We start from the raw sequence: 72089 nt of genomic DNA, 5'->3' as shown, positions 1-72089 counted from the left end.
CCCTGAAATTGTCAACTTCCTGAATTTTAGAGTATTACTCAAGCTTTCTGGTAAAATCTTATTGCTCACTAAAGCCTTAAAGCACTCTAAAGCCCTTGATCATTGTAATTCACCTGAAGCTCAGCCTTTATTTCAAAATTAGCTGACTTATTAGACAGCAAGGCAACCTTTGATAAGAAAATGTATGAAGTTCAACACAGAAATGCAAAATAGATTTCAAATGAATTATTTCTGTCTCTTGTGAGTTAATATTGTATATGATTTATTTTAAAGCTGGCAAAGGCAGAATTTCATCTGCATTTTTAAACTAATTTTCTGCTGAATAACAATATCTGGCCCTGGCAGCTGAGGGAACTGTCATTTTTAGCTCACTCCACCTGGCAAAGCTGATGACAATCTCTCTTTTGCAGGTAAGCTGCTTGTCAGTTCTACTGTCAAGACACCCTGAGATGCTTGCACAGGGAAACAACTACTAATGAATCATTTGATATGAAAATTGCTCCTTCTTCCTCCCTCTCTGCTGAGCTCAGCCAGCCCTGCTGCTTTTACAGGGAGCACAAGGAGCCATTGTGGGGAGAACCAGGAGCAGCTGGGGATGCACTGGGGTGGTGACACACGGCTGAGGCAGTGCTTGAAACCAGCACATCTCCCATATCAGGTGAGAGCTACTTGAAATCGGCCTTGAGGACACACGGACACGGCTCCTGTTGATGGGCACACCAGGGGCATGGCAGCGCAGGCAAACTTTGGTGAGCAAGGATTCACTGCTAAACACTACACACTCACTGTGACAAAATAGCTGCCAGCAAGGTCATTAGAAGCCATTCATGGTTCTCTGCCTGCAAGCTACACCCAACCTTAACATAAGATTAATAAATATTATTCTTTCCTTACTGAAGGCACACTGTGCTTAGACTCCAATTGCTGTGCACTACGTAAAATGGACCCAGTTGTTCTACATGTGTCACATGCCAAGAGAACAGCTCTGCAGAAGGAAGGCAAAACATGCCTGGCATGTTTTCTGTGTGCCACTGAAGTTCCATCTTCCCAGGCACTGTCCGAGGCAACAATCCCCAACAAAGCTCTGTGGGAATGTTGGAAACGGGAGAATCACAGATGGAAACCGAGCGGTCACATCCGCTTCATCAACATCACACGGGCTGACTAAGCAGCCTGACTCAGCAAACCTGACTCACATCACTCTCATTTTGCTCTGACCCAGTGATTTAGGATTCACTTCAAGGAACTCTGATCAAAATAAAGAACTTGTTATTTTGCCACTAATATTTATTTGACCCATGAAGTAATTTTATTTTATTTTTCTTTAGAAGGCAGACATGGGAATTTCAAATGTTCCACGGGAAATATCTTTTTCATGCCCTCAAGTTTTTAAAATACCATAGCTGTAGTGAATTTTGGTAGACAAACCCTGGTTCCATCACCAAGACAATCATATAACTATCACTTGCTGTCAAGTCCTAACCACCTGCATACATGGAAGTCATTATAAAGTCAGTTAAGTGGCTGACTACAGATACATGATCTTATTTCAGGTTTCTGAGTAATTCTTGACTCAAGGTTTCCATCTTACATTGATTTGTAGAGCCAGCTGCAGATGAATTTTGTGCTAATCCATGTAAGTTATTATTATTACCTTTTCACTAGTCCAGCTCATAGATGGGTAGCACAAATTGCAATGCTTTTGTGCATGGACATTTGGTCATTATTTCAGAAATATCTGGGGGGGTTGGTTATTTGGTGTAGTATTAGGACCTTTTTTAAACTAATTTACATATACTAAAAGAGGTAAAAATTTTAACTGAAAGTAATAAAAACATTGAGAAGCACAAAACCACAAGAAGATTTTATACAAATTGAAAGGATTAGATAAGAGAAACCAAACAACTTTTAATCAACCCAATAATACTTTCAATTTTAAAATACAAATGCTACTGATTTTTTTTTCCATTTTCTTCTGTTCAGCAATTATTTCCTTGTACTCCACTTCATTAGTATGAGAGAATTGGAGTTAATGGAGTTCCTAGAGATGTTTTCTGTCTTAATTCCTTAACTCCATGCCATGCTTCCAGTGACATTCCTACCACTCAAGAGATGCCAAAATCATGACCCATCTGCTTATGCATATTGATTATCTAAGTGGTGGCTGCTTAACAGAATTTATAATGGCTGAGACTTGCCTGTCTGGTCAGCAGTGGGAATGCTCATTTCCTCTGCACAGCTGCTGAAGGTCACAAAACTCACGGGAAGCAACACCACAGACTTCTTTTGATCCCTAGTTAGATTTACTGACAGTTTGTTTAAAAGACATAATTAACACAGGTGGATTTAATTACTTATTCTTCAGATCTTTAGAAAGAAATCAAATAAGAGATGCATTTCCTTTTCCCAAACTTGCAAAGACCAAACTCTACCACACAGCTGTAAGCTGCAGAAATTTGTAATTCCGAGTATTTAAATTAGAATCACTCATTTAACTATCAGAGAGAACTTTATGGCAAGGAAATTGGAGTTTCTTCCAAAGTAAGGAAAGGTTTCAAAATTCAGAACTGAAATATCCATTACACTCTTATAAATGAAAGATTCAGCAGCCTTTTCATGTTTTGTATCCTACCCCTGTTGCAGAAAAGAAGAATCTAAGCTTAATGGGAAAATCTCAGAAACAACAGTGTTTTCTTCAGTCCCAAAATTATCACCTTTAAGATAAGATCCACTGGATATTTAGTTTTTCCTCAACTCTTTGAAAATACTTTAGCAAAATTTTATTAACATATATTGAATGTATTATGTATATTAATTAAGAGAAAGTTCTTATTATATTTTGTAATCAACCAAGCCAGAGCTGTAGGCTCCCTTAGGTACAATGTTAGAAACAGATGGTCATCTATTCACCTGAAAAAGAAAATCAGTGTTTTGATAATGAAATCTTGATCACCTGCCATCTGCCTGCTAACCATTAGGAACAACAGGATCATTTGTCTGAGGAGAAGCCCATCTTGGACAGAACTTTGAGGGTTCTGATGATCTTGGTTCACAAAGTAAATCAGATTTCAAATATTAGAAGGGTTATTAGTGAATTCAAGGTCTTCACTGTCAGGTTTTGACTTTTTGCTGAGATCCTAGCTGGGAATTATATGTTTATTAAACTATTCCATTTTCTGAAACAACATGCTCATAACCCTCTGCCATTTTGTAAAGTTTTGGCTTCCCAAAACAAGGACATAAGGTGAAACTTGAACCCTGCAACAACAGCCAAAGTAATAAACCCAGCTGGTTTCCAAGCTACTATTTGCAAACTCCAAGTCCAGCAGCAGAGGAAAGGATCGTAGCTGACCCTCAGCCATGCATTTGCTGTGGAAGGGGGGGACTCCCTGCCAGCTCTTTCTTTGAGGCAACTCCTGCTTGCAGTTGCTACAGCAAGGTTTTTATTGAGCACAAAAATAGCCAACTACGGCATGTAACTGCACACAGAGAAAAATTGTTTCTCAGGGGAAAACAGAACACGGTTCAAAACCAAAGATCTTGCACCCACTGTGCCTGTGAAGGGTATGACTTTTTCTCAGGTTTTCCTTTGTACTTCAGTAACTTTCAGACTGCCTGAGCTCAGCAGACTGAGAAATTATTTCTGTGGATGTACAGGACATAATGCCTTCAGTTCTGAGGCTGGCTGGCATAACATCATCCTCTGACCCTCTCTGAAGTCTCCTGCTCTCTCCAAGTTAGCATCTTGCCCCTCTCCCAGCCCAAGGCTCCAGACTTGGCACAGCCAGACCATGGCAGAGGAGCAGCTGTCCCCTTCACGCTTCTCCTGGGACACGGTGTTAGCACAGCACACGCAGGGCTGAAAGCACACAAATGGCCAGGTTCTACAGTCTGGCACACATCCCTCCTCCCCAGAGTGGGATTCCCTCCAGAGATGACACAGCGCCGTGTTTGTGCCCTAAGGGGAAGTTCCTGGACAGGCAGAAGCATCAGTACTCCTGCTTGTCGTGTTCCTGCTTACATGCCATATGTTTGACAAGAACAAATTTGACCTCATACATTTTGAATTATTTTTCTTCATGGTGCCTTCTTATTTTAGAAGTGTATCTATAATAGAAGGCTTCCCTTACAAACAAGACAGCAGTTTCTCAAGAGATTGCACAATGGCCATGTTTCTTCTTTACTGGATACAGAAAAGGATGCTTTCTCTGAAATGAGTGATAGAGGATGTAAAATATCTTTATATTTCTCTCAATGCACCACAGCAGATTGTGATATACCTGTAGGTACAGCAGAAGACTTTTTGGGTTGGTTTGAGGTGTAAAGTCACGTGTCCATTTCACCTGACCTGATGTGGATTTTCCATACTGCAGTTCTAGAAATTGCTAGTTTTAACATTTAGCAGTTCTTATTTATGGTGTCTTGGAAGCTTCATCAGTATAAATAATTGTATCTTTTTCTATTATTTTCCAACAACATAGAAACTAAAATCTGTCTAATTTAAAAAATTACCTTTTTTAATCATTTTACACCATATTTTGAACAGAAACTTGGTTTCTGTCCTCAAGGTCTGCGACAATAATTCATTTGGCTACTCACTTCAGAATCACCTAATCCGTATTCTCCACATAATCTTCTCTAATAATACTGACATTCTCCAAGATTTGCTTTATTGGAATTTATTGCTAATTGCTTTATTTTACTTCCCACAGGAAGTAAAGCTGGCTTCTATTTCTACCCTCTATGGGTATTTATATTTTTTGAGAGCAAGCATAGTGTTTTTCTTTCAGTGCCCCTCTTTGAACTCTTCCTACAAGCCTTGCTTTCTATAATCAAGTGATATATTTGTGGTTTTCTTCCATTCCTCCTGTCCTGGGTTGAGAATACATTTTGCCACGTGCCTTTTCTTAGAGCAGAAGCAACACTTAGTGCAGAAGTCACAAAATGCCATTCTGTGTATTGACTGGGTGACTCGGTTTGAGCTGCTTTAGGCTTCAAACCTTCCCATTAAAGACATTTTCCTTTTTTTTTCCTCTCTTCAGGCTGTGTTCCTCTTGGCCTATGTTTCCCAACAAATTTCACAACTGTAGACTGACAACTCCTGCATTACCTGGTCACACAGAGATAACTGACCTGCAGCAGATGCTCAGCCCTGCCCAGTCAGCCTGCCTTCATTTACCACAGGGCTTGTGCTCCTGCTGCTCCATCACACATAAATAAGCTTCTAGAGCACCCCCATGAAGTAGGACAGGACAATTTGAACAAAAAGAGAGTGCAGAGTTGCGCAGTGGCTTCTCCAGAGCACTGAAAAGCAACATCTGGAGAGATCTGTGAAGAAGGGTGTGTGGATCATGCCAGATTTGCAATACACAAAAATAATGCAAAGGCCTAATTTCAGAGACTCAGAGCCAAACTACATGTGTTGGAAACTCAGGTTAAAATTAATTAAGTGGACTACCTGGAGAAAGAATAATAGTGCAGACACTGATCTTGTAAGATTTTTTTTTTTTTTTTAAAGACTTAATAAGTTTTCCAGGAACTAAGATCACATCTATTCATTCCACAAAACACTAAAGGTACCCTTTAACAATAACAGTGATAGGTGCTAACAAGACTGATAACTCATTAACTTAAACTTATTGATTAGATCTCATGCATCTAATTATGCAGATTCACAGCAGAGAAAATTCTGCTAGGCAGGACAGTGTTTAGTACTAGACTGGCACATGTCTTCCAACACCACAGCTATTAATGCCTGTGAAATTAATTATGTTCTTACTAGTATAAATGTCAGCTTTAGAGAAAAGGCATATAAATGTATTTATGGCTCCTTACCAGCCCCTACCTGAAAGTGACTCAAGGTTTTAACACCCAAAGACAAATGGTGATATATCAATAAATAATAAAACAAGCAGAAATAGATTGAAATATCATATTTTATTACTATTTTAAAAGTTCAGTGATTTAAAAGAGCTATCACAAGTTATAGAGTAAATTTCCAAGGAATGAGACAGTTAAATTCTCCTCTGCATCAGTCTTTTTTCTGTGCATTAATTCCAATTTACAGAAATCGTTTGCCCTTTCACCTACTTTTAGAATGTCTTTTAATGAGTATATGAATCATCTTATCATCTTGAACAATTCAAATATAGCATGTTAGGTGACAAGTTAATTATTATTATTATTATTCTGCATTTTTTCCCAAGTCATGGTCACCAGCTTTACATGACAGAAAGCTCATGACCTCTCACATCTACTTCTTTCCCATCCTACAGCTTATTTATTGTAAAAAACTGTAAGTGCAAGACATCACAGACATTTATTATATTTCAAAATTCTTTCCCCCACATATTTTCAAATCCTTTTTGTTGTAAGGTGTTCCTTAATTCTGTGTCACAGAAGCACAAAATATATTATGTAAAACTGCCTTTAATAGCAAAGCACTACAGTTGCTTAACTTCAGAGGTTTAAAAGGAGCATTAAAATCTATTAGGCTCAACAGAGTAGTTAAAAACAACAGATTGCTGGGTACAAAACCATTCTTTCAAGCCCAAAATGCAAGCAGCATCTCTGATCCTGACAACAATTAATTTCAGGGTTTTTCCAGCTGTAAGCTTTCCCTCAGTCTCCAGCGTGAATGTCCTGATGTTCAGTCTCTGGGAGCTTCCTTCCCATCCACCCAGGACTACTCCAGGTTTTCTCCTCCCCAGACACTTGTTAAACATGATCCAGACAAGGATTATTATCTTAGATGAGAGGAACACACTAAGATTGTCATGCTGTGTTTGAGTCAATGTTTGTTGTTTCTACAGCTTTTAGATCAAGCACCCTCACTGCCTTTTCCTTCTCTGTGCCCTGGCTGAAGTTTTGAACCTGACACTTACTGTGACCAAAGTGTGAAAAAAGATGGCAAACAACAATAAGTTCTTCTTGATTTTTTTTTTTTCATTTTTCTTGCCAATATTCAGCTGCAAATCTATGTTTCCAACACAGTGGAAATAATTCCCCCTTAAATTGATGCAAAAACCCCCAAACCACAAAAATCCAGAAAAAACCAAAAAGGATAGCTAGAGCTATCACAATTATTTGCAATCTTTGATGTGAACACAGATCCCATCCTACAGTAAAGAAAAGCTTCAGACTGTCAGTGGTCAGAAGAGACATGAAAAGCTTTACAGCAATACTGCTCATTTCATCACTGGCCATTATGTTGAAGATTTTATTAAAAACCACAGAAATAAATAGCAAAGGTAAATAAATAATACAGTCCATATAGTTTTGCTCATTTCGTTTATTAATCCATAGATGGCTAAGTGCCAATTTAATTGCATTTTGATAAATATACAACAACATACTAAATGCAGCTTCAGCAAATGTAGAATTATTTTTCAATGTAAACTTTTGAAAAAGGACATATTTACTATATTTCCCTCATGTTATTTCTTTTGAAAACAAAATAGAGCCAGAAAAGTCAGGCCGATATCTCTTGCACCAGTATTCTATTTACAACGGTAAATAATTCCCAAAAAATCAAAGCCAGACATAAGCTGATGGCCCAAAATACCCATCTGTATCTGTTCAGCAAGACAGACCCTAAACATTATCTCCAGGCAACAGCACATAGAAGGAATATCTATATCTCAGGAGCCCCCCAATCATCCTTGCAGAGATTAATTAGTTTACCCAAGACTGTTTATGATAAAATACTGCAAAATTAGCCTTATGGACTGCATTTCCCAAAATATATAGGATCCCAATTCTGCTCTCAGTGAATAGATTTCCTTATTCCTGCAGGGGTCCACCTTGAGTCCTACTGGTTACTTGGCTTCTGAGTGCCAGCAGGGATAGAGATTTGTGTTATGAGTGTTGTGTTGTTCATGGCAAGGGTCGTGTTCTCCTCCAGGTGGTTCCACGAGCCCAGGATGCCCTGTGGGAACAGTGCCCAGCCCGTGTGCCCCACGCCCACAGAGAGCTGGGGGCACCCACGCTCACACAGTGCTGCCAGCAAACAGGTGGTGGGACAGATAAACACAGCCCGAGGCACGTGCAGCTTCCTAAAGTCATTATTAAAGAAAATATCCGTGCATATGCTCTTATCACACACAAACCTAATGCCTTCCAGGCACTCAGTTTTGATTTTGTTTGCTTTTTTAATGCACCTAGTGAAATTTCAGAGGTCGGAGGGCAAGAAAAAAATGTAACTGAGCATAGGGAAAGGGACATTTGAATTTATTTATCTGCATATAGAGTTGCTTCCTCCTTCTATTAGCCCCTGGGCAGCCAGGACTTCCCTACCTTGCCAGTCAAACCCATGAGGAAACATCAAATGACCTGGCTGCAGCCTATCAGCAGTGTTCTGCATGGATCAATCACCTAAAATACTGCAGTGCAGTGCGAGAAGACAAACTGGAGAGATGCAAGAATCAGCATTACCTCTCCTTTCTGTCAAGCACAGCCAGTGCTGTCGTAAAAATGGAGATACACACAACAGACCAACAGGCCAGCAGCGCTGCACCAAGCACAGCCACTGGCTCAGCAGGACAGGCAGCACTGTACCTGCCCTGTCCTGTGAGGGCTGCAGACACAGGGAACACGCCAGAGCTGGAAAACTACAGCACGGGGAAAGCACAGGGTTAACACAAAGTTACCCACAGCAAGTGACAATGCTGTGTGATCTAAAGCACAGATTTGCTTTGGTAGTAACACCTGACAAACAGACCTGTCTGTTGAAACACTGCACAAGGTGGCAGATTGATCATGTAAAGCAGCTACCTGAAGAAAAATGAACCGAGCAAAATTAATACTGTTTACAGCAAATTATTCTCTTATACTCTTAAACAAAGACAGTGAATTGTCTGAGACACTTTAAGTATACTGAACACACTGAAATAATTTTATGTTATCTTATCAGAAAAGCAACCAAGACTTTATCTATATTTGGTAATAAACACAACCACAATCTTCAAGATTGCTTTATCTTGCTTGACTATAGCCACATTTCCAGTTCTAGTTCTGATGCTTATTCTATGCTATGCTATGCTATGCTATGCTATGCTATGCTATGCTATGCTATGCTATCCTATCCTATCCTATCCTATCCTATCCTATCCTATCCTATCCTTTAGTCACACCTTTTACAGTTAGTATTTTTGACTTAATCCCAACTTTCTCCAGATATCTCAGTCCTTAGCAAACCAAACCCCCTCCTGCTCGTTTCACTTATTTCTGGCACTTGTTTCTGCTTGGCAGCACTAAAATTTGATGATGTCCAGAAATTTGATGTGCTGTTGTTCACTGAGGTGGTCGAGCATCTTCAAGAATGCACCTGCGCATCACTCCTAAGAAAATGACTTGGACTTTATCACTTTAATTCACAAAAACACCCCAGAATATGTTACTGGCATGGGAATTATAGAGAGCTGGTTGTGCCAGCAAGGGAGAGCACAGGGCTGGAAGAGGAAGGCTGATTCCAGTCATAAGTGAGCATCACTGAAGTGGTGGGGAGGAGAGAAAAGCTGTATCATGCAAACCACTGCTCCCACCTTCCTACAAGCAGGGAAGTTGTGAAAAGGCCCAAAGCATCCTGGCCTCTGAGACCTGTTCTCTCATATCCAGCTAATAAGAGACACTGTTTTTAATCTCTCTGTGTGCTCCCTTTTGCAGGAAGTCATAATTTTACATGCATCATACTAATAATCAACAAAACCAAAACAACAAACTCGCAAAAATAAAACTCCAACAAAACAGACAAAACACCTGGAATGACTGATGAACAAAAAGCACCATGACAGAAGGCACAATCTAAATATACTGATGTAAAACTTTGGATCTTGTGTTTAATCTTTGTCACCTCCCTCTTACTATTTCAGAAATATCGTAGTCACGTTTGATCACTAATTCCCATTGATTAATTAATTTTGCTTATTAATTTGCTCATTAATTATCTTTTGCTTTTCCTCAGGACTTAGCTTTTCCCTTTCTCTCACTCAGCAAAGGCAGTCTGCCAGTCTGAGTGAAGCAGCATGCAAAGAAAGTGCTGTATGGGGTGCTGCAAACCCCAGTGGGGTACCTGTGAGCCTGACACCAGCTCAGGTAGACTTCAGAAGGTTGCCCACACATGCCATGTAGGCCAACACAAAAAATGAAAAACAGCAGCATGAAAACCAAAGGCAACGTGCCCAAGAGCTGGAAAACAAAGGGAGAGAAAGGAGGAGACTGCAGCTGCACAAATGGAAGGAGCAATGTGGAGCAGCAGCCCCTCACTGTGTGTAAATCCATGCAGCCACCTCCTCACCAGCCACGCTGGGGACTCGTGGACCTTGAGGGAGACTCAGGAAATCCCATTCCACAGGATGGCTGCTAGCACAGGATCAGTAGGGGTTGTTTGGTGTGCCAAAAGGGACTTCAGAAAAGCCTGGAATGCTAATATAAATTGATTTTCTTTCTATATGCTTCCCAGCTCTAAAATCCCAGCACATTAACAGGCTTATTACTGAAGAAGAGTGAAATCCATTCATTGAAATGGCTGAGTACAGGAACACCAGCTGTGTTTGAATACTACAGCTTTAAAATTAACTTTACAACTGATTTTGAATCTCCTTGTTATAATAGCATAAAAGTACACACTGTAGCCTATTTTAGTCCTAATCTTAAAAGTAAGCAGTACCTCTGTGATTTGACATTTAGTTATGAAAGATATAAAGATAAAAAATAAAAGCATGTGCTTTGTGCATATGCTTGAGTTCCCTACTGAGAGGAGAGCTCTACCCACATCTTCATAAGATATTTCCTCCCATAAACTTGAAGCCATTTACTTATTGAGTGCACAGTCTTTAATAGTGATTACACAATTTAGTATCTTTCCTGAAAGCTGAATTACCACGCTGTTTATGATGTATGCTTAGACTCCCTGGTGAAAGGTTTATGGATTGTTATTTATAACTCTTCTCCATCTTTCAGAAATGCTTAGAGCAGCATTATGAAGGATGAAGTGCCACTCTGAAGAGAACAAAACTGAGCACAGGAAAAGAGCAAAATTAATTAGATGGCAATGCTTAATCAATGGAATAGCTGGTTTTTCTTGGGAGATATCTATAGTAGAAGTCATGGGAGAGAAATTAGTTTCATTTCAGAAACACTTTACTACCACAAATACTCTTCTTTGACAAATAATTTTTTTAAATTTTAGACTGAAATAAACTAAGACATCTTACTTATATTGCAAATTATTGCAAGAGGTTTTGCTTAATAGTCTGTACATGCTTTTGTTCTTTGAATTGCCAGGGTCTTTGGCATCTTGTTAATTACTCTCTGATGATCTACCAGATAAAATGGAATAAGCAACAGGAGCACATGCATATGTGTGCATCTGATACATTGCACAAAGGGCAATAGAAGAAGGAAGACAGAAATCAATGAGAGGGAAAGGAGAAGGAGAGGGCAAGATAAAAAGATCAGTGTCAAAGAACAAGAAAAAAAGAAGAGAAAAAAATACCAGTCAAAAAAAGAATGAAAGGAGGAATAAATGTAACAATAATTTGGTCAAAAATTACATGGGAAAGTTGTATAGTAAAAATATTCCAGTTTAAATGTAATGGAAACAAAACACAATGAATCAAAGCACCTAAGATGTGAAACAAGGAACAACATAAACAGTCTGAAATAAAGCACAGACATTTCAAAAGGCGTGGTTTTGACACAGATGTGTCAAAAAGTGACAATGTAAAAATGTGTCTCATGATGAATAGTTTCTTTTGTGTTTTAAAAGGATCTAGACCAGGGCAGGCTTCTGAACTGGATACTTGAACTTCTACCAGAAATGACTCTTGAGGGTAGGTCCAAGTCCACACTTTTATTACATTTAATCTTAAAGGCTTCTGAGCACTGGAAAAGAATTCACCCTTACTGGATAATCAGTGCCCCCAGCTTCAGTGGAGCAATTGAGGAGAGGCATTTCACAGGATGCCTTGGAAGAATCTGGGGTCTGCAGTGCCAAGCTCACACAAAAGACTGAGAAAATAGGAAAGCATTACAGACTTAATAGCTGGTGGCCCTAAAGATCCCATTTAGATATAATACATGCTGATTACTGACCCCACGGCTCCTGAAATGCCAGGAGCGCTGGGAAGCAACGGTGAAGCAAAGAGGAAATAAAGATTTCACTTCTCTGGGAAAGTACAGCTCCATTTGAGTGCTTTGTTAATTACATAAGGATATTTCTGGGTTATTAGGGGAAGAGATCTGAACATCTGGCAGGTATGTTCGGGGATGTGGTGCTCCATCCCCACATCCTGTGGAGTGCAGCCTTCAGTAGAAGTTCCTAAGTGCTACCTTATGCCTTTTGGTCCATTTCTGGATAAAATCCAGGCCCTCTTATTTACCTTGCATTAGCTTGCTCCTTCAGGCAGAGCTAATGGCATCGGAGGTGATCCATCATCCCCACTGTGCTCTGTGAGTGGGAGGCAACATCTGAGCCACTAAATGCTTGTCTCCTGCTCCTCTTCATCACAGCACACACCGAACGGGAGCAATTCTGCTTAGAGCTGGAAAATTACAGTCTCTGATATTGTTAGGAGATTATTTATGGCAGATTTCCTTCCACCTGTGATGCTAATTGTGAATATTTAGAGCCATCATTCAGTGCAGCTACACGGGATCCCCAGGTAATGAGGGAAAACGCAGACAGGCAGTTGGGCACCCGCACCGACACCTTCGTGTTTCTCATCCACACACTCTTTGTTTACAAGGACAGAACAAAAAAACAAACTGCTTAGAATGAGCATCCTGATGTGGATATGGTTTTGGTCCAAAAGTATATGGTGCCTTTAATGCTGAGAATCTAAATATAAAGATGATCTTCCTAAATATTGCAAAGTATTACATCTTCCTTGACTCGTGATTATTGTTTGTGCCCTACTCTCAAGTCACCTGCTTTTATAAAATTTAACTGCTTTATTTTATCCTTTCTAATAATTTATCTTTGGATGCAGGCAGGTAGTTACATGCAGTATATGTATTCTGTTTTCATCTCTAGTTTCAAATTTCAGTACAGGAAAGTACTAAATGTGAGCTTTTATTTTTAGAGGCATCACATTACCCAGACCACATGGTGCTTGTGATAAGGTTTGTTTTTTACAGAGTACAACAGGCAACTGGGAAATTATCCTTCCAGCATCTGAAAGGGTTTATCTGTGGTTCTACCTATGACAGTGAAGTGTTTCAAATACACTGAATCTCATAGATGACACAGGTAAACACAACATTTATTAACTTTCAGTTCTTTTCTTGGTAATATTATTATTTTTTTATTTTATTATTATTATTTGAATTGAAGAAAGTTGATTGCAGAATTAAGAAAAAAATTGACTTTTAAATTACTCAGGGCATCAGCATTTCACAGACCCCCCATGGAAGAGAATGCAGAATTGTGGAGTCACACAGCTCAGTCTTCAACACAGGTATAACAGAGCACAAGAAAAATAAAGCAAGTAGAGATATAATACAGCAAACACATTTTCAAAAGAAACCTTTCTGCCTGACTCCTTAGACATACATCGTGCTCTCACAATGAGAAAATCAAGGATTCAGTTAAAAAGCTCAGCCATGGGCTGGTTCTGACAGCACAGTGTGCCACAGGCCACCACTGTCACCTGAAAAGAGCCCTTTAAGATGAAATAAAAGCAATGCCCCTCATCCAAGTGCTCTCATACTGTCAGGTTTTTCTGGTCACAGTGGCTCTTCTCCATCATGTCCTAAGTTCTGTGCACACATTTACAAATATGGGCACTAGTAGTGCCACACAGAGATAAGCTGCACCTCTAGAGTTCCTCACATAATTAAGTCCTTGAGCCTACCAAAAATGAGGCAGAAATCTACCTGAAGGTATCCAGCACATGCAACAGGCTGGAAGGCAGCTGAGGGCAATCCTGGAAGCACCACTGAATCCACTGTGCACTGGAACCTGCTGCAAGCAGCACGTGCAATATAAAGTGAAATACTGAAATATTATCAATTCAGAATAGCAGAAAAAAGGGTTATTTCCATTTATTAGTGTAGAAGACTGCACCCTTAATACCTCTGAATCACAGGAGAGGAGGAATGTTTTCCCATCAAAGAATAAACAGCTTCATTTATCTTGAACTGCTAACATAAGACAAAGTATAACACCATTGTATATTAGTAAAATACACATAGAAGCTCTGAGAATCAGCATGACTAATATAATATGTTGCAGCACTGAGGGCATAGTTGTATTATAAATATTCATTCAAATGGTAATTTATTATTGTAACATTGCACCTGCAGGAAAAACATATTCAGAAAACCTAAAATCTTTTAATGAATAATGAAGACAAACAACTAAAGCACTATATAATAGTATTGGATGCATTAACTTTGTTACTTACTGATAAACAAAGTTAAACAGAATATTCCTGTGTTTTAAAAATTAATTCTTAATGACCACTAATAGTCACAGGGTAATGATCTGGGGTTTTTTTGTACTCATTCCTGTCTGATCCCCTTCCTGGAAAACACAGGGACTTTTACATCCCATTCCAGCTGCGACTTGCCACAACTCTTACAGAAGTTGTGTTTACTCTGCCCTGCTCAGTCACCTCCAGCTGATGAGAAATTTAGAGATGCCCCATGCCACTCCTAATGGGGTTTATGATCTCCCACTCTGTACTTCTGAGTTTCTCTTTTCCTGCTCCTCCCCATTCAGACCATTCAGATTTTCCCTGCACTATATTTGAATCCTGTTCTATACTGATTATTCCCTCTGGACTTTAAATGGACATTTTGATTAGCATAAACTAGTTTTATGGTGTAAGGTCAGTAATGAAAACCAGATAAAACTTGTGTGAAAGAGCTCACTGAAGCAATCCAGCAGTAACATTCTCACTGTCTCTTATATTCCTTTCTGGCAATATTTTAGAATTCTACCATAATCTTCATCCACTTCATTATTTTGTATTAAACAAGTCTTCTGTACTACAACCCTTCTGTACTGCACCTTCCTCCAGAACAATGATTCAGTGTTCTCCCCAAGGCCACGAGCAGCCATCTACAAGGCTGAATTTCTGTTCAAATTAAAATATATCAATTACTCTGTCAAATCAGAGATTTCACTGTCTTAAGCCTCTGTCATACACAAAAAAATTAATGACCACTATTTCTTCAACAGAAGTTCAATTAGACTTGCATTATCATAAAGCTTATGAATTAAAATCTTATACCAAATCATATCACTAAGTCTGCTCTTTTTTCAGTAATATTTTCCTGCAATTGTAGACGTTTAAAGAGGCAAAATAACAAATGATCCTACTTGCAAATTTTTAGCATTAATATTCATCCTGCTAAGAGAACATTGTTCCCAGTGGACTTGCCAGGCACACTCACTCCCAGCTCCAGATTTGAAGTCTTACCAGAGGATGCTCCAATCCCAGTGAGCATTAAAAAAAGTTATTGCATCACAGCCTCAACCATAAACAAGGCCAGGACAGTGGAAGCATGTCCTTTCCACTAACTGCAAAACCAACCATACAAAAAACAGTGGGTACAAAAGAACTTTACCAAGAGTTACCTTTATATTGTCCTTTTCCTCTTGCCAAGTTTGTCCTCATTAAATGAGTGCTCTAGAAACTTGTGAAGAGTTTCCACACATGCAGAACCCCAGCTGCAACCGGAGGTGCAGAATGCACAACTGGAACAGCTGGCCAGATGTACTCAGTCTGAAGCACTGGGGAACTATTGTCCCAGCAACCAGCCCAGCCCTGCCCAGCTCAGCACTTCAGGCCGAGCCAAGAGCAAGTTCCAGTTTGATAATTCACCCTCACTGTCCCATTTGTCCCCCATTTTCAACATGCTTGGAGCCAGCACCAAAACCATTCAAAAACTACCCACAGTATCTGAAAGTCTTTTCCTCCCTACCTAATTGAGATCTCAATTGTTTTCTCTTTCTCCTTTCCACAGTCAAAGTAATTTTAATTCGTCTGGCATTTAAATATAAGAACAGTAATTGATAATACTGTGACTTTGATTCCAAGTGATCTTTTCAGCTGGGCTCTAATGGGAGAAAGAGCCCATGTGGATGACCAAGGAAATGGCTGTAGTCAGGCAGGAATGGGCATGTCAGGAGCCAAGTGGTGCCCGTGCCTGTGACACCAGCTGGGTTGTGTGTTCCACTCACTGATCTCACCACTTAACGTGCCTGGAGGAAACCACTTAGCTGAGGAGATGCCAGAGGATTTAGATCTCTGTTTTATTTCTCTTACATCTTGCAGGTGTGGAAACTGGTAAAATTTCATTTTCAATTTCATAGTCCCTTTCCCAGGACTTTGTTCATGCATGGTCAGGAAAATAAAGCCCAGCAAATCTGTGCTTCTCAGCAGTGAGGCAACTTCCTGGCAAGTCTGTGCAGCAGCTCAGGCTCTATTCTGCTCCCTCTTCTCTTGCTTTTCCCACACAGCTGCTGCTGTCCTGTTACACTGTATTAGAGGTATTTTTGTTTAAGAAATAAGTGAAATTTTAGTCTAGGTGGGGGGAAAAAGCTATATTTCAAGTTTTCATGAGGGTGTTGCCAGCCACAGGTTTTCTCTGTTTTAACCTCTCCAGCTAGAGCTAGGTCAGGACACAAAAACATTTCTAGGAAACTGCACTTCCTGGGCTGCAAGAAAATGCTGCTCCATGCTGTTTGGAACCACCTTTCTTCACACGATCAAATTGAATAAATTGCACTGATACATGTAAAAAAGCAGCAGCAGCCTCTCTGAGAAAGAAACCTTGCAAGGCTTAAAAAGTGCAGCAGCTGCTGAGCTGCTCTAGCATTAGCTGCTGCCATGTCTAACCTTGGCAGAGATTAAAGACTGTAAAAGAAAGTAAAGTAGATGGTAAAACAGCTTTAGAAATATGAAGAGGTTATATTATGTTTTCTGCTCACAAATTTATTCCAGTCTTTGAATAGATTAGCATAGACCACAGCCATTGTGTTGGCCCATAAGCAGGCAGAAGATGAGGGAGTCATGTAAATTACCTGCCACTGAAAGTGAAAATTATTTAAATCTTAAAAACACTTTACATGATTTCACCAAACACGACTGTCTCTGCTGGTTGATAATGAGAGCTCAGCTCCAGGGAGTGGCAGTTTTTTCACAGAAGGTGCTTTAGTAAGTAATTATATCCCTTCACCTGGCCTTCCTTTATTCTTAGGAATAAAGATTATTTTTATTTGAGGGCAAGGATAGCAGTAATGTTATTCCATTCAATGCTATGTAAAATACATTTGCCATTATCTGCTTTAAATAGGTGAATTCAAAAGGCCAACAGAAGCAAGTGAAGTCTTTTCAGTCTGTTGATCATTTTGAGACAAACTGGAAAACTGCCTGGATTCAACCTGATGGCAGATGTATTATTCTCTGTTTGCTTGTTCCAACACAGCAAAACAGGAGTTGATGTGCTGCTTGCATTTCTGCCTGGGGGACTGAGGCTTTCTACTGGAGTTAATGGACCATCTACAAACAGAAAATTAATTTGGCAAGAACTCGCTGATGTTGTGGCAATCAGAGGAGCATAGTCCATTCTGAAAGTAATTAATCCAGCCAACAGAGAAATAAAATATCGGTTGTTTGGAGCACAAGAACTTCGACACATGGAAAGCAAGAGAAACAAAGCCTTTTGAAAAGAGTTTAGCTGCAGAGGGGTTTGGAAACTGTGCACACAAAAGAGCAGTCAACATTTTCAGTTATGGAGCGAGGCTGAAATGTCAGTGACATAATATGCACCTTACTTTGTTTAAAGCTGTTGTCTAGAAAAGTCCCATCTCTGTAGCTACCCACAGACTCATGGTTTCCTGACAAAAGAAGCATGCTCCTTTGAAAAGCCCAATTGAAAAGCTACTGAAGTCATTTGTTTTCTCAGGTCCATCCATGGGGATTTCCTTGCTGCTAGTTTGTGGTCACCAGGAACACAGGGAAGCTTCTGCTGAGAGCAGCAGCACATTCCACCTCTGTGTGTGCCCATAACTTCATGAAAGAGATGAATCCCTGACGTCAAGATTTTTGCACATTTGAAACCTCAGGTTCACACAGCTGCAGAGAGTTTCACTGGGAGGACAGGTTCTTACACAAAGAGTGCACATGAGTTTCAAAACCAGGCACCATTCATGCTAATTAAACATCCACATCCAGAGGCTGAATCTGTTAAAGCAGTAATGGGTCACTACTGGATAATGAGGTGAACAGCAGGAATAATGAGCAGGAATTCCAGCCTAACAGTGGCAGGGGGGAACCTCAGCTCAAATTCTAGTCCATAAAATTTTTCTTAGATCTGTTTTTAAAAATACATCTTGAACATAGCTATAAAAATTATTTTATCAAAAGGCTTGTAATCAGCATACATAAAACACTAGAAAACTGAATTATCAGAGAGAGGAAGGATGTGCATGGACAGCCTCTGCCTGAGGGCTAGAAAAAAAATAGTGAAGCTGTTGGTATTTTTTGCCCTATAACACCACTACTGGAGATGATACATTAGCAAATAAGGTTAAAATTTCACCTTAAGGGCTAAGCTTTGCTAGGAAGAACATCTATTTTTTAAGTGGAGCAAAGGTAAAAACTTTGAAACATAAATACACAATTAATAAAGTTGTTTTGGGGGTTCTTTTTCTTCTTTTGTGTCACACAGTACTGTAACTACATCTGGTCTCTGATCTCTCACCATCAATAGAAAGTAATGCCAGAACACAAAGTTTTACTGTTTAGGACACAGCTTCTTTCTCCAGAGAGGCACTGACTAAAAATAACCTGTTGATCAAGCATGGATTTGCACTCAGCTTTTCTTTGCTGGACTATGAAATGTACTTTGATGAAACTAGCAACTTAGAAGTTTTAGAATTAATTTATATATAAAGAAAGAGCATCTTCCCTCAAGGTAGATGCAGTGAGACACCATGAATTCATCAAGGGGCTCCTTACTGGGCTCCTTACTCTATCCACTCCAGCTTTCTCATCACCCTCTGAAGACATGCAGATCTCCTCTCATTAAAAAGGGGCAGAAAATTACCTCTAACAGTCTAACTTCTAATGGATAACTCACATCCAGCCAGCCAAAAGGAAGAGATTACGAAGCAACTTTGGGAATAACAACCATTAAATCAACCTAACATTGATTCACCTTTTTGCAATGGAATTCATCACAACTGGATTAATGGCCACATAAGACTTGGAGTCAATCACTTAAGGGGAGGCCACAATCCACTAAAAGATTAGTATCCAGAGGTCAGGGAAAAAAGAATCTCAGCTTCTATCTCACGGGCTGGCTAACGAATTTAAACTGTCTGTGCGGGGGTGAATCAGCACAGGCACAGATGCCCAGATTTGGCTTCTACTCAAGTAGAGGAAAATGCATTTGCAGACAGCACATTTTTAAAGTAAGTACTCAGTATGTATCCTAATTGTATAAACCCAAAATTACAGCACAGTGAACCTGAGACAAGAGCACTGGGTTCATGTGCCAGGTTTCCTCATCACCTGAGTACCAAGGTGCCTGATGAAAACAGTGCTGGCACTAAATAAATAAGGATATATTACTCTTACTGGGTTGCTAATAGATGTGATAAAATGGCTGTGTTATGTCCAGTTATGAAACTCACATTTATAAGCCACAATGCTTATCAAGAAAAGAACATCTAAAATTTCCTACATTCTGTAGTCACTTACAGAAATATATCAACACAGGCGTTGTAGATGCTCAGATACAGTTCTCTCTAGACTGAAGGGAAGAGCTTGAGCAGGCACACAGATATATACATAAATGCTTTATTGAGAAATACTTCAGTATGCAGACCTGAAAACACTAAGGTTCTACTCCTGATAAGTATCTCAGCAGTGGCTCAAAGGTTTGTCTTAGAGCAGAATCAAGCTTTGGCAATTAAGAAGCTCTACAATGCGTTGAACAAAACCTCATGTGTAATTAAAGGAGGACCATCAAGGCTAGAGTGAGGAAGAAAAAGGGAAATTCAAATTTCCTATTTTGTCTAAGCAGAGTCATGTACCTACTGCTTTTCTTCCTGCTGCAGAAAATTACTGTTCTTTCCAGGTTTTTTTTTTTCATATTCTCCTCGCTAACAGACTGTCAAAAAGTAAAGACAACAAAAAGCCCAAACAAGAACAACTAGAAGAAAACCCCAAACAAAGCAAACAACAAACCCCATGAAAACGAAACCAAAATCAGACCTAAATAAAGGACTCACACATCACAACCCCAAACTAACCAACATCCAGGCATTCCAGAGCAATCCATGTGTCATGGAAGTGAGAAGGGATACGGCTGGAAGCTTGTCAAACTACAACCCTCATCACAAGAAAAGAACATTAGGGTTATGTAAGCAATTGCTACACTTAGTAATAAGTGCTCTGCTTAATGGAAGCCTTTGTACAAACAACAACGACAGGTACAGAGTGATGCCTTCAGCCACCCCAGAAATGTCTAGAAATAGCATTAACAAATCCTAGGCAAAACCAAACTGTCAGAAATCTACTCCACTTCTGTTGTGACTATTTGCTATGGAGACAATTTGGAACTTGAAAATTATCTGGACTGAATACAGAGAATAAACAATGCAGCAGAGAGGACAGGGCTTGCAAACATCTGGGGTTTGTTTCTTTAATTTTTGCCTAGCTTTAAATATTAAACTTCTTGGCAAAGGAACATTCTAATAAAAAACAGGTTCCTCATTAAATCTCCCATGTGCATATTTTATTTGAAAATTACTCCTCTTTCTACTCAGTTCTACAAAAACTTATTCATATAAATTCTATCCTAAAACATCCTTGCCTAGAAAAGTGATATATTTTGTTAGAGAAACTGGAATTTATATTTTTAAAACTAACAACAGTTTAATTGTGAAAACCTTGAGCTTAGTCTTCTCTCTGCAACCATTTTATCAGTCAAAGAGAGAAGAAATCACCCAAGCATGCTGCCAAGCAAATTAATATTTTTAATTAAAATTTTATCTTCTAAAAAATTGAGTGCTTATTAATGAATTCAAACATGTTTATGGGATGGATTTTGATTGTGCGTGTTTGCTGTTTCTTGGCCAACGAGCAAATGAATCTAATACAAAATTAAAGTCTTCATTACTGCTGTGCCTCTCTCTCTGCTCAGCATTCTGCTGTGTGCCAGGGCTCCCTCCTGCACAGGAACACTTCTGGGGAATGCTCATCTCAAGAGGGAAAATTGGTGTCTTGTGTTTAAGCCAGGCCTGTGGAGCCCCAAAGCAGCCAGGGGCTGTTCTGCTGGTGTCCACAGCATCTTGTTAATGGGTACCAAAGCTAAAGGATCCCTGTCCCAGCCAGCCAGGAAAAGAAACAGAGCTTCTCCCTTTCAACATTTCACATTGCCTCCTAGAGTAGAGTTTAAAACACTATTTCAATTTTAAAATAAATATCTTTGTTTTAGTCAAATTTGACTGTTATTTTTTTAATATGCTCCTGCTCTAATTTGTCATTACTTGTGGGGTGGAAAAAAAAAAAAAAGAAAAAAAAAAAAGAAAAAGTGAAATTCCTTCTGCTTATAAAAAACGTGGAAAGCTCCTGGCATGAGTAAGTATGGCCACAACGAGGATAATCCTTGGTACCAGAGCTGCATGAGAGATATTTCATCTTCGTGTGCCTTCCTGAACGTTATCAGCAACAACCTGACCAGGAAAAAAACTTGGGCAGCAGTTGGAACTTCATTGCTTTGTACAGAGCTTTCAAAACCTTCCCATCTAGGTACTAAACAAAAGTACAGACTCCAAAATACACAGATGCAAACGGGGTTCTCTAAAAATAGCAATACTGGGGGGAGGTGTTTGTGGGGGGCTTCTCTGTTTCTTTGGTTTTGTTTGGTTGGGTTTTTTGTGGGTTTGTGGGGAGTTTTTTGGTTGGTTGGGTTTGGGGGTTTTGGTGGTTTTTTGTGGGATTTTTTGTTTTGGGTGGGGTTTTTTTTCTCTTTTGGGTTTTTAGGGGGTTTTTGTTTGGGGGCTTTGGTTGGTTGGTTGAGGGGGGGGGGGGTTGGTTTTTTGGTTTTGTTTGTTTGTTTTCACATTTATAGATTTAAGGTCAAGCTTCCCAAAATGCCAAAAAAATTTAGAACAATTACAGAGGGGAAAAACTCCTTTCCTTTAACCGACTATTGAATTAACAGGCAATTTTTAAAAGCCAGCTTCACTAATACCCACCATCCCATCACCTCCATAGCAAGGCAGAAATGCACCAAATGAGCCTCTAATTACTCCACGCTTCCAGAGGCCCTGGGCATCCACTCACGGTACCAATTCCTCACCTCAGAATGAAATAATGGACGGCAGTGGGTGCAGGAGGAGCTTGCAGGCAGAAGCACAGCAGCTACAGAGGTCTGTTGGAATCTGCTGTAGCCATGAGACAAACTCCCGTTTCTCAAGACTGGAACACCTCACATCAGAGTTATATATCTGGCAAGAGATTAATTTCCTTCTCCTTGAAAACCTAAGGTACAGCTTGTGTCTGGCAACTGAATGGAGAAGGGACAACCCCTGTCCCACAAGTAATCTGGGACCTGACATAGAAAAAAAGCCCCTTTCCATGTCAATAACACAAATAATGTTAACTAATCATGTTGTATAGCACAAGTGAACAACACAAAATTCAAACCTTTGGTCAGTTTTCCAGCCAAGAAGCTCAATAGCTGAAATGTAAAAGTTATTTCTTCACTTATACCCAAAGTAGCCATAACAACATATCAAAAGTAAAATCTCTATCCAAAAAGCTCTTAGGTATGAATAGGAAGTTTTTCAGCAAAATGATAGATCATAAAACTATCATTATAAAACTGTTTTTCTTAGTCGCCTCTCTTTTTTGGACTTTGCTTGTTTGTGTTTTTTTCAGCTCACCTCCTAATTTTTTTTACAGTTTGAGGAACTTGCTCCTTTCACAAAGATGCAAAGTCTTTGTATTCAATTCCATGGTAGGCACCTACAGAATATTCAGTTTTTCTCACTTTTAGCACAAGAATGGCCATACCAATATTGTCAAAGAGATAAGGCTAAAATAAAGATTATATCTAGATTTAGACAAAATAATATGATGTAACAAACACCTCAAAACTTGAATTTAATTGGCAAGTGCACCTCAGCAACTAGGAAGGATGTATTTTCAGTTTCCATCTCTTACAATTTAAAAGCATCCCCAAGAGCAAGCAGAGGCTGTTTTATATTCCATGTACTCACCCAGATCATTAATAGTATTGTGAAGATCAATACTTGTGAAATCACATAAGGCTTGATTCCCTACTCAACTCCTCTGAAGCACAGTCATTGCCATCATTCAGATGCACAACAGAGAGGAGAACACAATCTCAACTCTGGCTCCATAGCTTCAGGTAACTAAAATCTGTACAAAATAAATTCACTACAGCTCTTTCTCCAGGTTCACAAACTGCCTGGTGATTGTCTTTTCTCTCACACCACCAGTTTTAAGCACCTGATCCAAATCCCACATAAGTCAATGGAGCTCCTTTTGTTTACATCGACAGACTTGGAGTGAAAGTCCAAGTCAGATTCTCAGTTATCTCTGCAGACAAGTACAGAGCTTAGCCAGGAAAAAAATAATTTCTTTCCTCATGAATTCAGGTCAGTGGAAAAACCGCAAGACTGCTGGTAGATTATTTTTCTCCTTCTAATTCACTGCAGCTTTCCGTAGCCCAGCAGAAAACCCTTGGCACAGGCAATAGATGTGTGTGCTGAAACCCCAGAAGAAATCAAAACAAGGCACTGAGCCGTCTCTGAACTTAGTTCTGCTACACGGCACTGAGCAAGGCAAAGCCTCCCAGAACCATACAAAGCAAGGTAAATTCAGAGAATAACAGAGCTAAAAAAAGTTATAAAGAAGAGCAAAACCCCCTGTGTTTCCACAGTAAATGGGAAGTGTGGTGAAAGCTCTCTCTGCCAACGTGATTTAGATTGACAGAACCTCCAGATATTTTTTTTTTAAGATCACGCATTACTAATAGTTTCCTACTTACTTTAGACACACACAATCCAAGAACATTGTGAAAACACATAGATAAAATACACACAAACTCCTCTTCTAAACCATATAAATACTGAATAAAAACCCCTCTGCGCTAATAACGTATCCGATTTCATACACATCGAAATCACATCTCAAACCCCACATTTTTTGAGTATTTTTCTTTCATAGAGTCCTCAGCTAATTATGTATTAAACAACCCTCATGATCAAACCAACCTTGAAATCAGGCACAGGGCTGGGAAACAGAACTGGCAAGAGTAAAAATTTTTTAAAAAGAGTAAAATAAACAATGATGGTAGGAGGTAGGAGTACAATATTAGTACAAAAATAACCCAAACAAAATCCTCATTGATGTAACATTTGTTTCGTTACTGATCTGTCTTGGTTCCATACAGCCTTACTTTGCTCTCAGCTGATTATTTTTGCTGTTGTTTTATTCTCTCTCAAAAATTAAATCTTTTTTAAGAAACACACAGAAAATCTCTCCAAAATTAAATTTGATGGATGAAAAGGATCAAATTGATGATATTGTGAGAGGAGAAAGTAGGTTTGACAACTTGGGAAACAAAAGGTGTCATCTAGGGGAGTGATGCAGTAGCAAATTTAGGTGACTTAATAAAAGAATATACCACGTTCTAAGAAATCATTTCAAGAGAAAGAAGCAGGTGGCATCAGCAATGCCAATTTACTGTGAGCATCCTGTACTTTTTAGTATGCTAGTGCCTTACCAGCAGCAAAACCATTCAGATAAGAGCAAATAGTATTGTGGAATATAAACCAGACTTGACAATTTTATAATGAAACTAAAAATAAAGAATGCATTAGGAAGAAAAGTGAAATACCAGGGAAAATAGAACATTCAATTAATATATGGCACACTCATACTATGGTCAAATCCATAATATTTTCTGAATTTTTGATATTAATTTATAGTTTTCTGATAAGAAGCCCACAGCTTTCAATACAACACCTGCAGAAACTCCCACCAAATTGTCCACAGACAAACCTCAAATTAGCTAAAAAAAGGATAGGTTTCAGTCAACTAAAAATCTAGGTTTAAGCTTGACTTAAGCCAGTTTTTAAACAGGCACTAACAACTGAATTTACACCCCTCTCTGGAAGGAATTTCACCTTGACGTAAGTATCCTCATATTTCCAAGCTTTCACATTTAAAGGAAATGACTGAGCAGGATGGAGGCAAACAAAAGCACCGAGAGGCAAAGAACACACCTCTGGTTCACAGGGAAATTGCAGCCACCCATTTACTACATGTGCCCAGTTTATGATGTTGCCTCACCTTTCCTCACTGTTCTGCCATAAAAGCTGAATTGACATGCCTGATACAAGAAAAAAACAGTCAACCATTTAATGAGTAACAATTAAAATTTATAAGATCAATAGCTGTATGTATCCAGTCCATCCTATCCCGTGTGGAAATTAATAAACCCATGAAAAGGAAACCTCAGCCCCAGCCACTTGGTTCCCTCTGGGACCCAGTGCAGCAGTCAACAGTGACTTCATACTGATTAATCCTTCAAAACAATTATCAACAACGGTTTGGGAAAAGCTAAACTGGTAGGAAATATAAATTGCTAATGGGAGTTTTGGACCCTTGAAAGCTGTGTGCTGTTACCTGTCTTCCAGCACTTAGGAGATCCAAATCATAACAGTAGAAACCATACAAGATGCATTTGTCTTGCATCCTGCTTTTCTACAATTAGCACAGTGATATGTTACCATTACTGATTGACCCTCTAAGGAAGGAAAAAGCCTCAGACACAGCCAATTGTTTGGCCCATGTATCTAAGGAACATTACTGTGATTTGTACGTTTCCTTTTATTGGAAAAGCACCTGCTGGATACATGCTACAAAGACATAATGCATATTTACTAACTCCTCCAACAAATTAATAGTCAGCACTTTACCAGGACTTTTAGGTCTTGGCTGGCTTTCCTTCCAGATAAATTGCTGCATATTAGCACAGACTTGCTGAGTTTTCCAAACAAGAGGGAAAATTTCTCATTTGTCAACAATGCTCCTTCTTAAGTACTCGCACCAGCTTCTGACTCAAATGGCAAGTGCAGGTAATTTCTCACAGATCTTCTGTTCTCAGTATTTGTCACTCCCCTGGGATTTTTTAGGAACTCAAAGCAAAGATGCCCAAAGCAGAGAGAATTAAAGGAGTCATGTGGGAGCGTGTGCTGAACACCAGAAATCAGTCTGAAGGAAAAAAAACCATCAGCAGTCAGAAGAAGTACTGACTGCTAAGAGACCTGTGGCAAATGAAACAAGGAAAAGAAAATCTGACCAAGGCATAACAAACCATGCAAGGCAGAGAAAAAAGGTGCAGGGAAAAGTGGTATTTTTGAGAATTTGACTTGAAGAGATATAGAAACACTGCTTAGCAATGGAAGATAAAGGTTTGCATACTCTTGTTGTATCTAATGTGTATAAATTGATTGCTTTTAAAAATCATATTGAATATTTTGCTCAGTTGAAAACTTTAATCCCTAACCTCTCCCAAATTGTGGTTTAGCATATGGGTGATGGGAGTTGCCAGTAAGCTAAGTGGCTACACAACTTGGCTATTTCACTTGAATTCAGCAAGTATCTACAATTTAAAACCCCAAACATTTGGTATGTGACAATATGAAAAAGGTATCTCTAATACAATTGTTTGATGTAAACATTTTATGTTGATGGATGCTCTCCAAGTTTCCACAAAATGCTATGCACATGAGAACTACTGAAAACATACAATAAATGTGGCAGGAACAGGTCTCTCCTAACTGAGGAAATGTCAGTAGTTGAATGATTCTAATTATATGAATAATTAATTATGTGTATTAGTACATGATAATACAGATAATCACTGCATAGGAATGAAAAGGAGACACACCCCATCTATTTACATTTCACAATGCAACTCCAATCTATTACTTTTGCCTGCTTCAAATTCAACCTATTTTTCACACTTCAACAATGATTCTCTTAGGGGATGTTTTAAAAATAAAATTGAGCAGTACAGATTTCCCACATGTGGTATTTTCCCATGACAAAACTGCCTTCCTTTTCTACATGTTACTAACAGGAAGCAAACCTAAACCTATAAATTTCATGATACAGCTCATTGCAAGGGTCTACAGCTTTGTTAGAATCACACCATTCAATTAACCCAGACTAACTGAGAAAGGAAGGGGAGTAGAGCTTGAGAAGCTGTGGAGTAATAGTGACAGATAGTGACAGAGAGGCAACTATGTAAAGATATTGCTCTCTCCCATTAGCCACCCTGAAGTCACATTCCCTTCCCTGGGGCTGCTCAGATGTAGGGAGGCTCCGGGCTGCCTTAGGTTGCAATGCAAGATGTAACCAGCAGCTTGTATTCTATTACCAGCTGTCAAAACCAGGAGGGGCAGTGCTCTTTATCTCTTCCACACCCATCCTCCCTCCAGGGGATCTCTGCTGTTCATGGGCCATTGAGGCTCACTGCAGGGCTGATAAAACTACATCATCCATTGGGAGAGGCTCCACCCAGCAGGAGGAGCCCAGCATTCCTACCTGGATAAAAACCAGATTCAGAACACCAGGGCAGCCTGTTTGCACTGGATTGTCAGAGGAACACCAGACCCATCTCACCATCATTGGACCTTCAGAGGGAAACTCCACCCTCCTACAGGATCCTTGCTCCAACAGAACCACATCTGTCACTCCAGGAGGACTTGACTGGACTGCTAAGAACACCCCGACCAACAGGGTGTCAGGTTGTATGCTGACTCTATCAGGGTTTTTTTTAAGGTGTTTTTTTGGTGGTTGTTTTTGGGTTTGTTTTGGGTTTGGTTTGGTTTTTTTGTTGTTGTTGGTTTTTGGTTTTTTGGTGGGGTTTTTTGTGGGTTGTTTTGTTTTGTTTGGGTTTTTTTGTTTGTTTGTGGTTTTTTGTACTACTGTATTTTTATCTTAATTTTCCTAGTAAAGAACTGTTATTCCTATTCCCACATCTTCTCCCGGAAGTCCCTTAATTTCAAAATTATACTAATTCGGAGGGAGGAGGTTTACATTCTCCATTCCAAGGGAGGCTTCTGCCTTTCTTAGCAGACACCTGTCTTTCCAAACCAAGACATCAGGCCCTTTTGCTGCTGTTCGGGTCAGAGAAAGGTAAATCTTTTTGTGAGTGTCATAAACAACATCGGGGGAAATGGAGTGAGGGGGTGGGGGTGTCCACAGCTCTAATGCCACCATCCTACTTCCCTATCAAATTGGGATCTGCTGTACTCTATTATATACAACATATTGCTATTCATGTGGAAATACACAAAAGTTTGGCTCCAATAAACAGAATTCCTGATGCTCCATTTTATATTTTCTAGTCTGCTCTAATACTATGCAATATCAAGAAAATCATTACATTAGAAAATACGCCTTCGCATTTTTGCTCCGAATTGATTCTCTTCAGTAATTTCTAATCTGATGGCTTGAGGGTGAAATGGGCCATATTAAATGTCTATACGTGTCTAGTATAGAGAAGATATTTCCAGATGCTCAGATAAACAAACTTAACTCTATGCACTCATAACTGGCACAAGTGCTGCATCTTCCTCTGAAGCACAGAATTTTTTGTCTAACGAGAAAAAATGAACTTTTGCAAGAACAAAAACTTGCTTACAGAGTAAGTAAGACTAAAAAAAGTAAGACTACTTTTTGCTGATGAAGGCTGGGGGGGTCATTTTGCTGTTGTCCCACACTGACCCCACATTTTCTTCTGTTCTTAAACATATCAATGCCCAAGTATGGTATCTACAAAAACAACTGCAACTAATAATTCCCTATAACAATTATACAGTACGGCAGAAAAAAACCAACCATTTGAAAATCTACCAATTTGGTTATTTTATGTACATATTTATTTGGTAAATGGATGACGAAAGAGTCCACACTCATTCCATTTGCTTCTTGTGCTAACTTTGAAGGTATTTTTCCAGCAGGATCAGAAAGTACCCAGTGTAGAAGAATCATTCTGGACCTGGCACTCTGAAAATCCATTCGTAACAACACATTAGGTAAGTTAGAAAGCTTTAAAAAGGTTTCCAAAATACTATAATTTCACAAGCTCTCAAGTGCACTTTCAATCATCTTCTTAATACACGTACAGGCCTAATACAAAGAGTAAAAACACACCTGTTTGGAAATCTCTAAAATAAATGCACCATGTCAAAAAAAAAAAAACCTAAAACACACAAACCAGCAGAGATTAGTTTCATGTATGAGACACAGCTCACATTTTATTTGCTTTACACTTGGTCTTGTCATGAGCTCAGTGACTTCAGGGTGATACACGTGGCCTCTACTAAAGCACAAGTTTCAACCTTTATCTGCATCCCAACACATCACTGAAGTTACACACTATCCATTTGCTCTAAACACACAAGCAGCTCTAGCTGCAAAAAAGGGGCATGATATGGGCTGCTTTCTGAAATAACATATTAAACAGCTTTAAAAAGGGAGGTCAGCACAGACGTATCACATTGTTTTCCATTGGCAAGCAGAATAAAATTGCAGGCATCCTACCATCCTCCACGACCAAGTAAAGCTAGAGAATGCATGACAGCACTTAGATATAGATCTGGGAATGCCCATGCCCTTGTCATTCATTAACAGAGGGATTTCTCTGTTTTCCCAGAATTTTGTTTTTCACTTTGCAAAAGTTGTCGGGGTTTTGGTTTTGTTTATTTGTTTATGTTTATTTGTTTTTGTTTGGTTTCGTTTGTTAGTTTCAGGTTTGGGGGAATGTTGTTTCATTTTGTTAGTGTTTTTTGGAGTTTGGGGGTGGAGGTTGGTTTTTGTTTTTGTGGGGTTTTGTTTGGGGTTTTCTGGGGGGGGCTTGTGGGTTTTTTTTGTTTTTCCGCTCAATTTTTTCCAAAATTTTAAGTGATTTCTTTCTGTATAACAGTGTTTGTGAGAACCTGTTTCAAACATTGTTTCTGAAATTATTGCATTTTCACCAACCAACAGTGAGTGGCATCTTGGATGTAATCTGTTTCCAAGCTGGGCATAATAGTTGACTCCTCAAATTGAAATCAGCAAATACAGCTAAAATATACAAGCCAATTACTTTTAGGCAAGTTATCAAGTAAATCTAGAAATAAAATCAAATGAGATAACCTACTGCATCTTAATTACTAGCAATACTCTCTCTTGCTTATGAAAATCTAAATATTCATTAATTCTGAGCAATTAACAATAATGAAATGAAAGCTTGTGATGCTGAAGTTTGGAATTAGGTATGCCAGAACTCAGCAAAAGATGCATGAATTAACTTCTTCACATTTTCCATCAAGAGCCCTTCAGGAGCACCGTGGTGACAAATTATTTACTGTAAATGCATACGGATGAGGGTGGGGAAGCCTGAAGATGCTGCTATAGCAAATGTTTATTGTAGACACAGGGGGTGACAGCACCTTTTACATCTCAGGACTCCACGAAGCTGCGTGTTCAATTCAAAGCACAAATTCTCAACTCCCCATCCCCAGTGTGCTCGGGGTTGCTAATACAGTACCATGACACAACAGCTGTGTAGATCTATCCCAAAACACAGCAGAAAAAAGAAAATTACCCAAGAATCATTTGCTTATACATTCTATTTAAGCCAAACAAGCCTCTGGATCTCACTTGCATAAATTCTCCATTACTTGGGTCTGTTTGAACTGTAAAATATTATCACTCCTTCAAAATTACCAGTAAATGCAAATACAGCCTAGAAAGAAGCTTCTGCAGTTGTAAAATGAGGTGTAACCCAGTCTTTCATAAACATTTGTATTCAGTCATGAGTGCTGTAACAGATTCCAATACAGCAGGATCATAGATTTTCACATCTGGTTTTGCATAAAGCCACAAAATAAGGAAAAGAAAACCAGAACCAAAACACAGTGCACAGTCTAGCCTTCCCTCAACCTGCCTTATACAAAGAAATTTGACATGCCTTTGAGCAGCTTTCTTTCCCAATATATTAATGCAACTTCATAAAAGATCTTTAATTTGATCTTAAATTAATGCAATTTAGGTATGTGATTATCTAATTTTATTCCTAGAACCATTCCACCTGCAAGAGAACTGGTTTTTTCCAATGTTGATATTAAACATACAACAATGTTAAAAACGTTACACTGGTAAATTTCTGCTGAAATTGTATTGGAGCTACTCATACAACTTAGTGCTACTAATAAGAGCACTAATGAGAAGTCCCCAAGGAGACGTCAAGGAATAATTTCAAACATTGAACACAGAGAATAACCAATTTCTTTTCCTAATCATGAGAGGCACCTCTACGTCTACACAAAGACTTATTATGTTTTATTTGACTTGAAGGTTAATTAGAAAGTAGGTTACCAAGGGCAAAAGGTTCTGGAGGCATCATTTTTCTCTGAGCTTTCAGATATCACCTGTGGTAGAGCTTAGTCAAGAAACATTGCAAATGGGGGAAAAGCATTCTTTACAAATTCTGTGGACAGGCCACCCCTCTGATTGAGTCCATTGTTACAGATATAGCAAGATGTCACACTCATCAAGTTTATCACTTAGTAAGTGTTCTAAATCATTGAATCTTCGTGACCTTCATTTTCTAGAAGTCCTAATGAAGATTTAGGTAATGCCCTTCTGATTTCAAGTGACTACAGCTCCTGCACAACCACAGGCTCTTTCTTACTTGGTGGATTCTTCCAGGCAACACACAAAAGCTTGAGTGGTAAGAGTTTGTCTCCTCTCTTCTACTCACATGTTCCCAAGAGAAAATATCTAAGTTCAAGTCTTTGCTTCTCTGGACATTGTACTGCCTTTGTGCTCAATCATTTTCTGGGTCAGGTCTTTTCCTAATTTGAAAGTATAAAACATGTGCATGTCTGAGCTGACTCTTTGCCACACTATAAATATCACAGAGGGAAGTGCAGTCTTGCATTTTCCTTTCAAATTAGACTTTTGCAATCAGTTTAAAGTTAACAAATACACAACAACTATTCCAGGACAGACAGCTGAAATGTTACAATTTATGCTTTATCAAGGTGCTTTAGAAATTAATTTGTTGAATTAATTATCGATTATTTTGAGGCATAAAAACTAAGTTAGTCCTTAAATGATTTATCACATTATTCTTCTGGAATTTTGTTTCAGAATTCTAGCCAAGAAAAGTTAGAAAATTCTGGTTATTTCAATTGTGGAAATAAGAATTAAGTACTAGCTAAAATGCCAATAACACGATGAGGAAACCTCATGTTTCAGTGCAAGTTAAAATTCACCCATAAAAGCAAGAACTTTAAATTAAGGCACTCCCCCCACTCCTACCCCATTCTTTACTCTGGCATATAGAAGCCACCAAGCCAACTTTAAAACACATTAGCAGAAGTCCCTGAAGTCACCAGCTTTTGTGTAAATTTTCCACCCTTTGGTGTGTGGAGGACTGGTCTGCTGGGTTGCACAGAGCCCCAGATGCCTGGCTGCCAGAAGGGTTAAACAGATAATGGATGTTATTCTTCCAGAAACCTTCTAAGTCACAGACAAAAATGAAAACCAAAGTGAACTCAGTTTTCACTGCAGGGATGTTCTCTTCTCTTCTGTTCCTGCCTATCCATGTATGTGAACCAAAACCCTTTTTACCTCAGGGCAATGTGTTATTGAAGCGAGGGCATCGTGTGGTTTGAAAGATGTGGAATTGCTCCAGAGCCTGATTGCCTCAAACCTTTTAGAGCCATGAATTTTGAAGCCCACAGTACTGGAGGTTCACTTCAGTTTGAAAGCTCAGCTTAGAGAGGTCCATATCAGTCCTAGGGGCAATTCCTCCAACCTGGGAAATCTGTTGAGGTAGTTTCTAAAACTGGCAGAATAGTTGTATGTTCTCCCTCTGTCCCTCTGTCCCCTTGGTTTGTTTGTTTTTTTTTTTAAGATTATAATCCATATGTTTCTCAATTCCCATGCAGTGGAAAATGCAAAGTTCCCACAGAAAAGTTAGCTTCAAACTGTATCTCTGAAAATTCTGTGTGAACTGGACATTGCTGCTGTACAGGAACACTTCATCTGGCCTAAAACCCCAACTCTGAGCTCCACGGATGCTCCACTGAGGGCCATTTCCAACTGGCTGCACCAACCACCAAGGAGAAACCAGTGCTCACTGTTCAGCACAACAACAAGAGTTTACTACAACGGAGAAAACTTAGCTGAAAAAGAAATAATCAAAAAGAAGCATATTTGTACTGCGTTTCTCTTTGCTTCACCAATTCCTGCTCACCATCAGCTTTTTACTGAGGCTCAGCCAGTCTCGTACAGAAAAATCTCGAACATTTTAGGATTTTCATCTTTGGGTTCCTTTTGTTTGTTTTGTTTTGTCCCTGGAACAGGGAAGGCACAAAAGCCAATCTTCAGGTCCCTTAACAAGGGCCAAGGGCTCATTGCACTGATGGAGTAACTGCAGTTACTACTATTTTCTTTGGTATCGATTTCTTTCCAAAACCCTTTTAAAACTGTATCACCTCTCAGTGCACAGACTCAGAAACATTTTTCAGATACCAGTGTGAAATTGCAGAATGTGTGCAAGGGAGAATTAAATGAGCAGTTCAAGTTAAAAGCGCTATCACAATTCTTTTATAATTATGTAACTATGCTTAAATGGAATTTTAGATTATCTTTTTCCAACTAATCCTCAGTTGGATTTAAACTCTTTTATTGCTTTTGATTTTTTTTCTGTTTTGTTGATTCGGGGGTTGTGTGGGTGGTTTTTAAATGTTTTTACTTTATTTTACTCTGTGTTTTTTCTCGTTTGGGGGGGATCTTTGCTGGGCTTTTTGTTTGTTTTTATTGGGGGTTTTTCCTTTGTTTTGTTTCTTTTGGGATTTTTTGCTTTGTTTTTCTGTTTTTGATTTTTCATTTTTTTTAAAAAAAATTGTTTTGGTGTTTTGGTTTTGTTTCTTTTGAGATTTTTTGATTTGTTTTTCTTTTTTGATTTTTGATTTTTTTTTTAAATTTTGTTTTGGTGTTTTGATTTTGTTTCTTTAGGGATTTGGGGGGGTTTTATTTTTAATTTTTAAAGAAATTTGGTTTTGTTTCTTTGGGAATTTTTTGTTTCATTTTTCTGTTTTTGATTTTTCATTTTTTCAAAAAATTTTGGTGTTTTGGTTTTGTTTCTTTTTGGATTTTTTCTTGTTTTGTTGGGAGTTTTGTTTTCACAAGATTTTTTTTTTTGTTGTGGGATTTTTTTTGTTGCTTCAGGGATTCTGGGGAGATTTTGGTTCATTTGTATTTCCTTTGGGGTTTGGGGTTTTGTTTTGTTTTGGTTTTGTTTCCATTTGTTTTTTTGGAATTTTTGGGAGGTCTGTTGGTTGGCTTTTTTTGTTTTGTTTTCTTTTGAGGGTTTGTTTGCCTTGGTTTTTTCAGGGAATGGTTGGGATTTGTGGGAGGGCTTTTTGGTTTTGTTTATTTTTATTTTTTTAACAATTCCTTGATAAGAATTAACACAAATAGGGAGTCAGGAATATTATTGTAAAATTCTGGTCCTGTGTTCACAGGTTTAAGACCAAGGTGATTCTAGTCAAACTACCAGTGATTAAAATCCAAAGCTAAGTTTTCTCATGCTTGTACTGTATTTATTTACATATATATTGTAAAATATATTTATATTTGTACATATATAATCAACACCTAAATCATACAACCATACAAAAAGATTGATATCACTTTGAATATTGGTTTTTACTCCATAAAGCAATAGTTAATGGGTATAATTACTTAGCCTTTCTTAAAGACAACCTGTTTTTATATTATTTAAGGATAGAGTATCTAATGCTTCAATCTAGCACTGATCTTGAGAAGTCTCATAAAAGCCTTATTATTTACTGCAGTTTCTAAGTGGTGGACAAAGAGTTTCTATTTGCTCTTTACAGACCTAATAATTGAAGAAATATTGGATTCACAAACATCTTGGGAATACAAGATTTTGCTTTTGCCCCCCAGAAGAAGTATAATGTTTTCCTCTTGTCTAAATTTCACAGCTAAAATAATAGCCAGAATCGGGGCACGATATTGCAATGGAGTTGCAATTCATGTCCCACTCTGCTGCCCTCAGCGATCCATTGGCACCAGCTGGACATTTGTGTTCATTACAGAAGACACAGAACACTTTTAGCCAACAGCCAGCACACCTTTAGGTCAGCACCACTTCTCTAGAATTGTTCATTAACTGCGGAGTTGCAGACATTCCTATAGGACTTCCATAGAAAGTAACAGAGATTAACATGATCCAAGCACAAAATTAATTTCTTAGTCAGTAAAACTGGCACACAGTTGTCTAGAAATAGATGTTGTGTTTTTTTCTATAGTCATCAAAGCAAAAACAATTTATATAAAGCACAAGGAAATAACAAAAAAACCCACAACAACCCCCGAGAAGACCCCAGGAACACACTCAGGGCACAAAAAAAGAAATTCTGTCTATTCAGTAAATTAAAATTCACAATATACCAAAAGAGCCTGTATTTTCATATTCACCACATCTTTCTCATCTTCATGCTATCTCCTCCAAAAGCCTAGGGATAAGAGCTGGTGGAAGGAGTAACACCCACGAGGCTTCCTTTCAAATGCATTTCTCATGCATTTTTTGCTTGTGTTGTATGTATGCTTGTGTACATTTACAAAAGTTTCCAACCCATTTCCATGATCATTGTAAAATCTAGTACACTGCACTCCAATGAAGTATCAGGTTGGCAAAACAGCAAAAATAAATAGAAATGTGTGAAGTGGATGTATCTGTACCTATCTGAGTGCCAGTCCTTCCTACTGATCAGCAAACACAGAGTACTGGAGCAGTCTTTATTCCTTGTTCATGGCTGGCTGTCTAAAAATTGCCATGGCAATCCTTTAAGCCCTACAAAAGCACCAGCCTGGATGTTTATTTTGCAGAAAGCTTTCCATTATGTGCAATGTATATTACTTAAAATCTCTGCATACCTAATACCTGTCCCAAAATCAGACTTGCTAAAGTAATTGGAAAATATGCTGCAGCCAAGCAATGTATTTCAGAACTACAGTGTATATTGTCTCATTTTCCTCACATGGAAGAAGATAGATGAGAAGTAACAATCTAATCTTGACGACGAGACTGATTGGTTCAAAAATATTAGCAATAAAAAAACCAGCGTTAACAGCAGCAGCTCCCCATGGCTGAGTTCTTTCTCTAGTGACAAGAGCACCACCTATAGACCTACAAAGTCACCCTTTCATCGTGTTTGACCTTAAAACACAGTTCAGCTTCTAGGCTTGAATATGTGTGAGAAGTTTCAGCTGTCACCAGGTTATTTCTTAAGAGCAGCACAGTAATTTTAAAGATTTTGTATCAGGTAAAGGCATGGTCATATTTCCTTAAAAGCAGTTACACTTTCAGAACATGAGCTCTAGCAAAAAAGTGTGTTGATAAAGGTTACAAGATCTGGTCTGAAAGGGACCTCCCACCTCACTGCCTTTTAGGGGTCCTCAAAAGCCAAACACACAGAGAGTAGTTAATATACAGTGAGCCACAGTTACCTGGATGAGTGGGTGTGTGGAAGCAGCAAAAAAGCTGGCTGAGACATCCCTGCACTCTGTTTTGGCAGGTTCACCTGCCCTCAAGATGCAGAGCAAATCCATTACTGCCAAGGCCTCTCATCCCAACAGTTTTCACTGAGGTTGCACTGCTCACACAAAAGGTTCAGTCCCCAGGGACTTGTCAACATCTACGCCAGCCTTGGCCTAATGACAAATGCATTGGTAGCTGATAACACTTCAGCTTGACAGGATGTTAAAAATGCTCTGCTAATATGAGAGAATCGAATCAGTACAAGTCAGCTCACTTTCCTTAAAATGCCAGTCTTTTCAGTTCATAAAAGCAAGAACAGAATTTTCTACGTCTATGTGTCTATAAAGACACCACGTGGCTTTAAAAGTTAATTTAGATTAAAGAAGAATGGCAAAAAATCACAAATCAAGCAAACTGCTTTTCCAATAATCTAAAGAGTGGACGCACATGATTAACATTGACTTAGTCCTTATCACTGCAGCAACTTCCTGCTTTGGAAAAAGCTAAAACTAAACCAGAACACAGCATTCTTCAGAAAAATAATTCTCTGTGGTTTTTTTTCTAAAAAAACCTTATTTTGAAAGAGTTAAATCACAAGTAGTAGGCCTAGGCAAGCTCCAGTTTCATTTTGTGCCTGTTTGCAGGAGTGTGTAACGTCTGTCCCAATCCACTCTACATTTACATTCAACCCATCTAACATAGCATGAAGTTTTCCCATCTCAGTTGCATGTCATGATAGATATAAGAGGAAAAACTCTTGGATCATCTGTCTTTTTCCTGCCAAAGTAGTGTGATATTTACATCAAAAAAAAAAAGGCTGATTCTTTGCTTAGCTAGTAAAAAGAAACATTTAAAACTCTCCAGTGTTTCTCTTAATTTGAAAGCACAATTTAAAAAAAAAAAAAAAACCACCACTGAATTTGCTCAATTTTTTTTCTCATCAGTCATATAAGTCACCTCATTAGGAAGTATCAGACTTCTTATGTGCAAGTTTTGGGCAAAGAGATTTGCAAAGCTACAGCAATTAGTGCTACAGTTACTCGGGTTTTATCTGAATCTTATCGCTTATCTGACGCAATGAACAAAATACAAGGGGTTTAGCAGTCAGACTTACAGCAGTTTAAACCAGCTTCCCTGGTTTATTTCACTAGGATTAAAAGGTTCTGTTTCATGCACTCTGAATAAAGTCCTTTAAATCATCACTGCCCATCCACTGCTGTTCAAGACTGCACATGACCAAAACAAGGATCTATTGTTAGCTACAAAGCCCTCCTTAGGAGCCTGAGCTTGAGAATCAATTACAAAATAGTTGGCCAAGGAAACCTAGGAAAACTGGCTGGATCCTAAAGGATATAACAGTAATATTTAATTGTATGGAGAGTTCAGCCTGCTACTAGGAAATCATAAGGAATGCTTAGAAAATAATAATAAAAAATTCTTTTTCATGCAACCCTGGGAACAATACTCAGTGCTTCAGCCAGAAATCACTCAAGATCAGGACTGTCTTTCACCCATGAGCACCTCAAGATGCTTTAGCAAATGCACAGGTGTTCAATCTTGGTGACTGCTGAAGAGTTCCAAGGCAATGACCCCAGCAGGTGGAAACTGCAGAAAAGCAGACCGAGCAGAGAACTGTCATACATGCATACATGTGATCATATAACTCTGCTGTAGAAGACAGAAGATTTCAGCCATTATAACCAGAACAGAGGAATATAGAAAAAAAAAAAAAATAAGGTCTCTTGCCCTAGAAGACAGCATCAACACACCAGGAAGACATCCAGATTCCTAAATTAAGAATAATTTTTAAAATAAATATAAGAGTAGCTTTACAGATACTTTGCAAAGCTCCTCCACCTTGTGAGAAAGGGGGTTATCACTGGCACATTGAAGTGGAGCAGTGACCTCTCAGGTATGCAAACACTCTTCACTGCACAGCAGCTATGGGCTTATACAATAGAAAGCAGCAAAGTTTGGAAGTTGAAAATCAGGAAGCTGAATTGCAGCTGATGTAGATAAAATGACTGGTTTGGAAAGTCACCCTCGCAGCAGCAGTCCCTCCAGGGACGAGCAGGAAAGCAGGAATTTGCCAAAGGCAGAACTCTGGAGTTGTGAAATGATGGGATTCTGACTGGGAGTGTCAATTATATGAATCAGTGGGTCAGGGGATGTCATAAGGATGGTTATGCAGAAAGAATGTCAAAGACCTAGAGGTGGCCTGAAGCTGAAATGCCAGGCAAGTTCCTGTCAAGGAGCCATGATTCCTACATGGAATAGTTGTAGGATTCCTCACAGCTAGAATCAACCTGTTGCTAAAGTCATGTGCCCTGTGAAAATTTAGGCAAGTCGAGCCATTGTCTTATACTACTGTATTAGACTTTCAACTGGTGTAATGTCATTTATTATTTAACAGCAATTTAACTTTGCAGTCTCTTTTATTAACTGAAGGATATAACGATGCTACTGAATCTAACTACTGAAGAATTCACAGCGAGAGGCCACAGGAGAATGCATTGGGATTGCAGCTGCAAGAAAACACCAATCTTCTGATTTGTTTATATTAATTAGCAATAAACTTATAATAAATCTATACAGTCAACACTAAATTTGTGAAAATAACTGGCATAGAGAATGACTCCCCAGTGAGAGCTCAGTGGAGAAGACTAAAAAGTAAATATCAGAAGCTAATAGGTCTAGAGCCTCCTACAACCAGAAAAGTCAAGGTGGAAGAAAAGACTTTAGTTACCTTCTCTTTTACAAGGTAGACATTTCTGATGACTGAAGTTACAATGAGAGGCAAACCCTCCCACGTTTTTATATTTAATTCTACCCCATACCATTTGTACTGGGAATTATTTCCAGAATTCTTAGAAGTAAATACCATTTTTCTAGCCTAAGCAGGACAAACACTTCCCTTCCCTAAGTCAAGCTCACACTGAGGACAGCTATTAGATTCCCTTTTGATGGATTTCTCTCATGTATTTAATCCACCATGGGTTGGTAGGCTACCTACAGGAAGCGTATTTGGCAACAACCGAGTTGTGACTATCACAACCATGACTTTCTGCTTTTGCCTGCTCAGGAAGCAAACAAAAAATATTGAATCTGGACCACTGCACAGCAGGCCCCCAGAAAATCCTGTGAGATGTGGGTGCATTTAGACTCACCAGGATTTTTTTAAAAAGATAATGAAATTTCTCTTTAATATGATGTCATGGACGTGGTCTGATTTTTGGCACGGAAGGAAATAAATTGCCAGTGGTATCAGAAGTCAGGAAGAGCACACAACTCAATGTCACTTCCAAATCAATGAAAAGCATTTCAAGTTTTCTAGCTGTCAAGGTTTTCCTTTAACACTTGTCACCACACACATACATAAAATATAGAGAGCATTTTTTCTTTATCATTTATTACCATATCTTATAGACATATATATTTCTTTATATTATATCTACAGGTAGATATATATGACAGCTGTGTGCTTGAGGGACCATGACTCTGGATTTTGTAAAATTATACTTCAGTGGTGATAAAACATCCCCTATTCTTGCTCAGTCCTAAATGTTCAGAACCTAGCAGTTTCAGCTACACACAGAAGCTGCTGTTTGGAATTTTGTCTTAGTTCCATGTAAAAATTAGGCATAATTCTGAATGCAGATGAAGCAAAAGAGGGGAAACAAAAATATAGTAGAAAAATTAACCATTCCTGTTCCTAAACATATCAAAATTATTTCACAAAGTTTTCCCTAGATCAGACTGGGTTTGGTGAATTTTTGAATGCTCTCACATTTCCAGGTGTCCTTTCACCAGGATTCCTTGCAAAGTAGAGTATTGCTCAAGTTGTTATTAGATTAATCTGACCTAGTTTAGTATTTGAAATTAATTCTCTTCAGAAGTCTATCCAGAATGACAACACAAGGAGATCTTGAGCTTAAGAAAAAAATCCAACCATCCCACAGGCCTTTTGGCAAAGTTCCTAAGCTTTTCTTACCCAAGTGTTAAAATTTTGGACAGACATAACATCATTATAAGACAGTTATAACAATAAATGCTATAATACAATTTGGAACAAAAAAAAGCTCACACAAAAATATCAATTTTACACTAGGCTAGCCAGGACATTTCACAAAGAATTCCTATGTATCACAACTCAGAGTGCCATAAAATTGAAGTAGAATTAAATAATGTCTCGGTGCTTCAAGTAACAAAAAAGCAGATTTAAAATTATATTTGTCAGGCAAAGTAATCAGCAGTGGAATATGAAACACATAAAGACTATAAGAACAGAATTAATTTACAATTTAAAGCAGGTATTTCCATCTTTGATGGCATAAACAAGTAACTAGCTAGCAATTTTCGTTCAAATTACATAAAAATAGGGGAGTTTAAGCTTGATTTAAATCAGAAATAAAGCTTAAAAAACAGATGAAATATTTCTTGAAGCTTGAAAACTTATTCTGAAACACTTTCAGGCTCTGGAGCAAAGTAAGGACAAAGCACACAAAACATCAGCAGACTCTAAGGAGGGTTTTACAGGGTGGGTTTGTTGGTTTGTTTGGGGTCAGGATGTTTCTTTGGAGTTTCTCTAAATTTTTTTTTTTTAAAAAAGAAGTCAGTTCAGAAGACTGACATGACATCCAAGTGCCAGCCACAATGCACAGAGTTGTGTTCCATCTCATTTGGAAATTCCACTAATTTAAACTTTACCTTTTTAGGTCTGTTTCTCATAAGTTTGAATATGAAAACAGTAAAATCATATAAAAACAACAAAAGGGGGTTTGTTTATTATGACTATTTCAGCTGAAAGCATTTTAAATTAAACCTCTCGCTTAAAGAATATTTGCAAACCAAGAAAATCAGCTGGCAGAACTGAGCTGTAAAACACAATAGTGGCTGAAGTGATTATTTTAATAAAGAGCTGTACCAAAGTACCTTATCTATGGCTGCAGAATAATTGCTTATCCAAACCAGATATTTTCCTCCTAATACTTGGAGGCATTGTACAAAGGATGGGAGTAAATGGAGGAATGCACTGAATCCAGGCAAACTGACATTGGCATGGGTGAATGTATTCCAAGAACAGATAAATGCACCACTTCCAACTCACAGCCCTTTTGCAGGGCTCAGACATAAAGCACAGAGAAAGTCACTGCTCTAACTAGGAAAAAAATCAACAAAAAAACCCCCAAAACCCCATTAGGAATGGATTTTAATTTTAGCTAAATACTTTCTTTCCTATGTGGTTCCTATGTGATTATTCCATCTCCACCGGAGATTACTCACTGGCAACAAATGATGAACTCACTTTTATTTCTTTTTAATCTACCATCTTCAGCCAGACTCTCGTAGTCAGCTTTCCCACTACTGCTGTCAATCTAGCTATCTGGGGGAGCTGTGGATACTCTCCAGGTCAAATGTTTATTGAATATCTCAACATCAACACACATAAAATCATCCCTGTCCAGCACTATAGTATACATATTGCATGATGTCAAATAATGTCTGCACTCAGACCAAGTATTACCAGCAGAGAGACGCTTCTGGCTCAGTAAAAATAGGGCATTTTCTAGTCATGTAAAGAGCATGACTATACATTTACTATTAGACAAGAACTTCATCTGTTTGTCTTTTAAACAATTCTAAACAAATCTAGTTATCAAAACCAAGTATGATCCTACAGGGTACACGATGTCCATTTACCCCTCAGCTTTGTATCCATTAGTCTTCAACTAAATTGATGCATTTTAAACTGTCCTTTGTATCCATGCTAACTGTGGGTTCTGAAAAAGTAGAGACTTCAATACACTAAGCTTGATGTATAAAAATAAGGCTTCTGTTTGTCAGAAAAAAAAAATAGGACTAATGTATAACCTCTATAATTAAGGCGTAAGGAAATCTCAAGCCGTCAAATTTTTTTGAGCTCTCCTAAAACACTACATCCAACAATACAGCACCCAGTGACAGTAAGAGAAGGTGCACAGAACATCAAGGTAAGAGGATAGCTTGCAAATACATTAAAAAATGAACTAAAAAAACTAGATATGAAACTCCACAATTCGATTGATGTAACTTTCCTCATCCCCCTTTCTGCTGCCAGCTTGGGAGATGTCCAGAGCATGTGTTCAAGCAGCAGGCACTAGAGCCTGTGTGCATGTTTGACTAGTCCTGGCTACGTGCACAAACCCAGGCTGCCTCCACAGGTGAGAGGTAAATGCTCCTTCCTTATGAGAGACATGTGAAAAAACATCCCATGCCCTAAAAACAGAAGGGATGTACATGGGAGGCACGCAACAACACAGAATTTACATGGGAGGCAGCATCACCTCATCCTCCTCTGACTCCTGCTTCCTAGGAGTGATTTCTCATCAGGCTGCCAGGATGAGCTGCATGCCAGGGAAAGGCGGGTCTTAAAGGGGGAAAGCTGACCGGCTTAAAAAGTTCAGACTTAAACACTCAGAGTTGTTTCAGGGACAGAACTTGACTATTAGTTAAGATAATTCTCTCAACCTCCACCCCACAAGAGGATGGAAATGAATACAAGAGGAAAGAATGAAACTCACTAGTTTATTCTACCTATGTTGAGTTTTTGTTACGATAGTCAAGTTTAGGAAAAGGAAACTTTTTGAGCGAAAAGACAACGGCTGGAAAGAGCACTATTGCCTTGTCACTATGGCTTGCAGGGGACAGAATACTCTTGTTCACAAAGGGCAGAAAAACTTGGTTTTGGGAACTTTGAAAGGGAGTGGATAGAACAAAGCTGACGTAAGTTGGTGGCCTTAAGTCCTCTGTGAGACACCGACTCTGCATTGTAAAAGCTGTACAGACACACTGCCACTCACACCTCAAGGAAGCTTTTTCATTAAGGTCAGCAGGAAATGGAAATCTTCTGGAAATTTGAAAATTATCACCTGCTCCTGAAGTTTTGTGCAAAATCCCAGTGTGTAACATCTGGGTGTTTTGCAAAGTCACCTGGCTGCAAACCTCAACCCCCAACAAATGAAGTGCAGCTCAGCTATGAGGGTTTTTCTGTAACATCTTTATAACATTATAGGTAATTAAAAACAAGTTATGTTGCCTAGTGTTATAAGATTGATTACAACCACATGCAGTAACTGCTTTAAATTTTGGAGCTATTTTTAAAAGAGAAAAAGTCTACTGCATGAAACCCTGCCCAAAAGAACCCTTGCAAGGTAGTTTTAATGAATCTTTCATGGTTCAATAAACTATTGTATTAGGTCATTCTCCTGATGAAGCAATGCTCCAATCTCATTATATTTAGTCAGAAAGAAATAAGCTGCTAGTGTTATTGGATTTCTTATAATTAGTTAAAAAGCAATTTTTTACAATTTCCTTCCGTAGGGTTTGAAGGGGAAAAAGAAGTCTTGACACAATAACATTGTGCTGTATTTAAGTAAAATATAGTTCTCAACACACAATAACCATTCCCTGACACCCTGCAGCTGGGATGTGCTTTGAGCTTTGGGGTAATTCAGCCTCTTCCTACCTCATCCTTCCTTGCCCCTCCTGTCATCTCTGCTTTTCCAAACAGCAAACCTGAGAATGAGCTCAAACGTCTGAAAGCTCCAAAGGAAAAACACCAGGCAGTCCCCATGGCTGGTGGCAATTAAGAGAAAGTGAATCAGTGGCTTTGTATGGCAGATAAAGAAAAAGCCCAGCCAGAATAACCTGCCTCATCACGACACTGTGTTCCCAACAGAAATTAATTTTGTGAGCTGTGGGAGTTTGAAACAAACATGTGAGGGCTAAAAAGACCTAATGCCATCATCTCAGCATGGAGAGGAAGATTGAAAGGTGCTTTCAGAATAACGGCTGCACTCTCTGGGTAGGGACAATGTTTCCCCCCTGTGGTCTTTATGAAAAAAAAAAGAGTAGAATAAATAGTGCCACATGTCTGCACAGCTGGAACATCTGTGACTGAGAGGTTGGCACAAATTTATAATCTTATGTGACCACATGAATCTAGCTATAATTGACAGACATGGCTGTAATGGCAAAATTCTATCGATTTTCCCTGGGACCAGAGCTTCTCAGGCTTGAAGTACTAAATTGTGTTAAAAGAGCATGAGATTTCTCAAGCATCCACAGAGAAAAAGTATTCTCACATTTTATAATCTGTACCTGATTTTTCATATGAGCCCAAAGGCAGCCTGCACAAGTTGATATAGTGGCATCTGATGAAGGTTGCTAAACACACAGAGACTCATTAAGTGCCTGCTTCAAAAGAGCTGGAGTCTGGAAAAGCCTTTAAAAATACCAAATATGCTTATCCAGCTTCTGGGTAGAAACCTGCTCTGAACACAGCTAGAAATGGGCTCACTGAACTCCATGGAATTCTCTCAAGTTCTTGTTTCACATGAGATACAATGTATGCAATTGCAAGCCCTTCTGTGTAGGTGATAAAGCAGCATGTCCACAACACAATAAATGATATTTTAGAAAACTACAGCTTCTTAGTCAACATGCTGAAGGCACTTAAAAGTTTTGCAGTGAAGCACGAACTACACTGTCCCAAGTAAAGAGCATGAAAACACAACTGGTGGGAGCAAAGGCCCTCTCAGATTTTCAAAGCCTCCACTCTTCTCCCCACATTCAAGTTTCCTCGAGATTCAAGATTATTCTAGTACAAATTCCTAAAGACATGATTCCATCTTTACACCAGCCAGTGTTTTCTTTTTATTCTCGTTAAACTGTGTTTTGCAGAAAAATATTTCCCAATAGAAAAACCTCCAAAATATTTCACAGACATACTTCATAAAAGAAGAAAATAATAGTTTTGCTAAGGAATTCACAAGCCTGCCATGCATCATTACAAACCTCTTTCAGCTGTGATCAAGACATCTTCTGTATTTATAAATTTTAAAATTTAAAAGAAGTCGTATTTAGTGGGTAGAAGCTTGTTTTTTTGATTATTTTGAGGGGATTTGGTTGTTTTGGCTTGGGTTTTGGTTTTTTGGGGGGGACCACTGCCTTTTTAACATATTTGCTAAAAGATTCAGGGAGACAGTGAAACACTCTGAAAAACTGCAGAGATAGAGATGGACCTGCCTTCCCTGTGCCCTGGATTCCTATCCCTCATTCCCACTCCTGGAAATGCTTTTGATAACAATAAAACATGTTGAACTCTTTTTAGTACCTGGTGACATCACTACTAAATTCCAATACTAAATAAAAGATTTGCAACTGGCTTGGACTAACATCCAAAAGAAACAAAAGCACAAAACTGGGAAAAGGTGAAAAGCCTCCCACAAAAGCAGGCATGCTTTGCAAGGTCCAAATGAAGGAAGACACAAAAATATTTTCAAGAAGACTGAATGTGGAATGGAAACACTTGGAGGTAGCAGAAGTTTCAGGTTTCTCACGTCTCTGTTATTATCGCCCATGCCCAGTGACCTCCTGACACCACACCTTAAAACAGAACTTAAAACAGTCTTAGAACTACTGCATCTCACAGAAGAACCATTCTAGGGAGGCTATTTTGAATTATTTCACATAACCTTACTTTCTAAAGAGGCTGTAAAGCAATACTGGTTGTCTGTTGTATACTACAGTCATCGATCTACATTGCAATTATTATTACTAATGCAAAAATATTTATGAACCAAAGCTATTCCCTTCCATTTCCCTGTCCCTTTCATACTTGCTAAGAGCTGTATGGCTCAGCATAGGAGCGCCCTCCTTCAGTGCACTCGGGGAAGGCAGCGGTGACTGCCTCATCCTCAAACAGGAAATTGGAAAGTCAGAGTTTAACTCCCGCTATTGAACAGCTTCCATAAATGAAAGGGTTAAGTAGAAAAGGGCAATTCAGTGTGGAGAAGAGGCTGCTGAACACAAGGTAAAAACCAGACAGCTGTGAATGCAGGCACTGCACAGGGAAGGTGAACAGAAAGCAATTACTCTTTTTTTGGAAGAATACGGAAACATCAAACTAAACCAGCACAATGAATAAGTTTCCTCACAATGTACAATGGGGACACTTCTGGACAATCTTCTGTCCCAGGTGCACAGTTAGGGACTCTTCCAGAGCCAAAAGACTAAACTGGAAATCTCCTTAACTGGATTTAGCACACGCTTGCAGCTTCATTGTGCTCAAAGAAACACTCACCATAAAGGTAAAATCCCCTGGAAGCCACACACAGCACACTGTGGAACAAGCAATTTCCTCTCACCCATTTAAGTTCCTTTGCAAAGACCCAAACAGAAGAATGACAGCAAAGCGGTTTTTTCCCTGATATGCCTAATCTTTCTATAAATTAAATGTATTCCCAAATCTTTTTAACGGATGGGTTTTAATTATTACTTCTACCACTTAAAAAATAGTCTCAATAATTTCCTTACAAACCGCTGAAGCAAGGCACTGTTCAAATGAAGGAGAAGGCTGTGAAAGTCGATTTCATGATGACTATAATGACCAGTGGTACATTTATTGATGCCTCAGAAATGCTGCTTACCCTGCTCACTAAGGGCTGGTCTGCTGCACAGACCAGGCATGGGCTACACCAACAGCAAATCATGGCCCTCAGGGAGAAGAATGAATTCTGAAAGACTTCTGGCTTTCTTCACAGGGACTTCACTTGCCCCCAAAGCCAAGCACAGCACTGTAACTCTGCTGAATGCCTGGCACAGGAATTGCTTGATTTAGTCAATATACACATACACCATCACATACATCTATCACATTTCTAGGCTGATACAATTAAATGGGTCTGTTTTTAAAAATTTTCTCCGTATCCAAAATTTGTTCTGTGATTTACATGCATTAGGAAAAGCAGCATCAACTGTTCCCTGCCAGTGTAGTGGAGCATATTCCTGCTCCTAATTCAGCACACATATCCCAGCCATTACCCAGGGAATGCAGTGATTAGGCAGCTTTCCAGTAAACAGTCCTTAAAACAGTTCATAAAAATTCCATTTAGAAAAAGCTTTGTTTCTTGCTCGAGAATTTGATAAGATGTTGCAATAACTGCTTAGGGATATATTTCAAGTCCACCAAGTGAGTTAAATTCCATTTCCACACACACTATCATTGCGCTTGCAGTTTAAAATACTCTAAAGTTCTTATGTACTTATAAGATGCAATTAATTTGGGTGCTGCTTTTTTATAATCACACACTTAGAAAATCCTACAAACATGCAATGAAAAAAGTGAAAATATCCATAAAACAGTCCACAAAAGGCAGAATCTCAAGTAGAAATCTAGTGGCATTGTCTCAATCAGAAGTTGCCCAGACCAAGAACTGTTCTCTGGAATGGAGAGAAAACAGCCTCACAATCTATATATTCTTTTGACATTCCACCTGAGGTAATGGCCCCAACTCAAAGGTCCCAGGATAACCAGAAACAGTCCATTTTAGAGATTACAAGGAAATCAAAGAAATACTAAATTTTTGGCACAGCAATTCCTAAACCTAGAGCATCGGTTTGTTATCCACAAATGGAAAGCATTTAGCTTGTTTTAACAACTTTCTATAAAAGACAAGATTCAATTGCAACATTTATTATCTAAAAGTGTTTTGGTCAAAATAAAAATGGAACTCAAAATTATGAACCCTTTTTATGATAATAGCTGATACTTATTAAGCAATAAACTCTTGCTCTCTCCTATTTTTATTTCCTCAAAAAAGCAACATAAACTAAAACAATGTAATCTCATGTGTTCAGGCTCCATTTTTTACTTGCTGCTTTGAGAAAAGGCTTTATAACAGCTTCATAGAAGGCTCTTTAAGAATCTAAATCTTTCTAGTTTAATAGAGTAACAAGGTGTATATGCGGGCATCAAATGAAAAGGAAAATGAGCTGTCACGACAAAGTACTACTGAAAGCCTTAGCACAAACTGCATGACAAGCTAAAATAAAAAGAATTATTTTGTTCCTTTAACCAAAGGCTTAACATTTAGGACCTGTAAACCACTGCCCTTTTAGAGCCAATCTCTATTATAACTGGATGTAACTAGCCCTAGCAAACATGGCAAAACCTGAAATGTTCTCAAATTGGTCTTTGCACATGCACTAATCCATCCAAACCACATCAGATGTATCTTGCAGTCGATAATACTTTACATGCTTACATAATGACTGTAATTCAGGACCTTGCAATCCAGTTTCCTATGATAAATCAACATGACAAAATTATTCAACCTCCCTTTTCTTCTAAGGGCAAATGCAAAGCAGTTTGAAGCTCACAGTAGGTTAAATTTTTAATCCAAGAGCTGATAGTTTGCAAGATGATTACAGTCTTTCCTACGCCAAAAGTTAACAGAGGAGTGGAGTCAATTTCAAATTACTGGCTCTAAACATCTAATAATTATATTAGATAAATTACACTTCAGACATAGTTACAACAAACTGTTGCATTATTGGGCACCTTTCTGAAATGCTTGGCAGCTTCACAGTGAAACACTATTCCAGTTGATGCATTTGGATGAGGTCTCTGCCCTTCTACCACTACAGTCGGGGGTATGCCACTGGCATAAAATTCCAGATGGAAAATGCCAGCAATCTTAAGCCACTTCACAAAACAACACATGAGGAGGGAAATATATTAATATGCTGTTCTTATCCCTTTCAACTGACAGAAGTTTTGCATGTTTAAAAAAACAAACCAGTTTTTCCATGACATCATTCAGCTTGAATACTAATGCTTCTCCTTAATGCAACTACCACCTACATGGATGTACAACTTAATTTCTCTTTTCACAGAAGCAATGCCCAACTTTGCATGTTGCTATTTACTCTATTTCCTCTGATTACAATTCTGAAATCCTTTTTGATTTTTTTTGCCATTTCCCTGGTTCAATTCTTCAGTGTTGTTAAGTGAAATGCCCTCTCCATTCTGTGAAGGTAGACTGGTTTACAGCAGCTGAAAATCAGGGGATTGCCCAGTATTCACAGGCTTTTTTCCCCTCTGTGTTCACGCTTAGATATTTTAAATTAAGTATTTGGATTCATTAACAATTGAAGTTTATTTCACTGATATATGAGTAACAGGTAGAAAGCTGGGTCAAGCTCCTTTGAGAAGGTTTGACACTTCCTTCAAGAGGACTAGAATTCAACCCAGGGTTTCATTTTCTGTTTGGCTGATTTTAAAAGATAAGGCATCTTGAAAATGATACGTCTATTTAGGGTTCTTACAATGGACCTTACAGGCACTGTAACTGTGGAGTGGCCTTGTCTTAAACAGCCTAATCCTGCTGAAGTAGCAAAGCATTCCAACAGCAATTCCACAGAACAGACATTGGGACAAGGATGAGAGCATGAAAACACAACATTAACAACGTCTTCATTGCAAAGAGTAAGCACAATCCAAATCTTGCTATTTCCTTGGTAAGATCACAAGCAATGAGGCAGTGAAAGCAAAAGTTTTGGGCTTGCAACCCATTTTCCTTGAGGTGGGACATCTGCTGACTGCAGCGGGTTTCAGTTTAGAACTGAAGGTGCTTTTTACATCGCTGCCATTAGACAGATTCTATGTGACACCCTACCTTAAAACTCAAAGAGCGGGCAAGTGGGGTAAATATGAGTAAAAGTTAAAATTTTCAGTACCTGCTCACGCCTTATTTTCAGATATCCTCCAAAATTATAGGGAGCAGTACCAGTGAAAAACATGTTTGCATCAACAGGGCCTGGATGGACTATCCCAGTTGGTTGATACAACCACTAACACACAGATGACGTGAGAGGTTTAGCAACACATTTAGTGTTTGAAATTCAAGCAGCAGAAGCCCTTCCACCAGAATTTCACCCTGCTTTGGGATCAGATCTGTCTGTATCACCAGTTTCTTTGTTTTCCAGCTGAGCTGCCAAGCAGCAGGTATTGCAGGATCACTAAAAAACGGAGCTGTAGCACAGAGCTGCTTGACTGGAAGAGCTTGCAGCTCAAACCATCAGAAACACCAGACAAAAGGCTGGGCTGGTCTCCTCAGCAGCCTGCTTGTGGCAGTCAGACCTGAAATTACTCATTGCAAGTGTTCTCTCTAGGGTCTGAGAGGACTTACATATATTGGAATATAGATAGCAAAATGATAATGCAGATTCACAGAGTGAATCAGAGAAAACCTGTGCTGGAGCACTCAGAATTCAGAAGGGACTTCAGCCTCAGTCACCACCCTCAGTTATTTGGTTTGCTTCCCTTACTCATTTATTCTTCGACTTTTCTTCCAGCTTTCTACCAACTATGATGTAAAACCATGCTAATTAAACCAAATAATCATATGTGTTACGTATTTCTTTAAAGATGGGATAAATACATACTTATCATTCCCAAAAACAACCCCAGAGTAACTAAAACCAGTCAAGGCAACTTTGTTGTTGTAAATTATTGCCTACAGCCATGGGTATTCCTCAATGGAAGAGGAAATATCAACCCAACCTCCTGGTCTGCACTATGAGAACAGTTGTTATAAATCACATTTTTCCAGTGTTCTATTCAACTGCATAGATCAGTATCCAACAGAGAGATCCTTAAGTCACAAACTCAAACCCACAAAAACTGCTTATTGACCAACATTCCACAGAAACGTCACAAAAAAATCCAAAGCAACCTTATAGGGGAGAAAATGTGGACTTAATAGGGGTTTAACATTAAGAATCCCAACCTCCAAATAATGCAAACTGATTTTAAAGTGAATTTAGTTTTTTAAATGTTAAGAGCATAAAATTGAAGAATTAATTGAATTTACTGTCAGTTCAACATTGCTAATGTAAATTATAGATAACTGTATCGGGTCATTCTTGACTAAATTAAGTGCCATCTATCATTATGACATTACTAAAGGCTTTAAAAAATCTGTTGTTAAATGCAATCAACTTTAATTTAAACTATGTGCATTCAGTCAGTGCCTTAAGCAATGATGTGGCAAATATATGTTAAGGTGGCAGTAGGGATTTATACCTCCACAACTTTCGATGTAAAATTTAAGTAAGTTGGAATTCGAAAAAGCAAATGAAGCTTTACTGCATTTTCCCCACAAAGCTCTTCCTTCCATTTTGATTTACCACTGGTCTCCACTCATTAGATCGAAGCTCATAAAGCATTAACCCCTTTTGAGACCAACCAGCATTTTCAGCCCCACCTTAGAGTCACTGAAGGCAATGAAAATTACTTCTGTCAGCTTCAGTTAGGCCTTCTACAATCTCAGTGCTCAGCAGCTACAAGGAGTAGGACTGAGAGGGTCTGACTAACTTTGCTAGTGCTGAGGATATCACCTGGCAATCAAACATCTTTTGGAAAAAATCAGAGATGACCATTTGTATTGCCTCAGCACAGCCATTTCTGTTCTGAGGTTACCTGCTGCACAATGGAAAAAGCAAAAGCATATGAAAATACTTATGCCTACACCTGACTTATACATACTGATATACATACATTAAAAAAGCCTGTGATGACTTCTCAAAACTCTCACTAGGGAATGAGCAACAGTCATTTCAGCCAAACTGGTACTTACATATCCTCTTGGCTGTGGGAATCCTGGGTCACACCCATTTCTTTTACCATTTTTCTTGTCATGTAAGTGAAAGTGACACTGACATTTGTTTTTCAGCAAAGTTTCTGTTATCCTCCTTGTTGACAGGATTACTCTACTGCGTGATATTTTATTTTCTAAGCAGTTGCCAATAATAATGTCTATGCCTGTCATCTGTCTACATGTTGACTGATACCTATGCATCACACTGGAAGATCAGGATCCTTAAAAGAAGCTTTCCTTCTTAAACTCTTGAAAAGATATTTCCAACATAGTCAGTAGAATCTGAAGATGTCAGCTATTAGGAGTGAGAACTGATGACCACAATGTACACCATCACACTTCCTACTCAGAAGAGTGTTAGAATTGGAAAGTCTGCTCTATTCCAACTGTACAAGTCCTTGACCACGTAATTTCCATCTCCTGTGCTGGCCACTGACATCTTTTCAACACAAAGTACATTAAGCAATCAATCATCAGCTCATTCAAGTTTGACCATTGGACATTGTCATTAAGTATTAGCAAACATTAGACACAATTAGTTTTGCCTGAGGGCAGGTAATGTTCCTAATCACAATTCCCTCACCCCCACATTTTAGGGATGAAAGTATATCTTTTGGCAGACCTGAGCTTGCTTCCATCATAAATCAAATAGGGAAAGTTCCTCCAGGAAAGGGTTCAGAGCTCTCTCTTCCCTGCTCTGGAGGAAGGAGGAGGCTGGGCAAGCACAGATGGGGTTGCTGAGGATGCGGAGACACTCTACACAAACACTGTGGACATGTCAGACCTCTGGACAGCTCAGCTCCTGAGAAATTCCGGAGCTCAAGGCACGGTTCACTAATCCCTTGTATGGATTCGCAGCATTTGCTTGAGGACAGATGTATCACTGCCTTCTGCAGGAGAAACTGTCAGACCCTCTCTGTGCTCGTCAGTTTGCAATTTTCACACCTTCCAGTGGCTGATCTGCAAAACACATCAGCCGCTACCACAATGGATATAAACCACTAAAATCCAAAACACTTGTGAGGCAGCCCCTCCAGTACAAGTTGGTAGCACAGGACACAGGTAGCCTGGGATAGACACCAAACAGAGCAGAGAATCTCACCACTGAACTGATATTTAAGAGCACATTTAAATGGCTTGTGCAGTGCAGACTCACTGATGTTCTTTCTTCATTATTTTGTTAGGTGACATGTCCAAACTTTCAAAACACAGCATCCAAAATGCAGACATGCTTTTCCTACACTGCATTTCTCCCCAGAGCTAATGTTAGGATCAGATCAGCTGCAAAGTTACTGGTATTCAGAGGTAAAACTTTTCAACTGAAGCTGACTCTTGTCTTGGACAAAACTAATTAAGTGCAATAAATTTCATATACAGATGCCAAAGCTGGCAAGTGTCCCCTTATGTCACACTGAAGAAACCTGAGCCAAATAAATACCACCCTTCTCGGTCCTTTTCATGTACTCTTTTTGGTCATCAGTTCCAAGAGAAAAGGAAATGCCCATTTTTCCTGCCTGCTGGAGAATATAGCTACACATACCTTCAGTTAGACCTGGTTTTGGTAACAGAAATGATCTATAAAATGTTCCTGTTTGGGTATAACAAAGAAAAAAACATCTTCCAACACTGTCTGACATAACCTTAACCAGCTGAGGTGATAATTCAGAGAGAAGAGCATTTAAATGACTGTATACACTCAAATATAATGTTTTTGTTCCTCAGCACATCCCTGAGGATTGCTGCACCTTGTGACAACACCATGGAGATGGGCCACTAAAAAACTACCCTTTATTTTTTACCTTCTATTAGCAAGAGTGTAAAAGTTTTCATATGCTCCCAAATACATGAAAGACAACAGAAACCCACTCCATAAAATATTTCAAAACACATTCAACAAATTTACATTCCAGAAGCTTGATGTCTATTCCTGCTACCTCACGTAAAGGCCTTTTAAGGAAAGCACACAGTAAGCAGTATTTCAGATTCTGCTTTTAAGAACTCCATCATTAAAAGGAATTATTTATCTGCTATTTTTCACAACTTCCTGAGAAAATATAATTTATATTACACACTTATATTATTTAGACTAAAAAGGACTATTTTCAGCATCAAAATTGCACAGTGATCTTAGTTTAGTCCTTCTATTTAATCCCTTTAAACTCACATTAAAAGAATATTTAAATGCATACACAGAATATTTTAAATGCAAAAAACTATGGCAAACACATGGATACAAATGTACAACACAAAATTAGCCTGCCAGGCATATATGCAATATTTGTCTCTCTCCCTTAGGTTAACTGTGCAATTTAATAAACACAAAACTGGCACAAAATCATGGACATTGAATGTGAATGCTCTTTTAAATTAGGTAACACAGCAAACAAATCAAAATGAAAATACAGCAAGGAAAAGAATAACTGCAAATATTAACATGAAGTAGACTTCAAAAATGTATTCAGGAAATCCTAAGAGTTGCTTAGGAAAAATGGGAAATTAAAAGCTGCGTTTTCAAGGAACTATGTAATGTTTTAATAATGTATATATGTGTGTGTATAATACATTAAAGATACAGAAACAAGAATGGAGTGAACAAATTTTGAAAACACTTTAATCTATCTTGATAATGTTGAAGCGCAGAAGTCATTTAAACAGAAAACCTACAAAACCAAGAGGCAATATGAAAGAAACAATACTAACATTTACTATATTGATAACAGGTAGCAGTTTTCATTAAGAATCTAAGTGTACCATCAGGTCTTTAGCTCCATTTAACCCCATCAGAAGGTGAAAACACTGATTTTTCTGCACAACAGTTGAACTAGTCAATACTGAGCAGAGGTAAGCAGGGCATGAGCAATACAGCATTACTCATCTCGTGGAGGCCATCATGACCATGAAGAGCTGTGACAAACCTGCAGCAAGCAGAGGACATGGCACTAAGACAGGGTCACCAGAAGGATTAATGGCCAATTTAGTCTAAGCCATGAGGTTCAGAGAGCTTTGCTCCCCAGACTGTCACTTCAGCCCTACAGGATCTCCTGTTTATGAATTTATGCACAGAGTCACAGAAAATACAACTCCCCTCTTTAAAAAGGTGTACATAAACATGTGGAAAATCTATATATGGACCCCCCAACAAAATCCAGCCATATCAATGTTGGCCTGAATCTACTACCCACATGTAATTTTAGAATGCATTCAAATTACACTAGAAATGACCATGAAAAGGCACAGAAAATCCAGCCAAATTTCTGGCATTCCTTGAACGTTAGGAAACTAAATTATTTTCCAACCTATTATCAACTATATGAAAATAGAGAGTGACATTCCTTCTAGCTAGGAGAAAACATGTTTATATTTAGTTTCCTCAGAACTGCAACATCGAAAGAACATTTATTCTCCCAAATGTGAAATAGCCTCCTACCTTGAACGATCTGTTCAACGTGTTGCTTTTCAAATCACTGAAATGATAATTTTTTTTGACAGATCACTAAATAACCTGGAGAAGCCAGTGCATCAGCAGCACAGGACAGTTATTGCCTCCGACACCTGACTGCAGCAGAGGAATTCCTTGCAATTGAATCGAGAGTAACTAACCCATGCCTCTAGTGACTCCAGCTGACAGTCAGCACTGCCAGCTGGACACACCACACACCTCAGAGATGGAACCAGAGCACCACGCTGCAGACACAGCAGCAGCACTGTGGCGCTGGATTTGGACAGCTAGAGGGACACGAGCGGCAAGATGCAAACCTCATCAATCAGAGAACTGAAACTGCTGCTGAAAAAGTACTAACTGAGGCTACAAAACCCAGGATTTCTGCAGAGCAACAATGGTTTCACCCAGCTAACTTGAAAAGCCATCCTACTGCCTGACTGCAGACCTGGTGAGCTGCTGCACATGTGTTCTGTTACATGGTCTTATCACTGAGGGCCTTTTCCAGCCTTCTGTTTACAAGGCCTTCAGCACTGAATTCATTTAGATTGTGCAAACAAGTAAATGCTGCTTTAGTTCAACTACGAAATAGTTTTCCAGCCTTTCAGTAACTAAACAAAGATGTATTCTAAAAGTATTTAAGAAGTATTTAAACAATGTATTTAAGTCTAAATGACTTAGAAAGCAAGCATTCCCCAACAGTTAACACGTTCTTGTAACTGTGACTCTTTGGTCATTGTATCCCTTGGTTATTTCCCAAAACAGAACACACCCTTCCAAATCAGGCCGGCAGACCCCTAACATGCACAGCAAAATGGATCTACAAGACAGACAAATGCAGCATCTCACCAGCATTACTATACTGCTCCTTGGACTACTTGATCCCTGCCAGGACAGCAGTCACAAATCATTCCTAAATCTCCACACCCATTCTCCTAGCACCTTGACTGCCCACGCTTTTCCTCTGTTTCATGGGGTATACTCTAGTCCATCATCCCAGACAACTGAGAGCCAACACATTTGACAGAAACAGGGTCTGCTTCTGCCATGTCTTTAATGGACTTGGAGAAAAATGATGGGCAACTTTATTATCACGTTACATTCCACTGCCCCCAGGCTCCCAAGCTGGTTTATTAATTTAGGCATCATTCAGTCTGAATAGAATTGGGAGTCAATGTAGTTTATAACACAGTTAAAGACAGAAGTGGCCATCCACAGCAGCAGAATCCCAACACTCCAGTTAGCTATCTAAAATCACTTATAAATACTCACCAGAGATATCTCCTGTTACAGAGGGGAAAAAGACTTCTCAGGAGAGCTAATGGAATTGCAATTTGCAGCACCAAGGGACACAGCTGCCTTCAGAGAAGCCCCTCACAAGTGCTTTGCACAATATCAGAGCTGGATTCAGAGCCCAGGTGCCACTACTGCCATTTTCAATATTTGACCTGAGTTATATTAAGCAGGTGACATTTCTGGCAGATTCTAGCTGAAGACAGATTAACCAAACTAGAGCAAAGGCATCATACTACTCTATTTGCATCTAATGCATGACTGACATGGCTTGTGGCATGAGGGTTATCAAGAAAAGGACTTGACTGTTTTTTTCATTGCAGAAACTGTGATTAACAGTTAACTACAAACTAGAAAAGTCTCAGTTACTCCAACATATCCAGAATTCTGCCTCTTCCTTTATAGAAGCATCTATGTCACTCCCACTGGCCCCTCTGTACAATCATCACAAGCCACATCACAAGCTCCAAGCAGCAGGCACTGCAGAGCTGGAGCAAAATGCTTGAACAATAAAAAACATCAAAGTCAGATCAAGTTAAAAGGGTGCCAGTGCCAGCTGCAGGATGATAGCCACCATTAAACATGAAATTGTTCCATAGGCATTAAGAATCCTATAATGGCTCACAGGGGGAATTAGGAGAACAAGAGAAAAAAGATATCAAGTTACAGGTCTGATTTACTGGACTTTTCAGTAGGGCTCATAAGAAAATTGTTTTGTGCAGAAGATCACAGAGTAGCTTAACTCAATATAAAGGGAAAACCTGACAGAACATTTCCCTTTCAAAGGCAGACAGCTGCATGTGGCAAGTGGAGCACAAGTCTGGGTGTAACACTGTAATCACATTAACTGCTGGATGCAGAAATCCTTTCATAGCTGCAGCTTTCATATTTTCCCCTCTATATTTGGATCCTTACTGTTTTTCACCACCAATAGTATGCAATTAATGAAATTGCAATAGGAATAAAGTTTTGAAAAGTCATTGCAAAACCTAAACCTTTAGAAAAGGCCCATGTGAAAGCCCAAGCATATCACATATCCAGCACCAGCTTTTGCAAAATGCATGTTAATACAGTAGTTACTAACATATTATCAGATAACACTCCAATAAACTTTTGAATTTAACATTAACATGTTAGTTTTTTGGGCTGTTTGTTTGTTTGTTTGTTTTTTTGGGGGTGGGTTTTTTTGTTTTGTTGGGGGGTTTTTTTGTTGGTTTTTTTTTTTTTTTTTGGCATAGGAAGACATGCATTAATTGTGTTTTGGTATTTTCACACATCAGTATTTTATGTCAAACACTTTCACCATATAAACGTTAACCCAAATATAGATTAGAAAGAAGATAGGTTCTATTTAGAGAGTGTATGAAAGTGTAATTAAAGTAAAATTGCTGCAGAGAGGAAACAGCACTTGGTCCCAGTAGCTAAAAGTCACCTATACTTAAATCTAAAATCACTGATACAATTCAAGCCCAGGTGACTTCTCTAAATTTCAGAAAACCCTGTTGTCAGAAATGCAAAATAAACTTCTGGCACTCAATTAATTCTATCACCCTCAGTCTAACGCATCAAAGCAGACACCAGAGGCCAGCACAGCAGCAAAGAGCATCTGTCCAATTGGTCACCACATCCAAGTGACTCAATGTTACACTGAGCAGGACCAGCAGAGGTCCTGAAAATCCTGATACACTGCTTTTGTACAGAAAAGAAAATCAGATTCTGTTGACTCTTGTCCTGCTGAGGTTTATATGCTAGAAATGTTACCATACTCTAGAAAATAAATTTCTATCACGTGGCAGTCATTTCACATACTTTAAGTGAGAAGCTGATTACACATATTAAGTATATTAATACCCACATTACCATTAATTTCATCACCACACACTTGGGCACTCATAAGTAAACACAGAACCAGTGTCTTCTTCAGCCAACCACATTTTCCAGTGAGCTGCAGAAGCAAAGCTGTCCCTGGAACAGGAAGGGCTCATGGCATCCTGACACACCAGGGTTGTTACAAACCTGTTCCTAAGGCACCTGAAACTCATGTAAGCATGAAAACCTCTGTTGGCACTGACATGGACATCAAGACCTATTCCTGGGACCACACAAGTTTTCTTCAATGTTTTAAGCAGGAATGAGATGTATTTCAAAATCTTTGGAAATATCTTTCCAGTATTTGTAGGCTGTGGCTTAGTATGCTGAAATCACAGGTTTTTAAACTGCTTCCAGCTGTCAGCTACAAAATTACTTTTCTTATTCAATAAAATAAGTTATTTCATCTTAATTTGACCCTTTTACACTCTTTAGTTTTTATCTCAATCATTCCTATTTTATCTTGAAGCTCCATAATTGTGAATATAAACAGCTCTAATCTATTTAATGAGTCATCGTGTTATTTTTAAGTTAATTTTGTGTTTTTCTGGTTCTCTATGACATTTTCCTGTAGGCTACAGAACACTGAATATTCTAGCACCAGATAAGTACAGCAGTAATTGAATATTAGTCTAGATGCTTGTGGGCAGGATACTTAGTGACATGAAAAAATATCTACGAGCAAAAAATGAAAAACACTTTTCCACTGTGCAAAGCCAGTCAACACACTGGTTATTAAAAGGAAAAGATTTTTAGTGGAGTTATTAAAATTTGATTTCATTCACCTTCAACCCCTTGCTGCTATATTCTCCAGTTTTTCAAACCAATGCAGTGAGAGAATGGTTCACAGACACGTTAAGATGGACACGGAAATATTCACCAGATCTCTAAATCCCAGAGTTAGTCCTCAGTCCTGTGGGAAGGTTCAGTCAGGAAAACCTGGTGCCCTGGTGTAGCCTGTGGCAGTTAACAAAGCTCCTCAAGCTTATTTCAAAGTATGATTTTACAAGTATTAACTTCGTATTAGATTGAAAATTTGGCACTCTGCTTGAAGATTTAATTCTATACGCAATAGCATTTAGTAATAAACTAAGTATTACTCTTCCCTTTCAAAACATTGATGACTAATTAATGCTCACAGTTTGGATTCAGCCAGCAGGGAAATGAACACAGCTAAATGCAATCTTTCAAATTAACAGGCTATCTCTATAAACTATAAAATTATTCTTTAAACAGAACTACTGTTTTATTACTACTGGGATCTTAGGTTCATTATGTTCTCATAATACTCTCAAACATATCTATTAATCTGCATAATTACAACAGGCAAGAATTAATTTCAGACAGATGCAATAAGTTGCTTATTCATTCTTGATTTCAGCAACAATTTTCACTACAGATATATTTCAAAGAACATTTCCAGTGCATAATAAAAATTATGTCTTATTCCTAACATCACAAGTGTAGCTGCTAACACGAATACCAAATATAACAAAAATTAAGTGAACCAAGCAATTCTGAGTCCCAAACTCCACAAAACTCAATGCTTCCACTGAACTGAAATAAAACTGAAATAAAAACCCTTTTTTCTTTTCATCTGCAAGCAAATAAATGAGTCTTAAAACTCTTTAAGCTTAGAGGTTCAAGTTTTGATAGGTCACTTCTGATATTTCCAGGTATTCATTTCCCCACCTGCACAAAGACCAGTTCATCCCTGAAAGGTGAAGACTCCTTTACCCTCACAGCAAGAGCCATGATTATAAATTGTCATGTATGACAACAAATACAATTCTGCTATACTTATATATAGAAATTTACAGTCTAGTTCTCAGCTGGTTAAAGATGTCTTTTTTGGGGGGGTGGGGGTGGTTTTTTCCCAATCCTGAATTCAGTTTAGTAAAGTCAAACTTAGAAAAAGCCATAAGGATAAGTGAAAAGCATGCCAACACCCAAGACCCTTCACCTGTGAACTACCAAATATTTTGTGTCCAGGCTCTTTTGAAACACATTATTCCCCAGCTTCCTCCTCAAACCAAGGACAAATACCAGCAGGACACAAGCTTTTGCTACAACTTCCCTTGCCTCTCTCCTCACCTCTACCAAAATGCACTTATGTAATTATCACACATTAAAATACATATTTACACTTGCACAGCAGTTGAAGCACAACAACACTAACGTGGAAGGTGCAGGTAAAATACCCTTTTCATCCACAGAGGTACCAAGTGCTTTGAACATACCATGTAAAGGGGAAACTGGGGACAAGAGAACTACTTTTACACTGACAGTATCCAAAGGAAACTCAGGTTATTTGTGCCCTAGATCCAATTTGCTTTTGCCAGCCCTGATAGGGCCACTTAAATGGTCAAATTCTTATGGCCAAGTATTATTAACAAACTCTCAGTAAAATAAAACGTTTCAGAGACAGGAAATTTGGCTAGAAAGGCAATATAAAATATCCCACAGGCAAACGCCAGAGAGAGCAAAGGCAGGCAAGCCTCATAATACTTTGTTGTAGTCCATACACATATCCCAATACTCAGAACACCAAACCATGCACTGTCTTTTAGTGGACAAGAACCAAAATTACGCATCATAAGTGTGAGGAAAAGGTGACCAGTAATAAAAACCCCCACACCCTAATAGCTCTTCGGCCTCTTTGAACTGTTTCCATCATTCTAAACACTCCAGACAAATCAGTTCTGTCTCTGCATTCTTTCTGCTTTACTCTGTGGGCTGAGAAAAGCCCCTGGCATTTTATATGATGGTTTGTTCCAGAGGCTGAACTAATTCCTGTTATTGGTGATGTTTCTGTGATGTGAACTGTGGTTGGGAGTTAACTGAGATCTTGTAATGAGAATATTTTTTCAATGTAATCTACTTGCCTAGTTATTATTTCAGCCTGTCAGTTTGCATTGAGGAGAAAATATAAGGAAATAGGATGCACTAAAACAATAAACCAAATAATGGGGTGGGGGAAAGAAATCAGAGATGAAAAATGAACATGTAATTACTGACTGCAAAGCATCAAGCAGGGATTATTTTTCTTCTCCTCCCTCCCCTCATATTTTGGTTCTTGATTTAGGAAAAAAAAAATCAAGTAAATATTAGGTGCTGTGTCTGTAAAACAGGGATAAGCTAATCAGTCAGTTAATCCCTACCATCACCTGCAAATAGTTTAATGAGCTGATAAAACAGTAACAGAGTTTTTAGAGCACCTTCCATAACACAAACTTGATAAGTTGCTCATAAATATTCAAAAACCTTACATTTACATTGAAAGCTAGGAAAAGTAAATCAAAAATTCATTTAGTGTCAGTGCAGAGGACCAGAACCAGATTCTTCACCTCCTCCATCAACACTGACATGAAACAGAATTGTTTGTGACTGATCTAGACAGAAAATCCAGGTGTTTCTTTCCACATGATATCAGTCTGGGGCGTTTGCCCAATCCCATCTCCCAGGCTATTTCTCCAGACTGTCATTCAATCCCTGCTGTTACCAAGTACATAAAATTAGCAAAGTTTAACCATGAATGAAGTTCAAAGTCATGGCTATACGTGACCTTTTAACTTTCTTCTAACTCTTAAATGTACATAACTTATGCTATTTACCAAATTCTGTTCCAAATTTTCAAGGATCTTTGTGTCTTAGATGTCACCTCTAACTCAGTTTTAAAGTTCCTCATGTTTGTTTTCCCCCCTCCAAGTAAAACACCAATGCATTTATTTAAATACCTATATGTTTAATCCTTAACTATTTAATTACTCTCATCTCTCTATTTAGTAGCCTTTTTTAATAACATCCTTGTTCATGCTTGGGTTTGGTTTTTTTGGTGGTTTTTTTTTGGTTTTTTTTTTTTTTTTTTTTTTCTTTTTTTCTTTTTTTCTCTAGGGCTGCAGAATATAATTTACAGTGTTTTCTTGATAATAAATATAATTTTGTCATTGAATATATTTAGGACTCTTGTTATTCTGCTACAGAAGAAACAGCATGTCAGGGAAAGCACACTGTACAAATGCTTTAACAATGATTCACTAACAACTTCATGGCTCTTTCTTAGAAAAAGAAAGTACACATACAAAAAATACACATTTTATATACTCAAAACCACTTCTCTCCCTTTCCCTTCTCCTTCAGCCTTTCCAAGGTCACAGATGCAGCCGTAACAAGCTACATAGTACTGGCAAAGGTTCATTCCAAACCTCATATAAAGCAATCAGCTCCAGCTCCCCCAGAAAAATCCTTCTGTTCAATGCAAAATGCACTGAGGTCAGAGGCAAGATGATACTTCCACTAGAATAAATAAATCATTTCTCTTACTGGGTTTCTCTTCACAGGAGACAAAAGTCCTACACTATCCAGGGCATTCTTTGAAAGCTTCACCAAGAGGCCTCAGTTGTCAGTCACAGTACAACATGGCCCTCCAGAGACATTACAGAAGGTAAATTGTTTAATAATACATCGGCTGCTGTTGATCTGAGGCACTTCAGCATACTGAGTCTTGTTATTCCTCCTCATTATCGAGAAGCTTTTATTTGTTCTCAAACTGAGACAACTGTGTTGCAAAGTCTCCATCCACAATATGATGAAATTAACTAAACAATCCCCTCACTCTTGAAGATCATCTTAAATAAGAGCTGAACAAACCCTTGCAATTAAAAAACTGAGCTGCCAAAGATACAAATAGACTACTAGGCAGCTAATTATTTGGTTAGTTTTGGACGGAGTAAGACAACTCCTCTCCTACAATGACCTCAGGAAGCTCAGTCCTTAAATTAATAAACTGGCAGGGGACCACAAAATTGCTGGAATATTCTCTTTAAACCTTAGTCTCAGCAGAGGAATCCACTAGGGAATAACCACAGGGCATCATGCACCAGCATTAAGTACAATGGGTGATACACACATAGAAATTATATTTGCAATAAACAACAGACATGAATTTCCTATCAGCTCCTTATGAGATCCTCAAATCCATCTTCTGTGCAAGCTACAAATTGCCTTTTCAAATGAGATGACAGCAAGATATAGGAGAGCCACTCATCTCTCAACTGCATCTGGGAGTGCCCACTTACAGTGTTTATCTGGTTGTACAAAAGGGACTAATCTTTGCTGTATTCACAGATTACCGTTCATTAGCACTATCACTTTTATCTAAGTAAAATTTGTTCCTCTCTGCGTGCAAACTGCCATAAGGCCTTTGGGGCTTTAATTGATTAGGCATTTTATAAGTATAACTTCTGCTTCCTTGAAAGCCTTTTCAGGGTACCAGACTTTACAAACTAGAAAAAGCACTGAGATCCATCTCCAGATACCCGGGTTGAAGGCCTAAACACATGATAAGATCCAGTTCCACCACTAGTGTCTCATCCAATGCTCACTCTTAACATGGATTTCTCATCAAGGAGTGATGTGCCTTATTGCTAGTTGAGTTCTAATGAAGAAAAATGTAAATGCTTGAATATTCTCAGCTCAGGCAAAAAAGGGAGGGTCAAGCACCACCTTTCTAATTCATTACAAATCATTAATTTGAGGAATACTACATAAAGGAAGATGAGCTAACAGAAAAGCATTCACCCCTTAAGGTAATTTCTTTGGTTTTTTGGGGGGATTTTTTTTTTGGTTGGTTTTTTGTATGGTTGGGATTTTGTTTAGCTGGTTTGAGATTTTCTTTGGTTGGTTTTTCGTTTGGTTGTTTTGGGGATTTTGGTTGGGGAGTTTTTTGGATGGTGTATTTTATTTGGTTGGGTTTTTGGTTTCTTGGTTTTATGGTTGGTTGGTTTGAGGAAATATTTTTGTTTGTTGCTTTTTGGTTGATTTAGAGATTGTGGTTGTTTGGGTTTTTTGTTTGGTTGTTTTGAGGATTGTGATTGGGTAGTTGGTTGGTTGGATTTTTGGCTGTATGGTTTGGGGGATTTTTCTGGTTGGTTGGTTTGGGGCTTTTTTTTTTTTTTTTTTTAGTTGTTTTTCGGTTGGTTTGGTGAATTTTTTTGGGTTGTTATGTTGGTTTTTCGGTTAGTTGGTTTGGTGGATTTTTTTGTTTTGTTTTGGGTTTTTTTGTTGTTTGCTTGTTTTAGGAATTTTGGTTGGTTGATTTTTTGGTTGGTTGGTTTGTGGGCATTTTTTTTTGGTTTTTTTGGTTGGTTGGTTTGGGGGAATTTTTTGGGGTTTTTGTTGGTTGGTTGGTTGGTTTGGGGGAATTTTGGGGGGAGTTCTGTTTTGTTTGGTTTTAGGAATTTGGTTGATTTTTTGGTTCGTTTGGGTATTGTGTTAGTTTCAGATTCAGTACTAGTGCCTGTAAATAGTAGAATCAAGTCACATGAAACAGATTTTCATATTCAGAAATTCACAACACATTCACTGCTAAATACTACTCCTATCAAAGTAGTGGAAGAGCTCTGCCCTGCATGGCAGCATCACTCTGTATTTCGTGATGATATAACTGAGCACTAATGAGTGTTCCAATAAGTAAAACCCTGCTTCAACTCTTAGCTCAGAAAACATCTTTCAGAAGTATTTCCAACTCAGCACTCTGAAAGAAGTTGTCTTCCACTGCATCGTGTTTACTTTCACAGTGAGCATCAGGGGGATGCACGAGCACAGGACCAGCTCTTCATGCACAAGCTGAAAACAACTATTTCATCTCAAACTTCTCTTGCAAAAGTGCTACAAAGTGTCACTGCTTTGATCTCACAGGCTAAGGACTAATGAGGACCAGTGAAACCAGGGTCCCTATATGGGGCTGGAACAAAGCAACGTACAATATGACCAATGTGGTTAAAACATACATTCTTCTCTTCATTCCCAAAATGGCTGGTTTTATACAGTGTCAGATAGTTTACAGTTGCAGGTGCATTTCTATTGGCATTCAGCATGAGAAAGAATGCAAACAATCTTAGCTTAAGGCAGCCACCGTGTTTCTACTCTAACTGTCCTAGCTAAAGCATGCACACACCTTAACTTAAATTCTAACTGTGCCACAGGTTTATCTACTTCTATGTGGGCCCAAATCTGAGGCCTTGCAGGCCCAAATCTGAGGCCCAGTTTGGGACAGCTCAACCTTCATTCCATAACACATCATGCTCCTGCTACAGACCAGAGCCATCAGTGCTGACTGTATGACCTCAGCTCAACGCTACTGGATACCCACAGAGGATATAAATTAACAAATTAATCCTGTAAAAGCTCAAATTTAAAACCAGTGGTTCCGTGCTATTTACAGTCAGCTGCAGCTTCCCTACCCTGAGACTAATATCCCAAAAAAGCCTTAACAACAATAAATAAAGGGGAAGGCAGATCCCCAAGGTTTCCATTTCATACTCCATGTCCAAAATATCCAGCTTATACATTTTACGACTTTCAGAAAGTACCTTTCATCCCAACATACATTTCAGCCCCCTGGAAGTTTGGGCAATTGAACGATTTCCCAAACTGAGGATGAAAACAAATGAAAAAACTTTGACCATGGTGCCTAATAAAAGCAGTATAAATAAAGGAGAATACTGGTTCCTGAATATTCACCATTAACTTGGCTGTAACTGCCTTTTTAAAAATAATTCTCTTGAAGCTGTCACAGAATACATCAATAAGCCTGACATTAGCATTCTTGACCAAAAAGGGTGGTGACTGTGCATTCTCTACCTGGTTTGTAACTATGACCATGAAAGGAAGCATTAAAGTTTCTTGTCCTAGTTATATAGATGGCAGATGGTTTTCAAGTTATCACATACAGAACCTTAAGTTTTTATATTAACTATTTCTATGGGGTTTTTAAGCCAGGTATTATGAGACCAAACAAATGACTTATTTCAAGTACAGAATTTCTCTGAACCTTGATAGTGGCACTTCCAGAAATGCCATTCTAGATATTTGCACAAACAACCCAGACTCTTGAGATACCCACATCTGTCTTGACCTTCCACTCTCTGAATAAGCAGCACATCACTACATTCAGGAAAGCACAACTGCATGGAATTATTTCTGTGTCTTAAGTCTTTTTCCTGTGCCCTAGTGTTAAATACAAAAGAAGACAAAGGTTGAAGCAAACAAACTGCAGCCCATTAGGCTTATGATCCCATCTTTGGAAGTTAAGATCATCATTAGCTGATGGTTATGTAAGAATAATTACAAGTCTTTTATTTGGTCAGATTTAAACAAGCTTTTTCAAAGTTTTCATATAAATGAACAATTACAGCATAATTAGATACCAAATCTAAGTAAACAGTCTGCTAGAACAATTTTAATTAAATGAGATATTTAAGAAATGGTTTAATAAAGCAACCCTCTTGTCAGAGAAACAATATACTGTATGTATTCTCTCTACTAGTCCAGCAGCCAGTTACTGTCTCTGCCATGCCCGCCTTTCCCAAATTAAGAATATGAATTCTACTCAGAGTAAGAATATAATTCAAGAACAAAAGAAAGAAGATGTTATTGGACTAATCATTATAATTTGAAAGACTTCAAAATCTTTATATTTACCTCAACTTGTTCAAAAATGTAGATTGCTGACAGGCTGTTTCTTCCAGAAATCTTAAATTTTTCCTTGTGTTCTTAAACACTGCAGACTCACTAATAATAATTTTTAGCCAGAGTGGACTTGGAAGAGTTTGTCCCACCCAGGTATAATGGATAGATTTACCATGCACAGCACAGCTGTGTGCATCCCATGCATGAGCCCTAACCTAAGGAGGGTGAAGGTGCTTTTATGCCAATCATACAGCTAAGGGTTACAAAAATACTACTGGGGCCACATGAAACAATATCTGCTTCGTTTTACATACTGCCATTATCAATACTTACTAAAGGGAAGAGTTTTGCAAAAAAACCCCTTAACTCCAGAACACATCAGGAATAAAATAGTTCTATTACAATAACCTTAACTTTTAAGTGAGGAGACTGAAATACAGCACTGCAGTTTTGAAATCACTTTACATGAAGTCTAATGGGGACAGGGAAAAGTGTTTACTAGCAGAGATGGGATTTTTTCACTTGATCAGAGGAGAAGTAAAACAAAACCCAAAAGCAACAGCCCAAACTAAAAGGACAGAGGCCAAATCAATGCTAATCTGTGTTAGACTGAGCACTTGAATGTCTTGAAAATACTTCACCAGCCTTCTGTTCCCCATTTTTGCTCTTTGCTACCTAGCAAGAACATTTAAAAATGAGTTATAGGCAAGTGACAACACTGACTTAAGTGCAACACTCCTCACTCCTTCAAGAACTACAGGTCCATCTAAAACCAGTGCTGTCACTTAGCCCCAGCGTGACAGGCCTGCAGTCAATCAAAGCAAGTCAACTGGAAAATCCACCCGTGCTTCTGCTAATAGACAGAGAACAACCAACACTGAAGTACCAATTAAACTACCTTGAGTCATCCCCTTCCTTCCTGTGCATAGTTGTCCTTGTTTTAGATCTTCCCTACCTTTGCTCCTTCATGGAAATTCAATGCACTGCATCATCAAGCCTTCCTTAATCCATTTTCTGTTCCAGAAAATGAACAACCAATCAACCATCCTATCCAATAGCTTTCAGCTGTCCAACTCAAGCCCTCTAGCTGAGCATTTCATCTTTATTTAACTTGTTCCTTGGCCTAAAAAATACTGCTGCTACAATAAATTGAAAGATTTTGCATTTCATTGTGTAAAATGGTTATGGAGCTACCAACTAATGCTTAAAAAGTGACTGAAAGAAAGAAAAAAATAAAGACTTGAAAAGTTGTGCCTCTATTTCTCAGCCTCCTAATTCTCCATCACAAGCCTTTTGCTCTTCAGTTGCAGTTTCAAGTCATTTGAGATAATATTTCTTGAAAAGTATGAAGAAAAGTCCTTTAAAGCAACGTTTGTGACTACTGTAAACTTTAAAGGCTCTATCTTCTATGTGAACAAGAGAGTATTCAGCAGCTCAGTGCTTCTGCGTTCAAGAAATGGTTTCAGGACAGTCAACTTCTGAACATCAGCTGATATTTTAAGAACAGAGGTTTTTCACTATACATTAGTGTAACTGCTCAGCCCCTAGGTTTGCTGCTAAATAAACACTCCTGCCTATTAAAATTATTTCATCACTATTGATCTTTAACTTGTGCTTCTCAGATTGTTATATTTTAGTACACTTCAAGTGTGAGTTTCGAAAACACAAGTCAGTATGGATGTGTTTAAACCACTTGAAAACGTTCAAGAAGTTGCCAAAGTTCACACTCCTTAAATATCACCTAAAGCATTAATTAAAATTCCTTTCCAGCGGGGTTGAAGAAATCCTGTTATACAATGGCACCTACCCCTAACTTGCTAAAAGTAGAGGATGCATTTCAACCTCTATAATTTGATGCTGACAGCGAGGTTACACAACAAAAATCTCTACTGCCAAGGTAAAATGTGCAAAGATGACAAACAAATTGCTGAAGTTCAGACTGGGTAAGTCGGATTGAAAACTGCTGAACTGCTGGGTTCTGAGGCTTGCTGTCAGCAGTGGCACAGCCAAGGGGCCACCACCAGGGCAAATACTGCTGTCCTTCACTAACCACCTTGATGATGGGCTCACATAGGCCTTCATCACTTTGGAGATACCAAGAAGACTGGTTGATAGAACAGATGGTGGTGCTAGACACTTTTCCAGGCTGGAGAAGTGGTCAGACAGACTGTCGCAGAGAAAAGAATTTCCTTAAGCATCAGGACAATTGGATCTATTCAAAACCCAACTGGACATGCAGCATTGAGAAACCCGCTCCAGTTAACTTGCTCCAAGCAGAGCAGTTGGACTCAACCACCCCCACAAATGCCTTCCCACCACAACCACGCCGATGATACAGCTGCCTTTAGCTTTTGGACAGACACTGTGGACAATAGCACACTTTTTCAATACAGTCCACTTAAAAAAACCCATGGATTTTCTGTTTCACACGGACGTCCAACAAAAACCAGACTGCCACATCTTGTTTCATACAGCAGTTCTTCAAATTGAGCAACGTGATCAAATATTTCTTAAGGAAGTCTGTTAAGGTCCAGTAAGGCTTTTTCTCTTCTGCATGCAATTCAGTGAAAAATAAGAAAGTATTCCACTGTCTAACCACTTTTTCAAGGCTAAGTATTTTGTAAATAATTGTTTTGAGAATGCATTACATCTGGGGTTTTTTTATTATTATTTTGTTGAGTTTGTTAGGTTTTTTCCCTGTTACTTGCCCCTAGGGCCCCCTGAGGGAGTGTTTCTTTGCTAAGAAAGCCTGAGGCACATAACTTTGTCAAGCTCTGTTAGCATCTCTAACTGTTAAAAGGGTTACTCAGCCTGTTCCTATTGCTTTGGTCACACACCTGCACACAAGGTACTACCTCCAAAAAGGTGGAGCAACCTTCTGCCCCAAGCACAAAACAATTTAAACATCAAAGATACTTTTCTTGAAAGAATACCCACTGTTTTATGGCAGCCAAGGTCCTGCTAACAGCAATGACTGCCGATCACACAAGGTACAGACAACAGTCTGCTCTCCTCCAAAACCTACACTTTTACTCATTCTGGCTCGTTCATTTGGCAGTCTGTTCTCAGCTCCAACTCTACCTGTGCCACATGTCCAAGTCATCTTTCCTCCCCTCTGCCTTTTTTCCTCACAGCCCCAGTTGCAGGTGACCTCCTGTACACTGCCTACCTACCAACACTCATGAAATTTCTCCTCAGTCCTTCTGCAAAGCCGAGATGCCCTGGGGTCAATGTCCCTGTCCATGCATAAACTGCAGGAGGAACAAGAGCTGAACTGATACTGCTTCTCCTAAAAGCACATTTAGGGAAAACACAGACTTCTAATCCATTAAATGAGCATATAAATGAGACAAAACAGACTAATGAGATCAGGCAATGAAATTTTCATAAGAATAGAACATTATGATTAAATTTCCTGTGCTAATTAAGGTTACGTTCTGAGCTTATAAGACATACCCATTTTACAGTAAATTAATTGCTTGAACAATATGAATATTTTTCATTACACTATAGTAGGTGTCCAAGACTCAGACTTGAAAGTCAGCAGTAACTTTTGATAACTGTAAGCTTAAAGAACTGACTGCCTCTGTTCTGCCCCTAAATTTCTCAGCTATGTCATCTCAACTTTCCTCCCAGTGCTGCACCTTTTTGAGTCCCTCATTTTTCAAGGTAAGGGGGACTATCCCAGGGGTGAGACACACAAGCAGAGGACTGATACTCATCCAAGAATATTTCCATAGTTCTAACAGTTATTCAAACTATTACAGATTGACAAGTGTTTGAAACAAATGTGAGTGAAAATGCAATTTTGTGCCATCAAACAAAACAAAGACAAGCTTCTTAACGTCTCTACTTGCACTTGACCAGAAATACAGCTTCCCTTTGCTTATTTCTGCTGCCCTCAGTGCATGCTAGTCCTGAAATTCAGGCAATTTATGCCTCTGACAGGAAGAATAAACTTGCACAACTTCTCAGGGCTGTGTCTCCCTGAAGGAGGCAGTTTGATGCAATTTGTCAAAAGCCAAAAGAGTGCTTTAATGGACAATTTACTTCAAATGACTGCAGCTGTTGCCAAATAAAGGAACAGAGACAAAAGATTAAAAATGGTTCTACCCATGCCAATATAATTCTCAATGATTAATGAAAAAAATATACTCTTTGCTATCTCCCCTTTTTAGTCAAAAGCAATAAAAGTAATTAATCATTCTGTTTCTGTGGTTTGCTACACATGATGTTCAATCAAAGCACTTGGGGAAATTTCAATAGGTGTTGTTAACAAAGCACACATACACATTTCGAGCTTATTGCTTGTCTTGGAAGCAAAGCCAGATATTGCCTCTTCAGTTAGAGCTCAAAAAAGTCACCAAAAACTTCTCTGAAATCCCATATACGAAAAAAATAAAAACCCAAACAAGAAGCCACCAGAAACACCACACCCTGCTCTGGTCCCAGGAGAGCTCGTGCTCTCACACTGCAATAGTCTCATGTGTAATACTTCACTATCACACATTACAAGCACTGTTGGAGGATACAGAATGAATAACATCAAGCGCACAACATGAACTTAATATAAAGAAAGCTCATACTGTTCATTTTGAGGGCCTTTCTTTGTCTTTACACCTTTCTTTGTTGAAATTATGAGAATGAAAATATTACTCAACAGCAAACACAGGGAAGTCAGGACAGAAGCATTTCATTAGACCACAGGGAATATTAGGTATTTCAAGATGGTGAAGGAAGCAAATACAGCTAAACACAAGGCACGGCTAACCATGGCATTTGAATGTTATTCCAACAGCTCCCCCATGCAACCCCATCAATCATCCAATTTTAATCACCCCTTGGACTACTCAGGCACATTAACCTACAAAGAAGAGAACTCACATCAGGTTGATATTCCT

Source organism: Prinia subflava, chromosome 6 (assembly GCF_021018805.1).
Source record: "Prinia subflava isolate CZ2003 ecotype Zambia chromosome 6, Cam_Psub_1.2, whole genome shotgun sequence".
NCBI classification, from domain to species: Eukaryota; Metazoa; Chordata; class Aves; order Passeriformes; family Cisticolidae; genus Prinia; species Prinia subflava.
Note: the sequence above shows the minus strand (reverse complement) of the source record.